Source organism: Triticum dicoccoides, chromosome 5B (genome assembly GCF_002162155.2).
Source record: "Triticum dicoccoides isolate Atlit2015 ecotype Zavitan chromosome 5B, WEW_v2.0, whole genome shotgun sequence".
Lineage (NCBI taxonomy): Eukaryota > Viridiplantae > Streptophyta > Magnoliopsida > Poales > Poaceae > Triticum > Triticum dicoccoides.
In genome coordinates, this window is record NC_041389.1 from 140,093,859 (window position 1) to 140,165,947 (window position 72,089).

Genomic DNA, 72,089 nt, shown 5'->3' on the forward strand with positions numbered 1-72,089 from the left:
CCATCAAGATAGCCAACAATCCAGTCCAGCACTCGAAGACAAAGCACATTGAAACTCGTCATCACTTTCTCAGAGATCATGCCATGAAGAAAGATATCGACATCATTCATGTCAACACTGAAGAGCAACTGGCAGATATCTTCACAAAGCCCTTGGATGAGAAAAGGTTTTGCAAGTTACGGTGTGAGCTAAATATCTTGGAATCCTCAAATGTACTGTGATCAGGCACACATCGTAACACTTATGCATGTTGATGACTTAGATGTGCAACACACTAAGTAAAGTATATCTTCAATCAATGAAGACTTACATTCTGAGTGTGAATACATTAACATGGAATTTGACTTTGGAGCGCCACGATAATTGTGCACCGTGTCTGGGTCTAATACTTCCTATACGGTGGGTAACGCCACCACCAAATTTCTCTGTTTGAAGTGTTTCACTCATGGTGTTATTTTTGCAATGACTTCGCATTTGGTTTGTCTTCAGTTTCAATTTATCTTCATGATTTTCTTCACTATGATGATTTGATTGCTTTCTGATATATATATATATATATATATATATATATATATATATATATATATATATATATACTAGTGTTATGTCCTCTACAACATTCACTTATAGCTATGTCTTCCCAGTTGAATCTTTTGAACTAAGTGAATGTGATCGGACCCTAACCTCTCTATGCTTTCTATCTCAAACTCTATCTGTCCAAATCATATGCATTCTATTGAAACTGTCGAATGTCTTCTCTGTGTCCTAGTCAGCAGAAGGCACAGAGACAAACATTAAGTCTGTTTTAAATGACTCATCTTTATTGTTGAAATCCGGAGAAGCCGGAACAACCATCCGACATGCCTGGCGGGCGTGGGAATGTGGGACAACTCTGAGTATGTTGCATGCTTGCCACGTGCCCCTCAGATGTGAACCGCCAGGGGCACCTGCGTAATTGCGCTGTGCCGCACTCTTCCTTATAAATACATGTCCCCTGCGGTAAAGAAAACCTTCTTCCACCTCTCCACCTCGTCAAAACCCTAGCGCCACTGCTAGCTCTCGACGATGCCGGCGACGAAGCGCTTAGCTGCCGCGACTTCTCCGACGCCGTCCTCACGCCAGCCACAGACATCGTCCTCTCCGCTGTCGCCGTAGGTGTCCTCCGTCGCCAAGTTAGGGCATGGTGGATTGAACTGCTCGGTCTCCTGTTCATCCCATCTAGCAGTTCTTCGTGTGGTAAATATAACTCTATTTTTACTGTCTTTTTGATTTTCAAGATTCATCCTATCTACCAAAAGTGGTTTATGCCTACACAATGTTAGATCTATTCTATCTGCATCTCATACTGCCTAGTCTATTCACTTAAACTTCATATCCAGTTTGATTCCTCACTTGTACTTATTCACGGATTCGTACAAATCTGGAACCAACTCTCAACATATAAGTGAGTGTCTTCGCATCATGAGGTCAATGTCTTCAAACTGATTTATCTTCAAAATCTTCTGAGAATGCATATGACCTCTTCCCCTTCCCTCGCATCTCTAATGTTGTCACAGGTACATGTCCGTGGGAGAATCCCTTGGTTCTCATAGTCTGCATTCGTTTGCAGAATACTTACAGCATCACATTAACTCTCCCGAAGCCAGTTCCTGTTTGACCAGCAAGCGTAAGTCTTTGAAGCCTTTGAACGTATTGAAGCCATTCAGTTTGAAGTTCATGGCTATAGAGAAATCAGTAAGGAAGGGTGGCAGACAGCGTCGTGGGGGAACATCAAAAGATCTGCCTGATGACCTAGCAGAGCTTTACAAGACAGATCCTGAAGAGAATTATCATCAGCGCAAGACACGAATCCAATGGATTCGACGCTATTGGGCTGAAGAATGGTTCAAGTACAAGTTCGTGACCCAGGAATATGCAGAGAAAAATTCTATCAAAAGTCCTTGGGGTGATATTCTCTGTCGAGGCTTTAAACCCAAGAACAGAGCTGAAGCTGTTGCACAGGGTTTCTATCCCTGTACGGTCCGTGGACCTCAGCCTGAGAATGTCGATCCATCATCATTGCTCTGGTGTCGTGACGATACTCTCTTCAAACGCAACTTCCAGCAAGCAAAGGCATCGGCCAAGGAAAACAAGAAGTCATTGGGATTAGACTTCAACCCTGGTCCCTCTGCTCCCCGTGCTGACGGCTCACGTGATGCTGAACCCAATGTCATCGGCCCCTTCTCCAACCTTGATGGCCTCATCACCTACATCTTGGTCCAAGGTGCCAAAGTAGATCATTCTGATAATGATGCCGACACTGATGAAGCCCCAGCTCCTCCTCCAAAGCCGCAGAAGCTAAAGAAGGCTAAGGCTTCAAGTTTAGCTGCTCCTCCAAAAGCTTCACATGCAAAGCCACTGGCCACTGCACCTCCTGAAGACAGTGTGCAGTCTGAAGATCTATCACGTATCTCCGAGAGGACGGAGAAGAAAAAGCAAATCGTCAATCATACTGATCAGACCTTGACTCCTGCTGCCATTCTGCGAGAAGAACCCATTGATCTATCCAGTGATGAAGATCTTGCAGATGATGCCCTTGAGCAACTGATCAAGAGCAAGGAAGAAGCAGAGATCTTCAATAACTTGCCTCTCTTCAATGTGGCAATCATCCATAACTTCATTGATGAGTGGTTTGACACCCCAAATCTCAGCTTTGAAGATCTGCAGCTTCCCATTGGCCTCAGCGTCTCCTTCAATGGCGCTATTGCTTCTAAGCTAGCTCTCGCTCAGCGCATCGTTGAGCTGAAGAACAAGATTGATTATGAGAAAGCTCAGTTCAAGAAGCATGTGGCAAAGCTCAGCGTGCAAGATGTCAGAAACTTCAAGGTCATGCTGCACGAGCTTAAAGAAGCCTTTCTCAAGAAGCGCGAAGAAGCTCAGGGCTCTCGTGAGCGTATGAAGAGCTTGGCTGACAAGTGTGTGCTGGCCTACAATGAGGCTGAGAAGCGCAAGTCTCTTGGCCGTCCTGGCATTGACCCCAGAATGGCTGCAAAGAAGAAGAAGCTATCAACCGCTCAATCTACACCTTCAGGGCAGGAAGCACCTCGCATAATCTTCCCAAGCAGCATGACTGGCTTGAAGCCAAAGGTCCTGTCAACCGCTTCAGAACAGAAGAAGACGAGGGCTGCCGAGGCTGAAGCCAGGAAAAGGAAAAATATTGAAGCCTCTGATGCTGCTCCCTCCAAGAAGAAGCGCAAAACCAAGAAGAATCGGGCTGCTCCCACAGAGCCCTTAGTTGTTGAACCTATCTCAGTGGTTCGCCCTGCATCTGGACACCAAGAACGACGGATGATGGTTCATGAGCCTGCTTCCACAGAGGCTCATGAAGCTGAAGACATTCCAGCAGCTAAACCTACCGCTGCTAAAGACATTGGTCACGATGACAATGTTGAAGATGATGAAGTTCTTCCTCAGATCGAACACAACCTGGTATCATCGCCTGTTCTCACGAACAGCAAACTCATCAGCATTGGTCATCCTCTGATGCCAATTGCTCAGGATGCATCGTGGGCTGATCACCCACAGCAACAAGACTGCCCAAGTACTCCCCAACAACAACCACAAGTCACACCACCTGTGCAAGAAGAAGAAGAAGACTTTGAGGCCTAGCCAACTCCATCTCCAAAGGCGTTGCCAGCATTACGCAGGCTTCGCAAAGGACAAAGGCCTCAAGTCCCTCTTTCGAGCATTCCAGAAGGAGAAGTGCATCACCAACCTGTTGCATGTCAAGTGTTTCCTGAAGCCACTCCAACTGTGAATGTCTCCGTGTCTGAAGCCCAAGTTGCTGAAGACAATCCGGCTGCAACAGTCGATGAAAGACAAGAAGACGTACGTGTCCCTACTCCCCCCGTTATTGAAGAAGTTGTTCCTGATGTGAACATGCCAGTGCCCGACCCTCCAGCTCATCAAGTGGAGGTTGAAAATCTTGAGGCTGCCACCACCAACACAAATGAAGCCAATGATGTAATCTTGGCTGAAGTCAATGTGGAGCCTGCACCTGCCAATGTGCCCGAAGCCAATGATGCACCTACTCCTCAAGTGTTCGTTGTGCAGCCTGAAGCCTCAGTTGTTGCCACTGCTCCTGTTCCGCCACCAAGTCCCTATACAATTGAGCAAGCATACAATCATGGTCATATAACCACTGTCCGATGGCCCGTTCTGGTTCCTCCGCCTACTGCCTCTGGTCCTCAGTTTGATTATCATGTTGAGCATAGGCCTCAGGTCCAGAAACCAAAGCCAAGACTGCCAAGGTTCCCAGGTACTACAAATTCTACAGGGTCCTTCAATGCAAATGGCTTCAAAAGCCACAACACTTTCTTTGACAGCGCAAAGAACCCCTACTCAAAGCCAAGAATATCATCTGATCGGTTTTGGAGCTATCAGCAGTGAAGCTATTACTCCTGTGTTCTGTATGATCAAGGGCGCATTTTCCCTCATATGCGCCTCGACAATGAAGCCATTGCTAGATTGTCATGCCTAGAAGAAGCTCTTGACTACTTTCGTGATGCAGGTCTGCTCAACTTTGTGACAGACAAAGAACATTGGAATGAGGAACTTTTGCCTCAATTCTATGCTACCCTCCACATTCGCGGCTACAACAGGGATATCAAGACATGGGTTCTCGAGTGGATGACCGGAAATGTTCATCATGAAGCCAAAGCTCTTGACGTCATTGAGCTTACAGGCCTACCCACTCCGGGAGAGCTGTATGAACCTGATTGTCAACTCCACCGCAATGCACTAGAGAGCATCTTCCATAAGCCAGAACCCAACATGAGCTAGATGTTGAGCATGATGAAGCCTTTGCCATCTGACGCTGAATACCCAATGGAGTTCTTTGTTGATGACCTTGAGTATCTGCCTCGCACAATATATCACATCATCAGGCAAACTCTATGGCCTATCAAAGGACATTCATCAGCTGCTAAACTTGAAGGAGCCATGAAGACATTGGTCTTTTACATCCTCAATGGCATCAGCTTCAATTCCCAAGAGTTCTTCATTAGGCAACTTACTGCGTCTGGATCTAACCTTTTTGGCCTGAAATTCTATGCTCCATGGGTCATGCGCCTCATCAAGCGACCCTCCTTTGTCAACTATCAGCCCTCTGCTCGCAATCATCTAATCTTTCTACCAAAGGTTGATATGTCAGTTGAAGCCATATACTCTGATCCTGCCAAGAAGCCTCTTTGTCTTCAAAATGTCGAGCACCAAAGCTTCACTCAACCCATAGAAGGCGTCCAAGCAGTAACACGTATCTATCCAATGGCTGGAAATACTCGTCTGCCTCATCGTGCGCAAACTCAAGCCACTGAAAGCACCATTGCCCAAAGGCCTAAGAAGCGCTCTCGTGTTCTAAATGACCGAGAACTTCTTGTGGCACGTCATCAAAAACAAGATAAGCATCACTATTGGCTCAAGAGACAGATGCAAAGCCTCTTGGTGGACGTCAATCGCATTCGAAATCTTGCCACCAAGAATGCATTTATCGCTCACGAGACTTGTCGGCGATCATGGAAGAGTTTGACGCTGCTTAGTGCTGAAGCAGATCTTCAAGACGATGGCTTCACTGAAAGATTCAAGTTTGACTCCACTCCTCCACGGACTGCTGTCCTACGTCGAACTCCATCCCTTGAAGACTCTGACTATTCTTCCTCCGCAGCAACGGTGAATGCCAGAGTGATCGATGATGAAGATGATGCCACTTCACCGCCCCCTACTTTTGTACGCATCAACACTGCACCAAGTACGTCTGCACCGCCAAACAACAACGACAACCCTGCTGCTTCACCTACTCATGAGGACGAGTAGATGCTCTATGTCTTCAAACCTTTTTGGTCCTTACTGACAAAAGGGGGAGAAGCATATGGGTTTGATAGTCTTCAAGCGGGTTCATATGGGCGGTTTCTTTATATTTTTGCCTCGTGTTTACAACTCTTGCTTTTGAAATATTTGGTTCTTTGAGTTGTAACACTTAAACTCGATGGTTGTCTGCTACTTATTTGCTTTACTATGATGCGATGATAAATTCCGCATGTGCGATGATAACTTCCGCACTTAGATCATTCTACAGACGTCCATTTTTCATTATGCATGTCATTCTATTTGCTATATCATTTCATGCATGATGAATTATCTTCATAAGTTGAAGAGGATCTCCACACGTACAACCTGCCATGTGCATTTGCATTCCAAAAGCAAATTACTCATATGCACATCTTCAGGGGGAGCCCTTGCTACTTATGAAGATAATACCCTATCCTTTACAATTTCACATAATTTATCCCCGTTGAAAACTTCAACCAATTTGTCATCAATCACCAAAAAGGGGGAGATTGTAAGTGCATCTAGTGCCACCCCTAGTTGGTTTTGGAGTATTGACGACAAAGTTGGTTGAGGGACTAATGCGTTTGTGAGAATTACAGGATAACGCAGGTAGTGTCCCTCACTGATTCGGTTTACCTACCGGAGATGACCCCTAAAAATGTATGAAGACATTGAAGACAATGGTGGTATGTGAAGATATTCATATTGAAGTCTATGACATGAGAAGACATTGAGTGAAGACTATGGAGCACGAAGACTGAGTTGTTTCGCTGTTTCCTTTTTCTTCTTTGTTGAGTCATAGGAACCACCGTACTGTTAAGTGGGGCCCAAGTGAACTAAGTCAGAATGACTGAAGTGATGCTCAACCCAAATCCTATGTCTTCGAGCGAAGACAATGAGAGCAAATCTTATCCAGAGCTGGATGAGTCAGCTTTGCTTGTAGCCCAAGTAAAGTTGTCGTGTGTGTTTGAAATCTGACCGTTGGAACACGTGTCAGTTCCTTAGTGACCCAGGGTCATTTCGGACATATCAGGTCGGGTTTCCTAGTGGCTATAAATAGCCCACCCCCTACACCATAAATTGGTGGCTGCTCAGAGTTAGTGCACGGCTTTTGTCGTTTGAGAGCAACCCACCTCGAAGCCTTTGAGAGAGAGAAATCCTTGCGAGGACCAAGCCCAAACACCCAGAGCCAAAGAGTGTTAGGCATCACTGAAGTCTTTCTGTCTGTGTGACCTGAAGACTTATTACACTTGAGGACTGTGAATCTTCCAGCCGGTTAGGCGTCGCGTTCTGAGCATCCAAGAGTCATTGTGGATCGCCGGTGAACGAAGTCTGTGAAGGTTCGGAAGTCTACCTTGAAGACTTACCAGAGTGATTGGGCGAGGACTGTCTGTCCTTAGCTCAAGGGGAATAAGGTGAAGACACGGTCTTCTGAGTTGAATCTCAGCCTCCCTAACAGATGTACAGTTGTCATAGCAACTGGAACTGGTCCAACAAATCCTGTGTCTTCAACAAGTGACTGGTTCTATCCTCTCCCTTCCTTTACATAGAGTTTGTCTTCATGAAGTCATTGCCTATCTGTCGTAGCTGTTCGAATTCATTGCTTGACTACTATCGTTGATTGGCTTCATACTATCTTCCATCCTGATCCTTACTACTTAGCTGCTATTTGTCCTGTACTTCCTCATCACTACATACTTGACTATGGTTTGCTTGTTGTAGTTTATCTTCCGCTGTGTATCAATTAGGTCATTTCTATTGTTGTCTTCGAAACTTCCATGTTTTGAAGACTTTCATAAAAATCGCCTATTCACCCCCCCCCCTCTAGTCGATAACTAGCACTTTCACAATACAAACCATAGATTCATCAAAATAAGCACACTACGCAAAGAAAATAGAATCTGTCAGAAACAGAACAGTCTGTAGCAATCTGAATACTTCGAATACTTATGTAACTCCAAAAATTCTCACAAATTAGGACAACGTGGGAAATTTGTATATAAATCTTGTATAAAAAGTTCAGAGGAAAATCACTTCTCTATGATTTATGAAAATTATTGTTCTGAGCGCAAAAGTTTCTGTTTTTCAACAAGATCAAATCAACTATCACCCAACATGATCCCAAAGGCTTTGCTTGGCACAAACACTAATTAAACTACAAAAAGCACAATCATAACAGTAGCATAATTGTGCAAACACTCAAGAACAGAAAGGAAAAGACAAAAATAAATTTTATTCATTGGTTTGCCTCCCAACAAGCACTATCGTTTTATGCCCCTAGCTAGGCATAATGCAAAGATCTAAGTATTGTCATCTTTGGTTTCCAACTCTTCAATCAAACACTTGGAATTCTTCAAATATTTAAAATACAAATTTTCAATAACAATACTTCTAGGAAAGAGATTAAAAAAATCATTCTTGCAAGTAGGATCTCTTATAACTTCAACAAAATCAGGGTGAATACTAATCATCTTACTTTGTTATTATTAGAAGTTGCGCCCTTGTTTTTAGTGAATTGAGTAATATTGCCTATTTTTATCGGAGTTTTTTCAATAGTTTTAGTGGAGGAAAAAGCCGTGCTTAGATTACTAAAATTTCCTCCAACTTATCAATTCTAGTGGGCCTCTATTCTTTCGTTGAATGCGGGTTCTTTTTCTTTTAGTACTTTAAGAGCATCTCCTGCTTTTGACCCGATTCTATTAGCAAGATTGTGCATCCTTTTATCTAAATTTTCAATATTTTTTCTGTGAACATTTTCTTTTCAGTGGCATCTAGCCTCTCCATAACATGTTCAAGAGTTAAAGCTGTTTCGTTTGCCAAAAGAGGTGGTGTTCCCACTAAATTCCCCATAGCATTAAAAGCATCAAGAGAAGGGAACATCAAGAAATTTCCACTAGTACTTGTGTCAAGGACGAATCTATACCAAGTGGTGGTACCCACATAAAAACAGCGAAGAAGAACAACAATGGATTGCTTACGAATAGATCTATTATGAGCATTGCAAATCCTATACCAAGCATCTTTTAAATTCTCCCCTCCCCCTGTTTAAAGTTAAGAACCTCGTTCTCGGGAGTGCACGCAATAGAGGAAGAACTATCCATAATGACAAAAAGTGACAAACAAAATTGCACACAGAAAACTGATCTGACAAGAAAACGGCGAACAAAAAAGAGGGCGAATAAAACGGCAAATTTTTGTGAAGTGGGGGAGAGGAAAACGAGAGGCAAATGGCAAATAATGTAAATTGCAAGGAGATGAGATTTGTGATTAGGAACCTGGTAGATGTTGATGATGCCTCCCCAGCAAAGGCGCCAGAAATTGGCATGTGGTTGGGAGACTATCTTGACTTGATCCTCCCCGGCAACAGCGCCAGAAATTCCTTTTGATGTTGTCTTGAACTACGTCGGTATTTCCACAAAGAGGAAGGGATGATGCAGCACAGCAATGGTAGGTATTTCCCTCAGTGATGAGACCAAGGTTATTGAACCAGTAGGAGAACCACACAGCATCACGTAAACAACTCCTGCACACAAAGAACAAATACTTGCAACCCGACGCAAAAGAGGGGTTGTCAATCCCTCATGGGTAAAAAGATAGGTAAAATCGTAGTAGATTGGATAAATAGATCTCGCGGGAACGCAAGATAAAATAAATAAATAAAAATTGCAGCAAGGTATTTTTGTGTTTTTGGATTAATAGATCTGAAAAGAAAAGCAAATAAAAATAGATCTCGAAGGCAAATATAATAAAGAAGAGACCCGGGGGCCGTAGATTTCACTAGTGGCTTCTCTCAAGAAAAATAGCATACAGTGGGTAAACAAATTACTGTTGGGCAATTGATAGAACTTCAACTAATTATGACGATATCCAGGCAATGGTCATTATATAGGCATCATGTCCAAGATTAGTAGACCGACTCCTGCCTGCATCTACTACTATTACTCCAACATCGACCGCTATCCAGCATGCATCTAGTGTATTAAGTTCATGGAAAAACGGAGTAATGCAATAAGAACGATGACATGATGTAGACAAGATCTATTTATGTAGAAATAGACCCCATCTTGTTATCCTTAATAGCAATGATACATATGTGTCGGTTCCCCTTCTATCACTGGATTCAAGCACCGTAAGATCGAACCCATCACAAAGCACCTCTTCCCATGGCAAGAAATTCGATCTAGTTGGCCTAACTAAACCAAAGATTCGAAGAAGAAATGCAAGGCTATAAGTAATCATGCATATAAGAGATCAAAAGACTCAAATAACTTTCATGGATAAAAACATAGATCTGATCATAAACTCCAAGTACAGCGGATCCTAACAAACACACTGCAAAAAGAGTTACATCAAATAGATCTCCAGGAGACCATTGTATTGAGAATCAAATGATAGAGAGGAAGCCATCTAGCTACTAAGTACGGACCCATAGGTCTATAATGAACTACTCATGCATCATCGGAGAGGCACCAATGAGGATGATGAACCCCTCCGTGATGGTGTCTAGATTGAATCTGTGGTTTTTGGAACTTGCGGCGGCTGGAATTGATTTTCATCGACTCCCCTAGGGTTTCTGAAATATTGGGGTATTTATAGAGCAAAGAGGTGGTGCGGGAGGCCACCGAGGTTGGCATAACCCACCAGGCGCGCCTGGGCCTCCAGACGCGCCCAGGTGGGTTGTGCCCCCCTCAGGGCACCCCTCTGGTGCTTCTTTGGCTCATCTGGTGTCTTCTGGTACAGAAAAAATCACCAAAAAGTTTCGCTATGTTTGGACTCCGCTTGGTATTGATTTCCTGTGAAGTAAAAAACAAGCAAAAAATAGCAACTCACCCTGGGCACTATGTCAATAGGTTAGTCCCAAAAATGATATAAAGTTGCTATAAAATGATTGTAAAACATCCAAGAATGATAATATAACAGCATGGAACAATAAAATAGTATAGGTATGTTGGAGATGTATCAAGGATGTCTCCTTATATATCCCTTGTGACCTCATCCATCACCAAGGCAAAAAGATAAGGGCTCAAAGCTGACCCCTGATACAGTCCTATCTTAATTGGGAATTCATCAGTGTTGACATCACTTGTTCGGACACTTACTAAATAAAAATAAAATTGTGCAACAAACTTGGTAAAATGAGTAAAGACCGGAAACTATGCATTATGGACATGAGTAAGTGCTAGATGGGTATGATATGAGGGATTTTGGCACTCTAATATACTCTACAAAGTATGCATGATATCCACTCATCAACTTCCCCAAACTTAAACATTGCTCGTCCTCGATGCGATGTGGCACGACAACTTGAACGTGCTGCCTCTGGATTCGGCAATAGCGGCCGCGGACTGCACCTGTTGCATGGGTGGTACATGGCTAGTGAGCGTGCTAGCTAGCATCGCCAGACCGCGCCTCGGGCATGCACCAGATGATAATGGCAACCACGAGCACGCCCTTGCCATCCGTGAACACATGAGCCCCCTCATCCTCCCTCAACTATTTGTACAAGCTCCGCGCATGATTCGCGAGCACAGGCGCGCTCTTGAACCGGTCACCGATCTCGCGGCCGATGGAGACATCGAGCGGATCAGTGCTGACCCAATAGTCGACCATCCTCTACCACACGTTGGTCGACGCCATCGACGGTGACGGTAGGTGGCGGCGGGTGGTTGGGGATTTGAGAGACGGAGAGAGATGGGTTAGGGTTTCTCACGAGAAGGGAGGCGACGAGACGCAGAGAGACGAGAGAGGAACGGTGGAGTAGGCACGGCTATTGAATAAGGTTGCGCTGATTTGACTACTCGGCGCGTGTGACTGACAAATGGGCCCGTGACGACGACCCTGGTGAGTGGTGCCAAAGGGGAGCACGGGTTGTTTTCGAAAAACATGAGGGAGTTATCCAGGGCGTTCTACAGCCGAGGGGATCGTAGAGTGTTATGTATTTGCGTGTATATAGGAGTTGTATTGTAGTGTTTCTCGAATTGTGGGACCTAATTGTAGTGCGTTAGAGCAACTCTAGCAGACCTCGCATCCCGCTCCGACCCGTAAAATAACCGCCAAAATGCGGGTCGGGCGGAAAAATCAGCCCGATCAGACCCCGCATCCCGGCCCGGCCCGCAAAAAAATTTAGGGGACGCGGCAAAATCCCGACCCCAACCCGGGAAAACGCGGGTTTCCTCCTCACGGTTGCGGTGCCCTGCATATTAGCGGAAGCGGTTGGTGGTGGGACATTTCATCCCGCGCTTTCTCCCACCAACCACCTCTCCTCTCTCCCTCGCGTCGCCGCTGGCCGCGGCCCAAGATTCCGACGGAAGCAGCCGGCAGGAGCACGCCAGAAGGCCGCCACACGCACGAGGCCCCCCTCCCTCCCCCCTGCGTCGGCGGGCCGCCGGATTTGCAGATTTGTGGCACTTCATTGCGGGGCCGCCAGATTTGGCTTTTTCCGGCCGCCGGTTGCTGCCCTAGGCGATGGGTGGTTGGGGAGCCTCTCCCGCAGCCCAAGCAAGGGTGCATCGCCGCATGCAGGGACGGGTTCGCCCTCCCGGCGCCACCGACGATTTGTGGCCATGGATTCGCCCGGCCGTCCATCGGGCTCAGCGCTCGCGCGTCGGCTGTGTGGCTCGCCGTTTCCACTCATACAGTGCGACGACTGCACACAGACAGTGCTGCGGCTTACTTCGGCCACGCCGAAGCACCCCGGATGGGTGTTCTTCAAATGCGAAAACGACGGGGTACATACACTTGCGGTAGCTCATTTTGATAGCTCATTCTTTGGTTCAATTGCGGATCCTCATTCCAAACATGGTCATTCTTTTGTGTAGGAAGATGGATGCTCATTTTGGTTTTGAGAAGGCCAATACATTGATTTATTGATGGAAAGAAAGTTAATAGATGTTGATGCACTCCTTAGTAGAATAGAAAACAATGACGCGGCTGCATGTGCAACTAGAGTGGAAGCAACGTCTACTTCTACCGAACCAAAGATGAAGAATGAAGAATGCAAGATCAACAATCCGCAGGTCAACAATGAGTGCATGGAGAAGATTTTGCTTCAACTAGTGGGAGCAGTTATGTAACTTGGAAATCTTTTAAAATGCATACTTGTGGTTCTTGTTTTCTTTGATCTTGCTATTCTAGCAAAGATTTGGTGATGTTTTATGTATCCAGTGTTATTGAAAAAGCAAAGAAATGCATTATGTTGGATCAAATCAAAGTGCAAATTTAGATTTTTCGGGCCGGGAGAAGCTGCGCCAGATCAGACCCCGCAAAGCCGACTCGTAAAAAAGCATTACGTGTCGGCTTTGCGGGGTCTGCATCCGCGGTCGTGCGCGCCGGCCTGCAAAGGCGTTTTTCAGCAAACTGCAAACACGTTTTGCAGGCCAGACAGATGCGGGGTCTGTTAGAGTTGCTCTTAGAGAGTTCAGTAATTTCTCCACGGTAGCCATCATGGCCCCCTCCATGGATTAACTGTTAGCGATCCTCCCTCGAATTGTTTTCGCTTGCGCAATCCTCCTTGTTGCCAGCTCAAAAAAAGAAGGGTCCGAATAACTGCCACACGTGTGGCATGGACGGGAACCCGCCCGCACGACCACGTCCGCGCGCAAAAAAGCACGGCCCGCACGTACGGTGTGTGGCAACCCCGCCCACACTGCCTCGTCCGGGCCAGACGACCAGCTGCCCGCACGACCCAGCCGTTCCCGGCCTCCGATCCATCCCCTCTCTCGTCTGCCGCCATTGTCCCCCACCTCTCGAACCCCGACCTCTGTCATCGGCCTTCTCTGGTTGCCATGGCAACCAGAGCAGATCCGTAGGGCACTCCCACCGCAAACCACACCCCAACTCTCCCCACCCCCAGCCCCACACTCCAACCCAGCCCTCCAGAGACGATCATCTAAAACCAGGTGAAATCTCCCGATCTCATCCTTCTCATCCTTAAGGCTGAAAATCTCCCGATCTTCTACTGGGTCCATGCTATAGGGGTAGAACACTGCATGGTTCAGTGTATATTCGCAATTGCCAGGCAGAATACACCAGATCTGCCATGTGCTACGTTTGTGATTAACTTAAGTTCCTAGTTTAATTGACGCAAGTAGTTGGGTATGAAAATGGATGAGTAGGAATCCCTAAAAAGGACAGGAAGGATAATTTTTGGAATGAAGGGGGTGGGACAAATTAATTGCCACTTGTGTATAACGACAGTTGCCACCTTTCGTTGTCAGTAGCTGCCACCTATTTTGACCTGTTGCTTGCCATCCCTATCATCTATGTGCAAGCAGCAGAAGAATACAATTCTTGTGGATTGTTGATGCCTTCTTGTTCATGCAGTGATTGAGAACACAACGGAAAGAAGCGAGACACGGAAAGAATGAATCACGAAGATGGCGCTGATGCTTGGGGTTCTCAAAGGCCAGAAACGCCCCCTTGGGATGCATCAGAGTACAGTCAACTCATCTCTGCAGGGCCGTTGCTGCCACTACTAGAACAGTATGCAGGCGTAGGTATGATGCGTGATAACAAAAGAAGAGAACAGTTGCCATCTTCGCAACGATGAAGATGATATTCTACTTATGTCGTACACTGTCATTTTTTTCGCAGGTTCTTACGACCAAAACACTCTTAGGGGGCCCCCGTGGCAAGTTCAGTCACAAGGCGCTAACACTGACAAATGTACGGGCAGCCAACTTCAACTAGCTAGTATGGCTAATCAAGGTAATGCAAAACGAAAAAAGAGCACATACTGCTGTGGACATGAAAAATGAACATGCAAAAAAACTGGCAAAAGGACTCACGAGTTATCAGGGTGAAAATGCAGAGCCTTCATGCAGCACATGGCATCAGGCAGCACCCATGTACCTGCCATCGACGTCATACACAGGTGAGTCCATAAAAAAAGTGAAGTTGTGGATGCTCAATTAGCAGAAGGAGCATAGTTGACAACTAAAAATTGCCATGACTGGACATCTACAATTGCCATGAATTAAAAACTACACTTGTCATCCCTGGACAACTGTTGTTGCCATCCCTGGACACCTGCAGTTGCCATGGAGGAACAACTGCAGTTGCCATGCCAGTGCAACTACATTTTCCATGCCATGGCATCTGCAGTTGCCATGAAGGAACAACTGCGGTTGCCATACCGATGCAACTACAGTTGCCATGCCAGTAAAACTGCAGTTGCCACATTAGGGGCAACTGCAGTTGCCGTGCTAGCAGAAACTGCATTTGCCATGAATTGACCAACCACTACTATGTTTACAAGTTATTACGCTGGTGGTAACCCGGCAAACATCTCGTGGCAAGCTTCACAAATTGCAGGTCGAGCACGTCATTTTGGTGTCACAGACCACACAAGATGGTCAAATGCAGCACAATAAGGTAAGAAAAAAAACTAAACCACAAAAACAGCACTACATTTGTTATTTGTAGTTATTTGTAGGCAAAACAATAGTTGCCATGTTTATTGAACAGTAGCTGCCATGACTGGACAGCTACAGCTGCCATACATGTCCACGCGCAGACTCACGGCTTGCTGTTTGAAATGATGTAATGCCAAATCACTCGAAGATGGTGTGATCCGTTGCGATACACATGTTATTCAAACAAAAATCTTACTCTCGTACCTGTTTTTTCTATTACAGGGCCTACAACTAAAGTGAACAGTGGCACGGGGACATCTACTGCAGGGAGCTCTGAGCACACGGAAGACGCGATCCACCAGCCAGCAGACAATCATGCCGCAAACAATTTCGAGTCAGAGTCGGGAATGGCAATCATTCCAGCAATACCGACAAGCACCCCTTTGAACACAATCACTGCCAACACTCAAGTAGATGGAACTGCCGCCGATACTGAAGTGAATGATGCAACTGATGACGACGCACAAGGGGATGAAGATGGTGGGCAATCAGAGATCGTGGTACCTCAGCCACCGTACATTGGGCAGAGATTTGAATCGTTCGAAGAAGCAAAGGAATACTACCAGACATATGCAAAGTTCCATGGATTTGCGGTCAACACCGAGTACCATAGGAAAATTAAGAAAACTAACGAGTACAGCAGAGGTGAGATGAGGTGCCACAAGGCACGGAGGAACAAGAAGGGGAAAGGTGTTGCGCCTGTCGTTCCGGAACGAAAGAGAGGTATCATTCTCAAGACTGAGTGCCCTGTCCAGTGTAAGCTAAACATAGATGGAGGACAGTGGGTGGTCAATGAGTATTTTGTCGAGCACAACCACCAACTCATAAAGAAGTTCGACCTGGTAAAATTTCTGACCGCCCACAGAGGGTTCACCCCCGTCGAAAGGCAATTCGTAAAGCTGCTACATGATTGTAACATCGGTCCATCAAGAATGGTCCAGATACTATCACTCATCCACAGCAAAAAGGGGAAACTGAGTAGCATGCCGTACATACCAGCTGACGTCACAAACCTATAGGCCAAGTATCGTAGAGAGAGCAAGCTGGCTGACATAGAGGCCACAATGGCCTACTTCGATGAGAAAGCGAAGGAAGATCCAGATTTCTTCTATAGGATAAGGTTAAACGATGAGGACCGTGTCAGGAACATGTATTGGGTGGATGGTGCTGCAAGGAGAGCCTACAAACATTTCCGAGATTGCATTTCATTCGACGCGACGTACCTCACCAATATGTACAAGATGCCATGCGCTCCATTCATAGGAATAAATAACCACAATCAGTCGTTGCAGTTCGGCTGCGGGCTCGTCCGGAACGAAGACACGGATGGGTACGTTTGGCTGTTCAAGACCTTCTTGGAGTGCATGGATGGACTTGCTCCGATGAACATAATAACAGACCAGGATTTTAGCATACGTGCAGGCATAGAGGAGGTCTTTCCGTTGGCAGTGCACAGGCACTGCAGGTGGCACATTATAAAGAAGGCTGAAGAGACGCTAGGACCGTTCTTTGCTGACCGTCCAGAGCTTCACAAGGCGTTCGAGCTGTGCGTGGACCACAGCTTGACGGTGGAGGAGTTTGAAAGGAGCTGGATGGCCATGATTGAAACATATCAAGTCCAAGACAACGAGACGCTTGCTAACTTGTGGGAGAAGCGAATGTATTGGGTGCCGGCCTACTTCATGCAGTGCTTCTTCCCCTTTCTACAGACTACGCAGCGCAGCGAGGGGTTCAATGCTGTTTTGAAGTGGTACGTGAGCCCTGGCAACTCATTGCTACAGTTTGCCAAGCAGTACACAGCTTTGCAACAAAAAATTCTGGGATCTGAGCTACAGCAAGAAGCTACCACCGCGCTAAAGCAGCCGAAATTGCTAACGTATTTACCGATGGAGAGGCAAATGAGCAAGATATACACAAACAAGATCTTTAACAAGTAAGTCAGTTGTGTTACAGTCTTATTTGTAGAAAAAGCACCAAGGCAGTAGGTGCCTTATAGAGTGCAATGCAGTTGCCATGATATGCAGTTGCCATGTTTAATGAAATACTGTTTGCCATGCTTACTCAGCTGCAGTTGCCATGTTCAGTGCAAATTCTATTTTGCCATGCTTGCTTGGGTGCATTTTCCTTGTTGAATGAAGTGCAGTTGCCATGTTTAATGCACTGTGCTTCCATTGGGGCATGTTGGCATGCAAATGCCAATGTCAATTGGAAAAAATGTTATATTGGCGACACATATGCTGAAATGCAGTTGCCATGTTTAATAAGATGCATCTGCCATGTTTGTTGAAATGCAATTGCCATGTTTACTCAACTGTAGATGCCATGTTTAAATAAAAGGGGCGGTTGCCATGTTTTATGCAATGTGCTTCCATTGGGAATGTTGGTGTGGAAAATGACGATGTCCAATTGAAAATGTACTACAATTGCCATGTCTAGTGTACTCCAGTTGCCCTGTCTAGTGTACTGCATTTGCCATGTCTACTGTACTGCATTTGCCATGTTCAATGAACTATATTTTCCATGTTCAATGAACTATGTTTGCCATGTTCAAACAAAATGTATTTCTATTTCCATGACAACATAAGGTGGTACAATAAAAGAGCGCACGATAGTTTAACAGAAAACACACAAAACTTGCAGATTCCAGGAAGAAATAAAGCGTGCCAGCATGTTCACGACTTTCCAGGTGGACGAACATACGTTCAAGGTGTGTTCTATTTTGGGTATGTCAGATTCAGAACCTGAAGACCCGGACAAAGGAAGGAACTACTTCGTTAAAGCCTCGATAGGCGAAGGCGAGTACTACTGCCAATGCTGCAAGTTCGAACAGGACGACATTGTGTGCTGTCACATACTAAAAGTAATGGACATGAACGCTGTGACACGGATGCCCCGCCATTTCATAAGGCGGCGATGGACTTGGGACGCTGATGACGCGTTGGCGCCGCAGACAACACACACAGTTCTGGCTGTGCATGACGAGAGACCTGAGTCAACCATGGAAGCCGTGAGGCACGTTGTGCTGACAAAGAACTATGCTGAGCTAATTGATGAAGCGTGCAAGAGTGATGAGATAGGGAGAGTCGCAGAAAAACACAGGAAGGCACTGAAAAGAGAGCTTGATGAGATCAAGAAGAGGAAAGCTGAGGAAGCCTTACACCGGTTCCCCCGCACATCAAGTGTGCCTTCATCCACGGGGCCATCATCTGAAAACTCGGAGATAGGATCTAGAACAGCAGGCACGCAGACCCAGGTCAGGAACCCACCCCGTTCCATCACAAAGGGTCGTCCAAGAGAGATAAGGTACAAGTCGGGATTGGAGATTCAAGCAAAACACAAGAAAACGAAGAAAGGGGCGGGCAATCCATGAGCAAAAATTGGGGCGATGTGACACGGTCCTTGTGGACATTTTGTTTTGTACCCTAGATGATGAGAATTTTTTTTTAGATTGGGAGAATGACTCTTGAGGGGCATCAGAAGTGGAAGGAAAATTCATTGAGTGGATAAATGCAGTTGCCATGTTATGGGTACTTAATCTGCCATGTTATGTATAGTTAATCTGCCATGTTATGTGTAGTTAGTCTGCCATGCTATTTTATACTAAATATGCCATGCTATTTTATACTAAATATGCCATGCTAGTTGTACTGGATTTGCCATTTTAGTTGTACTGGATCTGCCATGTTAATTATGCTGGATCTGCCATGTTGTTTGTACTGTATCTGCCATGTTAGCTGTACTGAAAATATGCCATGGTATTTGTAATGACTCTGCATGGCATATATTTCCATGACAATACGATGTGGTTTAGAGACACATAGTGTGTTGTGTGCAATGTATGGGAAACAAGTTGGAAAAAGCGTAACGTGCATAAACCGCAACAAAGGTTGTGGCTACATGATCAACCTACAATGCTAGCCGGTGAAGTTAGTGATGAAATAGAAGAAGCAAAACGTCCAAATGAACAACGACGATGACTTTCGCTAACCATGTCTGTTGAACTACATTTGCCATGTTTTAAAACATCGCGACGCATTCGAAACAGCAAACGGGTGATACAAACAATGAAACCATAGTAATAATGATAAACATAAAAAACATATCTGTTGTCACGCCTAAGTAGGTTCACATCCACACATATATTACAAAAACTATTCAAATGTCTCTCACACACCACCACTACATAGTAGCCTATGCGGGGTTGCAGTCATAACATAGCACACAAACATAGTTTTTGACGAGAACAAAAGAGATAGTACCTTACATTCCTCGGCAACAGAATGTAAGGTATGTGTCCTGTGTGTATCGCCACGTGATCACTTGTACCTCTTGATGACTTTCTTGACAGCTTCCTCCAGAAACTCGCGTGCTCCGGACCGCTTGTTGAAATCTTCATTCGTCAACCAGTTCCATGTGTGGATTTTCCGGAGCTCAACGACCGTTGCAGCTATGATAGCGGGGACAATTCTGTCTTCCCACTTTGCAAAGTATTCCAGCGCATGAAAGCCACAGTCCGTCCTGCACGAGAAAAAGAGTCAGGTGAACACGCAAAAAGGATAGACATAGCAAAGATAGACTTCAATTCAGATGTGACAACAAAAGAGGGGTTGGATTGATGTAAATGGCACATGAAGGAGGGGGTTAAGAAATTACGTGTTCCCTTGCTTCGCAGTCGCCACATACTCAGTCGGGAAATGCCTGATCTGGACCTTTGAATGTTCGTAGTGACGGTTCCATGTCTCTTTGAGGTTGTTGATGAAGAATTCGGCATGCGTAGTAAGGTCTGCATCAGCTTCCGAATGGATTGAATCAAGCACCTCAAAACGTTGGTTCTTCATGTCAAGACAGATCGCATAGTGGTGATCACACTTGTCGTGTGTGTCATGTGGTGCAAGCTCCTGGAACATGGGGAACATGACCTGCATTTAAAAGTGAAGAAATGAGAAGCAGAGTTCACATAAAGAACAGCAGAGGGACAAATAAATTAGAATCACGTAGAATGTTTGGTTATGGGTGGGGGTAGTTGAAAGAAAGTTGCCGTCCATGTATGAACAAAATGTGCCGTGTATTTTACTATCAACTTGCCACATAGTTTGCACGGGATGCAAAAATCAAGATGTCAGTGTGCACGGCAGCTGTTGCCACATGAAAACATCTGCCACATAAACACAAGTGCAGATGATGGCAAAAAACCACACCATGTGAAAAAACAGTGCAGACAGGGAAGGAGTACTCACATATTTCTTCAGTGTGAGCTTGAATTCACCGTGTTGAGCAAAATTCTTCCTCGGGATTTTGTGGTGGAAGTCACCATCCCATATTTTGCAGGTCACACTGTAATGCATGATTATCTTGTCGGCACACACATCGGTGTGATTGTTGATGTAGTCGACCCTGCATGCAACTACATTCGTCGACATTTTACCATTTGGCCTCACGGACTCGGCAAGATCACCCAGGTCGACGTACGTCGCTCCGCATTGAATGACTTTGGTTCTGTCCAAACATGAGCTGTATGAAAACGATATAACATGGAAGAATCATGCCTACTAAGTAAAAAATATATGAAAGAACTAAAACGTAAGCGGATCGTGTATAGAAAGTACAAAGAAGATGAATGGTAAAAAAGGAGCAAAGCAAAATGAGAGATTATGGGATGTGGTCATTTACGCTTTCAGCTCCTTCATGTGCTTGCTGCTGGCCCTCGCATTTCCAAACCGCTTGACGATATCGTACAGCTGGGTCTGTTCCTTAGTGGCCCTGAATTCGGGCTCGTAGTCTTCCGCGGGAGGTGGGTGAACTATCCTCTGCTGCCTCACAGAACCAGGAGTGGCACTCCTAATGGTATCCTCAGATACCGTATCTGCAGGCACGTTGGAACTTGATTGCCCTTGCCCTTGTGAGGACCTCCTATGCAATGCTGCCTCCTCGATCATGCGGTAAGCTTCGTCAAGTGACGGTGAAATCTCCTTAGGGGTGGCTGCAATGATAAAAAAATAAAAAGTGTGTTAGGATACCTAGAAAATCAAAAACAGATGGATTGTGAGGAGATAGGGTGCATGATGTGAGATGTGGGTAGAAAAAGTGGGGCAGTTGCCATGTGTGGTTCAACTACAGTGGCCATGTCATAGCAACTACAGTTGCCATGTAGTTGCACTGTAGTTACCATCTAGTTGGACTGTAGTTGCCATGTCACAGCAACTACAGTTGCCATGTTGTGTCAACTGCACTTGCCATGTGATTGCCGTATGAAAAATGCAGCATGGAAACAAAAAATGCAGGTGACATGGTGTGGCAAATCCAGTTGCCATGTATAATGCACTGTATTTGCCATGTGACAGCAACTACAGTTGCCATGTTGAATCAACTTCAGTTGCCACGTGGTTGCCCAAATGTTAAATGCAGCATGGCAGCAAAAAAATGTAGGTGACATGGTGCATCAAATCCAGTTGGCATGTCATCACATGTCAGTTGCCATCACAAGTGAGAACCCCCAAAAAATATGATTGGGACAAAAGTCAAACTACAAAGATGTATACAAGAAAATCATAAGGACATGACAAGTGTACCTTGCACAATCGGCTCTGCGAACTTGACAGCCTTCCTGCCCTCGACCATTGGCTGCGCCATCATTGCGGGCATGCCTCCTGGGAAAGCAAAGGCACTGGCATAGGATCTTGCGCCACCGGTTGATCTTGACTGATGCCAAGGCTGAAGCTCGATGGGGTAAAGGCCATTGGGTGCCTCTCATTTCTACTGGCCGGACCACGAACAACTTGCGGGGCAGAATCCAAGGGTGAAAGATCGACAAACATATCTGAATCGGCCGCTATAGAATGATCGGGCTTATTTGCAGGGCGGGGCGTGTTATCAGCGGTATCAGCCGCAGCTTTTTTGACAATCTTCTTGTTTGGGCTGTAGGGGACACTAACATTGACTGGGAGCCTGGAAGTGCACAGATTTATGCTGGGGATTTCCACTGCGGGTAAAGGCGCAGTCTGCTCTGGGCGTTCACCTGCGTCACTCGTGCCCGGCTTGACACCTGCATCAGTTGTGCTCCGATCTTGCATTTCTCCATCACATTGCTTTTGGCAGGTGGCGGAACAGTGTGGACGCAGGAACATAACAGACTCGTCTCTCCTGCTCCTAGCTATAGCCGGTGTGTTGGGTATGTCTGTTGGTTGCTTGCGGGGGCTACGACGCCTAGGTGGAAGACCAGCATGCGAAACAGTCGCCTTAGCAGTATCTGCACCGACAGGAGCTGGAGCTGTTGTGCCAGGACTCTCACCTGTAGATGGCATATCCTTGTGAACTGCCGCCTCAGCCGCTTCTGTCGTGGACACAGGAGTGCCCCTACGCACGCACTTGGAATCAGTGTCAGATGAGCGGGAATCTTCCTTGTTTAGGTTCGTCTCGGGAGCGTCCACTTCAACGCTTGCTGATGGGGTGGCATGGCTCACAGCAGCATCCTTCATCGCCAGAAGAGTTGGCAATATTTCAGCTGTCCTGGCAGATACCGACTCGTCACTCCCCGATGTATGGATGCCTGTTGTTCTAGCCTGCACATCTGCAGCCGGCGGAGATGGTCGGCCACTTGCATCAGAGTTGGTGGGAGCGGTCAACAGTGCAGCAGCAGTATTGTCGCCTGGTGCCTCATGTACATCTGAGTTGCCCCCTGTTGACAACTTTGAATGCAGGCGTTCGAGCGGGTCCTTACTGATATGCTTGGCCCCGCGCATAGTAGTCTTCTTCACCCTGCAAAAAAATAAAGCACATGAAAAAGGTATTAAAAAATGAACAAAAATATATTTGCCATGGTAGAAATCTTAAAAAGATGAAAAACAAGTGGAAAAGCTGGTAGTTGCCATGTAAGGGGAACGTGAGTTGCCATGTGTCATAATTAGCAGTTGCCATCCAGCAGCAGTTGCCATGTTAGCCAACTTGAAGAATGATAAAAATGTCTGATCTGCCATGAATGCAATTTCAAACCTAGGTGTGGGATGAGCTGACAAGCCAACGGTAAAGATGGCAGTTGCCATTAGGTACAATAAGAGTTGCCATTTGTCCTAGATGCCAGTTGCCATGTAAAAACCAATAGGAGTTGCCATACACTTAAAAATGAAGGAAGAAACCATTTGGAAAAAACAGCAGTTGCCGCGTGGGGGACGATGACAGAAGACCATGTGACAAGCTGAACAGTTGCATTAGAAAATCAAGATAGCACTATGTCAATGAAAGCACATGGAGAAACCTACTTCTTGACTGGCTTCCTCAGGTCTGGCAACACGACAGGATCCCCGGTGTTGGTCATCGTCGTACGAGGAGAAGACCTGGTGGAAGGGGTGTCACCGGCAATGGGGGCACCTTTGTTCAAGCGAGCAGAAACATGGGTTGGCGTTGGCGCCTGTTTCTTCGTAATTGCTCGTCCACCAGCGGTCGGCTCGCTGCACATATGAGATTGAGGGAAAGAAAGGTGGCAATTGTCAGACAACAAACTCATTGCCGCGCTTGACAAAAAACAAGTGCAAGAAATGGATGAGACTGTTCCAAGAAAATAGACACAGCAAAAAACTAAAATTAAAGTCGAACCTCCTCCTGGCAGCTACAGGATCGGTCCTGGACCTCTTGCCAAGAGAACCCTGCCCAACATCCTCTAGAGCCCTCCACCTCCTTGATGGCAACACCCCCTCGCCTCTCGCAGCCGTATGTTCTTTGACTTTCTCCGGTGGGGGGACATCTGTTGCATCCTTTCCCTTGTTACCACCTGCGCGAACTTTAGCATGTTCATCATCATCGGTGTCCTGTTGCACATTCTCCATGTCATCGTCGTCATCCTTCCTGAGGCCAGCGTCTCCATCTAGATCATCTTGTGTGTCACCGGGCTCTTGGGAACTGTTGTAGTCATACCGGCCACGGCAACCGGTTGGCCGATGTGTACGTTCTGGGACAAATGAAGTGAACTGCCTCGCAACCGCGTCGCTATCAGAGCCACTGAGGGACATCCAACCCTCAACCAACTTCCCGAGCAAGCCGGTCATTCCGGATGCAAACTGCCCAATTAGATGCTTAACAGGTGCCCTCGCCTGTGCACGAAACAAGAAGCATCAACAACCACCCATATTGCAGTCACTTGCGCGACATCAACAAATAATCCACAGCAAAGCATAGATGTAGATATTTTGATTACCTCAGTAGGGCAAGACGGAGCTGAGTGCACGTCCATCCACTTTCCAAAGTTTTGAGGCCCCCCAAACACGCTGTAGTCTATAGCATGCTTGGCCATCAGCTAGAAAAAACAAAAAAAATAGCGAGGATGTAAGATATAGAAGGTAAGTTTCCGCACGAATGAAAGAGTTCCCATGTGGAGTGAAACATGGATACAATACGCAGACAACCATGAATAACAAAAGGTAGTCATCCCTTATGAACCACGGACGGTTGCCTCATGTCAAATTTGTAAGCATGCCATGTGGAGAGAGAAACCAAAACTAACCTGCAGTTTTCCATATTTGGTATCAGTTACCCTGTCTGCGGCAAGCACAGCCTTGACAGCGTTGATAGTCCATGCAGAAACAGCAAACTTGTGCGTAGGCGGCGGGCCTCCTACCCCAGTGAAATCCACGGTGGACAGATCAAGACAGTCGACATACATGAGCTGATTTAAAACAATTTTACAAAGAAAGAAATATCAGTTGCCATCATGGGTACTTTGTAGTTAAAAAAACAGGATAATCTATGTTCCCATGATAATCAAGTTGATGTGCATGAAAATAATGGAATAAAAAGAAGAAGTTGCCTTCTGTATGTGCTAGTTGCCATCATAGTGTGATGGCAATTGTCATATTGCTAAGATGGCAGTTGCCATTATAGTGTGATAACAGTTGCCATACTAATATGATGGCAGTTGCCATATTGTCATTATGACAGTTGCCATATTGTCATTATGGCAGTTGCCATCTTGTTATGATCAGGTTGCCATGCATGAATAAAAGTGTGTTATAAAACAGAGTTCACAGAAAGAACTGGTAAAAAAATACCATTAAATGCAGTCGACAACCCTTTTGGTACATCTTGCTTGCGAATGCATTGTGGAGGAAGTCGGCAATAAACTTACACCAATTCATGTTCTTCACATTTTTCAGATCCGCCTGCACCACACAAAATTTCAGGGCAAAAAGGTTGCCGCATCAGAAATCAAATGGAGAAAAACATCAAAAACACTAGCTGTCACTAACTTTACACATGACATCGGAGCCAAAAGATTGAAGGAAAATAAAATAGTAAAGATGGATCATTCACCAGGATGGGGAAGCATTTGTTGCTTGGGAGAAGAGAGGTGGTCGGCGCGAAAACAGCTGAGATGAGGTACATGAGTAGCTTCATCTTGAAAACATCTCCATGCATCGTCATGACCTGCAGCGAATCTGCCACTGCAGACGTGTTCGGCATGGATTCCGACCCAGGAAACAAACGGGGGAACAGCGCTTCCTCGACCTCATTGTTCTCGTACGGGACTTTGATATGTCCACGAGGCACACCCAAAGTGCAGAACACGGATTCCTCGTTCAACGGAAGTCTTCCACGTCCCGGAATCACGAATTCCCTGGAGGCGGGCTCGTAGATCTCACCAAGCCAGTCGCATACAGGGTTGACAAGGTTCATGCACCGGACAACCATCATAGACTGCATACCCATCTCAGCAGCAGCCCCCTTCTGATCGTCGGTGAATTTGTCAGTCAACACAGTCAGACGTTCTTGGGAGACTCTGTTGCGAATATGTTTCTTCTTCTGCAAAAAACAGACAAGAAGTGATCAGTTGTTGCCATGTTTTGCAATGTCATGAAATTTTAGTTCATGACAGACGACTGCAAGCTCGAGGTGCCAACCAGTAACATAAAGCATGAGGAGGGGGTGTGAACATTTACCTCATCACCCTCTTGTCTCCGTCTAGTTGCCCGATTACGCTGTGGTGGATCCATGAAATCATCATCATCATTTTGATGATCGCCACGAGCTGTTCTGTTGAGATAGGAACAGACCAAATTGTCATGGTGGAAATGAAAAATGCAAGAGGTAAGCAGTTGCCACCTAACAGAAAATGTCAACTAGTGAATGCAGAAAAAATAACATGAACACACACGCACCCCTCCTATGATTGTCGAAAACATAAACGTGGCAAGTAAGCACGTTGGTTGCATTATCAGGTAAAAAAAGTGTACATATGGTAAATGCACTTGAAAACAAAAAATGTTGAAGTTGCCATGTTAGCCCAAGATAGTATGATAGAAAGTCACAGAATCTTCCACATCACAAAAACTAAGATGTGGCAGCTCACACACTGTCCTAAAAGTACACCAATCAAATGCCACTTGTTCAGCGGCAGAAATGTGCTAGGGTGAAAATGTCGTGCTGAAATGCAACACATACTACAACAAATCGATGAAACCACATCTAATCAAGAACCTAAAAATTGCCACAGTGTGATCAGATATCACAAAGTCGTTGTATATGCAAACTTGGTTTCCACATGCAAAGCATATGTATGACATCTGACACAATTGATATGCAAACTTGGTTGCCACATTATGCAGCCAATTTGCCACACTGTCTTATCTGCAGAATGGCAACAAATAGTGTGCTCACATTCTATTTGCCACATGAATATACTATCCAAGTGGCAAGAGGCACACTTGAAGTGCACATTAGTTGCCGTCCAGTGCAGTTGGGTGCTGAAACTGCATTGACTACCGATTATGGCAACTATCACAGTGTGGTAACTATCACAAATCATTCAGAAAAATTAGATGCCACAATGAAAAAGCACGTTCATGGCTACTATCACAGTAATTCAGCAAATTTAGTTGCCACATGGAAGAGCGTGTGTGTGGCAACTATCATAGTCATTCAATAAAAATAGTTGCCCCATGCGAAAGCTTATATGTTGCAACTATCACAGTCATTTCAGTAATTTGTTGCCGCAAAGGGAAAACACGTTTGTGGCAACTATCACATTTGTTCAGGGAGTTAGTTGCCACACAATCATGATAGTTAATCAAACTACCAAGTTCGCCTCATACTACAGTTTCAAAACCCAACTAACTAGATCTAGGGTTCAATGGCAACTACCGCGACTTCAAATTCACCCTCAAAATTCTCCCACGAACTGACTGCAAACACAAATTCAAACCAATGCACATCAAACAAACCGGGAGACACCTGCCAATCCATATGCAAGACTAGTGCGTGCCTCCGAACAGGCATAACCACACCGACGATGCCGTCGTCGCGGCGCCGACGAAACTGCCCAGTGCCGCCAAAAACGGCTAGCAGACGACTTCTGCGCCGGCGGGAACGCCGAGCATCGCCGAATCGCCTGAATCTCTACGAATCTCGATCGAGAAATCGAACTGGGAGGAAAGGGGGGAAATGTAGGAAGGGATTGCGAGAGTTGTAGCGAGCATTACCTTCAACCCGCAGGCGCTCCGGCGAAGCCGCTCCGTTCCGGCGAGCACCACCGACGGCCGCGAACACCGTCGATTCTTCCGCCTCCGCCGTCGCCTTCTCCCCTCGCCTTCTCCTCCAGTGGTTTGAAATGCGAGAGGGTTATGCCAGTAACTGCGGTGCGGGTGAGTAAATGGAACCGTGAGGGAGAGGGGGCAGAGGTGTGCGACGTGTTTGACGACAACCGCGGTCGGAAGGTGGCGTGCGGGCGCATAGCAGTTCCACCGCACGCCTCCGAGTGGCAACCGCCGACCGCGGGATGGCAACCAACGTGCGGGCGAACTGACTCGCACACCGCACACGCGCCTCGTCCTACGTGGCACAGAAAACCGGCCGGTTTGTTTCAAGATTCGTGCACAAAGTTGCCAACGAAGATGCTTGCGTGTGGTCGGGATGATGAACGCCCACACGTGTGGGCGTTAACGTTTCCGAAAAAGAAAAATCCTCCTGGTTCTCATCGCGGTCTCCGCTCTCCTCTCTTTCTCCCCGTTCTCCAAAGAATCCGAGACGGCGACGCCCGCATCAAATACGCCGCCGCCTCTGCTTCCTCTCCCTTATTCCGATTCTATAACACGTGCGTGCCTCGGCCGCCACTTTCCCAACTCTCCTCGACCACTTCCGCCGGCGTGTGCCTTCCTCTCCGCCGGCGCCTGCACAGCAAGTCCAAGAGAGGTGCGTTTCCTGCAATTCGATCATGGTGATTTCCCTTGCTTCTGTCGGGGTTAGGTACGTCTGTATTTTACTTAGATATAAAATCGCGATGGTTGGCGGGTGATGTCGACTGTCGATGATCCGAGAAAAAAAAATCTCTCCTTTTCCCTGCCAAAAGAGAAACCCCTACCCCCTACTCACATGATTTGTCCTGTTGCTCCACCATGGTTTCACATGTTCTGTTGCTTTCTACTAGCACCCAGATAAATAACACCTTTTTTTGTGAGGCTGTGCATATGACAACTTGTTCAAAAATACAAGGAGCAAAAACTTTCAGCTGCTTACTTTGTCCCCTCCCCTGTAGTGAAGGGGGATTCTTGCCTTTTCCTATTCTACAGTTGAGTTGCTGTTGGAAAATCTGTGAACGCCCGATTTACAATCTGTTATCATCATCTGTTACTGATGGCAAGATAGGACCTGTCTCACAGGCAAAGAAACCATGGCTCTAGCATCGCCGGTGGACTATGCTGGCATAATCACTTCAAGTCAGAGGCAACTCAGTTCTGTGATGCCCCGGTGCAATGGCTTGCAATGTACTATTGGATATGGAAATAAATCAAGAGCTACAGGTCACTTGGTCGTCAGAGCCATGTCCATGGATCGCCCGAAACTGGACTTTTCGAATCCGAATTGGAAGAATCAATTCCAAGAGGATTTTGATAGGCGGTTCAGTTTGCCGCATTTGACAGACATAATTGATGTGGAGTCGAGGCCAACAACATTTTCTCTCAAGAGCAGGTGACAAATTTTGCCTTGCATTTCTGTCTAATGCATTTGTCTTGATCTATGCTGTTGGTGATCAAACTAGATCTCTTTAGGATTTTTCTGATGTTTGCTTTGTCCACAACAGGACCCCTCTGGAGAATGTTGATGGTTCTTTGGAAGAGTCATGGAACGGCTATGTTAATGACGACGACAGAGCACTTTTGAAGGTATGCTTCATCATTGAGTGATCAAAATACTAGACATAGATCAAACTCCCCATCAATTACTTGAATAGTTTCTTTGGCTGTCTGAATATAGTTTCAACTTTTAACATAAATGTAGCATGCTGCCTTTTTTTTGCACTTTGGCTATTAGTAAATGTGTATGATAGACCTCAATTGTAATGTCCATGTGTGCAGCATCAAGGTAAATGCAATAATATCTCTCATTACAAAGTTCTTGATTCTTCAGGTTATCAAGTTTGCCTCGCCAACGTCTGCTGGAGCTGAATGCATTGATCCTGATTGCAGCTGGGTTGAACAATGGTGACAAACACTCTGCAAATTTCTAGTGTTTACTTGTGCCAAATTATTTTCCGAGCTCACACAAACTCATGTCTTTTCCAGGGTGCACCGGGCAGGCCCACGTAAACAAATATATTTTGAGCCTCAGTGCGTAAAGGCTGGAATTGTAACTTGTGGCGGACTTTGCCCTGGTCTCAACGATGTCATCCGGCAGGTAGACTAGAACTTGATGAGTTGATCTCTGACTGTCTGCACCGATAAATAAAAGATTAATAGTACCTTATTATTATATCTTCTGAAAAATCTCTTGAAGAAAACACAATTCCCAATTTTGAACGGTGCCGTGCTTTCACTCTTGAGTCTTGTAGATTGTGCTTACGCTTGAAAAATACGGAGTGAAAAACATTGTTGGGATACAGCATGGTTTCCGCGGATTTTTTGAAGACCATTTAGCGGAAGTGCCGGTAAGAATTCTTTGTACATTATAAAGTAATCTGGAAACACTGATAACCATCCTGATGTAAGTTTGTGGCTCTTTTACTTCACCCAGCTTAATAGACATGTCGTCCAAAATATCAATCTTGCTGGTGGCAGCTTCTTAGGAGTGTCTCGTGGCGGGGCAAGTATTTCAGACATTGTCGACAGCATCCAGGCATGTACATGCAATTCCGGTATGCTGCAAAAATATGTTTACTACAAGGTGGTACGTTAAAGACATACTGACTTGATTTCTGCAATCCACATTCAGGCCAGGAGGCTTGACATGCTCTTTGTACTAGGTGGAAATGGAACTCATGCTGGAGCTGATGCTATACATGGCGAGGTATGTTGATTTATATCTTCCTTGCGTCAGAGCAAGACATGTCTTTCCTTCAGCTCCTAGACTAGATTGTACCAGAAACATTTTTTGGTCTCGCTCAACTACGACATAGTAGCATGGATTGTGGAATTAGGGATCAGTATGTATGGGTGGAAGGTTGCGTACTTATGTCTGACTGTTTCTTTTGGTGAAAATTAGTGCCGGAAGAGAAAACTAAAAGTGTCGATTATTGGTGTCCCAAAAACAATTGACAATGACATACTACTGATGGACAAGACATTTGGATTTGATACTGCAGTGGAGGCAGCACAAAGAGCTATCAACTCCGCATATATTGAGGTGATTCATTTTAGCAACCTCTCAGACTCTCATCTCATGCGTACATATCTGCAAGCGGACAATAGAATGTATTGTCGTATTGGTTGCCCCTCAAATTAAAACTATATTTGTGGTTCACGCTCTATGGTTAGGCACATTCCGCATTTCATGGCATCGGATTGGTGAAGCTGATGGGAAGAAGCAGCGGATTTATCACAATGCATGCTTCCCTGTCAAGCGGGCAAGTCGACATTTGCCTGATACCTGAGGTATCAAACTCTTTAACTTGTGCTGTGTATGCCCTTCCAACTCACTATATCCCTCTCCTCTGATTGATTTAACACGTGGAAATCCAAATGAAGGTACCATTCACCCTTGATGGACCGAACGGAGTTCTTCGGCACCTTGAGCACTTGATAGAGACCAAGGGGTTTGCTCTCATGTGTGTCGCCGAAGGTGCTGGGCAGGTAAGATTACCTTAACATTATAACATACAAGATCAATTTCTTGGGAAGCTTAACTGCCAGCATGAGGAGTGATTTACCAAGGATCTCTTGACTTAGGGATGGGCCCGTGTGTGCATCAATTGAGACATACAATATTCTGTTCTGTTACAAGAATTATTATGTGAGAGATAGTACGATGTGTTTCCAGGAATATTTGCAGAAGTCGAACGCAACTGATGCTTCAGGGAACATGGTTCTCAGTGATATCGGTGTGCACCTTCAACAGAAGGTTGGTCCATATCATTAGGTGTTCTTCACCATGATGTAGGTGCTGTGAATGACACAACATTTAACTTAACCAATGCCATGCCACAGATCAAGTCTCATTTCAGAGAGATAAACGTCCACTCTGATGTGAAGTACATCGACCCTACGTACATGCTCCGCGCCGTGCGTGCCAATGCGTCTGATGCCATCCTGTGCACGGTGCTCGGTCAGAATGCTGTAAGACGCCGTTTCTCTCGATCTGCCTGTGTCACGCAACAAGTTTTTGTGTTTTCTGTTCTCTGAGATGAGCATTGGTCCCTGATTGAACCTTGCAGGTTCATGGCGCCTTTGCAGGGTTTAGCGGCATCACAACCGGAATATGCAACACGCATAACGTTTACCTGCCAATACCTGAAGTTATCAAGACGCCAAGGCTTGTCGATCCAAACAGCAGGATGTGGCACAGGTGCTTGACATCCACAGGTCAACCTGACTTTTGTTGATCAGTTCTCGACAGCCAAGTTTGTAAACTCTAGTGCTAGAAGTACCGGTGGTGTACAGGATTGTGAATGTCATTCTTTTTGTCTTCCATCAGAAAGACATGGTATGGCCTGTAATTTCTGGCTGATCCCGAGCTCAACTGCTACCGGATAAACAGTAAATTAAAAAAACAACATATGCTACCGTTGTAATCATGGCTGCATGTAACGCAAACTCTATTCTCCTTAATTAATGGATGTGCATGTCTTTTGCCTCTGTCTCAAGAAAACAAATCTCGCATTGCAGTTCTGTTATCTGCAAAAGGGCATGGAGGTTTTCCTCTCTTTTTTTTTCATGTATTGTGCCAGAACGTGTGTTCAGACGTACATAAAACTGGAATAATGGCAAAAATGATCAAAGATGTCTTACCATTTGACTACAGCCAGACTTACATTGCCTCTAATTTCTTCTGATCCAAATATCATGCACAAAAGCTCAAAGAAAAAGGGCACTGGCAAAATAGAATCAAAGATGCCAGCAGACAGGTGCACTTTAACTAGCACATTCACATGGCAGCAAATTCAACTTAAGCATTTGCGATTTTGTACTGGATCGTTACATTACTCAGTCAGGACACGATTCATTGAAGAAATGCGTCATGGTTTAAGACACTAGTGGGAACCTGAATGGGTTGTAAGTTAGTGAGTCACCGACTCAAAATGGTAGAGAAGGTGAGACGATGCTATGGAGAGTTACGGATATAGGCTCGTACTAAAGCATAGTCTGCAACTGTAAGCAAAGGAACTCTACATGCGTTCTGGCACCATCCTTCTATACCCTTTGTAAAATGGAGCCGTGGACCTGTTTGTGATGTGGGCCCCCCCTACTGGTTTCGCCTTAGCTATCTATCTACTTGTGTGGCGCAGGTGAACTTGATCAATCTGCAGTTTCGGTGATGAGCTCCTTGAGTACGTGTTTTAGGCCATTCATCTTCTTCCGGGCTCTCTGCGAAACATTTTCATGGAAAAGGTTAGCATTTGATCAATACGGCACCCCTGGGGTTTAGGAATGATGTTTGCCTTACCATCTGAACCTCCGAGATTTTGATTTCAGCGTCGTTGAGCTGAGAACCAACTGTTCTCTCAGCATGTTGGAGGAGCTTCCTGTGTGATGCTTCTGTTGATGCAATCATAAAAGAACACCATGGTAATTCAGGTGGCAAACAGTTAGGAAAGTAGAGCATTTAAACAGATTAATTCAAGTGGCTGTATGATGATTCATTCCATTCGCCTCTTAACAATGATCACAGTGAGCTAAAACTATAATTACTTCACTGGTGACTTTCTTCTAATCGTGTGCCAATTAGGCAATCATTTCTTTTCAATTAAAAAAAATTGATTTAACCACATTATTCACCAACAAACTTCAAACCTTACAATATTGTAATCTTATGTTCCTGGATCAGTTATATGACATAAAGTTCGCAATCTGTAATCAAGTGCTCCAACAATGGTGATACTTCATAAGGCTCCGCTTTGACAAAGGTTAACATGTTCCACATTTTTGGGAGTTCGTGCAGTATCAGTTTGTAATAAATAGTCCAGCAAGTACATATTTCATTTGCATTTCGCAAGTGCAAGGTTTGAAGTTAAACTTACTTTGCTTGTCAGCTACTCCCTTCAGCTCTGCATGATAGGCTTCAAATTCCTCAAGAGAGTTCTTGCAACCGAGCAACTGCTGATTAACCTCCTCCTTAAACTTCTCATGAAGAACCCTTAACTGTTCTTGTTGCTCTGCAACCAGAAGACATAGGACCAGGTTATATCATTTGAGTAACTAACGTTTATCCAAGAGAAACAACAGAAGACATGCAAGAAAACAAGGTAAAGTACAAGGATTCACAAAGGAATCTTGCCCGGGCAAGAGGGAAGGGATTTCCTTCTTAATTCTTGCTTGATTAGATTGATACATCTCCTCTCTTTATATAGAGAGGTTTACTTGACTCCCAAGCAAGGCTTACTTGACCCCTAAGCAAGCGACCCTTATCTCTAATTAACCCTAAGACTAATGGGCCCATTAGGCCCATTACGTACTCTAACAGCCTTACTAACCAAACAGGCGACTAAATTGGTCAAACCTACCTAACTTGTGGTGTGGCATGGTTAGCACACCAACCAAATACTCCCTCCATCCATAATACTCCCTCCGTTTCTTTTTACTCCGCATATAAGATTTGGTCAAAGTCAAACTACACAAAGTTTGACCAAATTTACATAAAAAATTATGAACATCTACAATACTAAAACTATATAGTATGAAAATATGTTTCATGGTGCATCTGAATATATTGATTTCATATTGTGAATGTATATATTTTTTAATATAAAGTTAGTCAAACTCTATAATGCTTGACTTTGACCAAACCTTATATGCGGACTAAAAAGAAACGGAGGGAGTATAAGAACGTTTCTCAAGCTGTTTTAGCTTGAAAAACGTTCTTATATTATGGGACGGAGGGGGTAGGTTCTAAGCCTACATATATGCATACACAGTAAAAAGTCCAAAGAGTAGACGATACAGTAGTAAATACTCCCTCCGTCCGAAAAAGCCTGTCCTCAAATAGATGTATCTAGCACCAAGTTAGTGCTAGATACATCCATTTGAGGGACAAGCTTGGGACAAATTTTTTCGGACGGAGGGAGTAGGAAATAACCAAGCCATATTGGATAGCTGCAGACAGATTCAAAGAATTGGTACATTAAATGTTCTCAAAATACAGTATTCAGACAATGAAAGTGATTCAAGAGTTCTAAAAAGTTTTAGGATATGGCAGACCTACAAAACATTCAGGAATCGGATCATGAGCAACTTTACATGTTTCTACTACTTATTTAAGTATAAGATTATGAGAAATCTACTACTTATTTAAGTATAAGATTATGCAAATTGCTTGAGCTGAATAATCCAAATAGGTTAAGTATGAGTGGCACAATGGATCAAAACACCAGAACATCATATCTTTATAGATACAGCTTTCTGAATGGATTCTGACTAATGGGTCTAATTGTCATAAAACTCATGTTTCACAATAACAGACCACAAAATTAATTTCTGCAGTAACATAATATAGGTTGTACCTTCAAATGTTGATTCTAGTCGCTTTCTTTTAGATTTTCCTGCATTGACCAGCTTAACCCTGAAAATACAGTTGAATGCGTCAAAATAGTTACACCTCTAATATATGCGTCAAAATACAATTAGGTGTGTATATGCAGATAAGATGTAGTTTCTTGGTAGCACCGGCAAAGATCTTACACATCATCCTGCATCTGCACCTCAACTCCCTCGAGGTGCTGGCGTATTATCTCTCCAGTACCTGCCAGTATCTCAGAACTTTTGTTTCTTGTTTCAGACTTGATCTTGGTTTGAAACCTTCCCAGCACCACCAGTAACTGATCAAAAGCCCTGGTTACAATGAAGAAATGAAATTGGACCGACCAACAATATCGAATATGTATTTCTTTATACAACCTATAAAACGGACCTGGTTAGGTAGTCATCTGGGCATTGCACTGGTTCTTTGTCTGCCATTATAGTTTCTTGTGTTCCTGAATGAACTAGTAATGATGGCATATTAAATATGAACTGCAACCATTACTTGAACGCAAGAAGGTAATCAACTTTACCAGAAGTGGCAAAAGGAATTGGCGAAGGCAAGCGCCGTTTGCCTCTTCTACCATCTTTTAGATGTGATTTCCTATCCAGATTTTCTGGAGGAGATATATCAGGGCTGTCTACATCTGAAAGCCATTTGCGAGATTTATATCCTGCGCATGAAGGACCAATTATTTAGTAACACATCGCAGGTAAACAATTTTTGGATATACTATATAACAGTGTAATTTATACATCTCCAACATAATTTATACATCTCCAACAGCATGTGGGAAAAGCTTGGCTCACGTTATTAATTTTCCGGAACTTAAGTGGTCAGAATACTATACTTAAAGCAACAACAACAAAGGCTTTTAGTGCCAAACAAGGCTAACTTCCACGCGCCTCTGTCCATGGCTAGTTCATTTGGTGATATTCCAGTCCTTCGGATCTCTCTCAACGGACTCCACCCATGTCAAGTTTGGTCTACCCCAACATCTCTTGACATTATCAACACGCTTTAACCGTCCACGATGCACTGGCGCTTCTGGAGCCCTACGTTGTATATGCCCAAACCATCTCAGGCGATGTTGGACAAGCCTCACGTATATCCTCATTCTGGACCCGATCCTTGTGTGGCCACATATCCATCTCAACATGTGCATCTCTGCTACACCTAACTGTTGGACATGTCACCTTTTAGTTGGCCAACATTCAGCGGCATACAACCGTCCTATAGGACCTGCCTTTTATCTTTTGTGGCACTCTCTTGTCACAGAGGACGCCAGAAGCTTGGTGCCACTTCATCCATCCATCTTTGATTTGATGGCTCAGATCTTCATCAATATCACCATCCTTCTGCAGCATTGATCCCAAATGTCAAAAGGTGTCCTTCTGAGGTACCACCTGCCCATCAAGGCTAACCTCCTCCCCGTGCATAGTAGTACTGAAATTGCACCTCATGTACTCGGTTCTAGTTCTAGTAAGCCTAAAACCTTTCGATCCAAAGTCTGTCTCTACAGCTCTAACTTTCTATCAACCCTCATCTGACTATCGTCGACTAGCACCACATCATCCGCAAAGAGCATACACCAAGGGATATCTCCTTGTGTATCCATTGTGACCTCATCCATCGCCAAAGCAAAAAAGTTAAGGGCTCAAAGCTGACCCTTTTGGTGCAGTCCTAGTTTAATCGAGAAGTCATCAGTGCCGCCATCACTTTGTTCGCACACTTGTCACAACATTATCTTACATGTCCATGCTGAGGGCAATGTACTTTGTTGGGATTTTGTTTTTCTCCAAGGACCACTGATGGTGTCCTGGACTAGGGGGTACTCACCACGTCGTCTCTCGACCAGGTGGGTCGGGCCGAGGACCCCCATGGCGGTTCACTCATGGGCCACTTCGGGCCGCCCATGCCGTATACAAGGAGGTTTCCACAAGACTTGGCGCACAAGACAAGGACTCTCCTAAACCCTAGGCCTCCGATGTATTATATAAACCAAGGCCAGGCTAGTCAATATATAATCTAATATTCATTAGAACAATCTTGTGGTAGACACATGTACTCTGTAAGATCCCCCATATGAATACAATCAAAAGCAGGACGTAGGGTATTATCTCTTCGAGAGAGCCCAAACCTGAGTAAAATCATGTGTCCATGTTACCATCGCTCCAAGACGCCTAGCTTAGGACCCCTACTACGAGATATGCCGGATATAGAACCGACATTGGTGCTTTCATTGAGAGCCTGCAAGGTGATCGCCACGGTTCGATGGGAATCTAGATCAAACGATCAGGTGATGTTTTTCCAATTAGATCTATCCCTGGTAAATCAATTTTTTTATTAGATTATTGTTGCCGCTCGTTATATTTGATCTGCATATACGTATAAGATCGGAATAAGCAGATGATTTAACGGCGATGACCGAATTGGGGTTTCCTTCTCGATCTACATGACGAACACGGCGAGGACAGGAGTTTTGGGCGGATCGATAGCCGTCGCCCTCGCGTACGTACATGGCGCCCCGCGCATGCCTGATCTGTTGCTGCCACTCCCCTCGCCCATCAGGCCGTGGATGTGCAGATCGAGTCCCAATTTTGGGAGTCACACCAAAAGCCCCTTCATCCCCACGTGAAGACCCAGCCACTTTATCTATATGAGTAGTAATACTAGTCCACGTGGAAGCAAGCCATACTGCACACCTCCCAAGCTATGGTCAATTTAAGTCCGGTCTGACTTGATGTGTGCTCACATGACGGTGCCAGCTCCAAATGGGCTATACCTGTTAGCAGATAAATCATCAGATTACTGCGGCCGACATCTCTCGACGAACCGATATGCTGTCATTAACAGCGGGTCGCGCCATGCCGCTGCCTCCGCAAGCTGACATCATCGTCCCAGCCGAAGGGTTCCAGATGGAGCTAGCAGCGCACATGCAGGCATCAAACTAAATTTGTTGTATGTTGGTCAACTCAAGGAAAAAGAAAATGCAGTCCAACCGGCGGTCCTCTACCCAAGGACACCATGGAGCTAGCTGTGATTGATGCTTGGCAGCGCACGCGGGCAAATTCCAATCGCTCGGCGGGATACAAGGAGACCCAATCCTTCTCTCTTTTCTTTGTTATTTAATTAAGGCAGTCTTTGCTTTTTGCTAATCATATGTCTTTCTTGCACTTCCCACGTGCTAGCGCTGGTACTAGTGCTATTACTAGATGCAAATCCATGAACACCCACATGTGTCTCTTCGGATTGCTACAACAAATAAACCAGGTCTGTCAAATGGTGGCCGCATTAACGATGGTTGCGTGATGGTTCGGTCAGTTTCCCGTCCGCAGTTCGGCGAATGCCGCATCGGGAAATCGGAACGCCCTGCGAATTCAGGCTTTGTCACGCCTTCACCACATCATGCCGACGCCCTGCATCGACATTGACTTCGACGCCGGACCACATCTCTTTAAATAAATTATTATTTTTTGTAAATTAATTCCGCGAGAATTTTTTTATATATTTCTATTATTATTTTTGGACTGCATTATTTTACGTGTGTAGGTAATCGACTTCGACTGCGTCACGCGGTCACCTCGACATGCCGACATCGTCGTCCTGCCTCCGCCGATCTAATTTTGTTGTCGCCTTGGCGCGCTGCCCAGCGTCGGCATCCCCGCGGCGTCACGTCTTCAAGCCGCCGTCCAATAAGTCGACCTGCCCATCTCCTCAGCTGGGCTGGGGGCTTCGCCTCGACACTTTGGCACGGTTGTCAAGTCACTTCATCGAGCCGAGCTCTTCACTTGGCCATCTCGGGACCGGCTTGGGGGCTGGGACCTCGTCCCGCCGCAAGCTCGGACCGCGTCATCAACACCGAGCACATTAACCAGCTAAGTCGCTTTCATGCTCAATTTTTTTAATGTTTAATTCTTGTTCGGTTCGACCAAACATTATATTTGTGTTAAACAAAAAAAAAGTTGTTTATTAAAACCTAGTTTGTTAAAACTGTTGTTTATTAAAAAACACTTATTTTTCTACCGCTCCTTTCTCGGTTCTCGACTCGAGTGTGTGGTCAATAGCTGGATAGCCTGGTTTCTCTCTAAAACCGCTCGAGTTTAGTTCGCTAAACTGGCCTGAGAAGCACTCCACCTTCGGGATAGGAGGTTGAAGCTGAAGGCTGACCCGCTTCAAGTCTAGAGATCGGATGTGTCATGCACGACTGAAGCAAAGTTTATTTTAAGACCAATTTTCAGATTGGCACCAAAAAACTTGATTTAGTTCGGACGTCCAGTTTTTGCATAAGTTTTTTTATTTTGGCTTTTCAAGCTTATGGCACTTTCAAGTTATTTGTGTGTTTTTCTTTTAGGAGGCGTGACATCCTCATGACCGAGGTGCCCGGCATAATAATTCAGCTCGGGGAATCCTTTCCGACCCGCAGCTCAGCATCTTTCCTGCCGACCTCCACCTCGGCGTTGTCAAAACACACACCATATCTGGACTAGTTCCCGAGCAGTGCAATGTTGGACGCCTTTAAAGCATCGACAATATTATCAGGGGGCTGCGAGTAAAGCCAAACCCATCAAAAGTCGAGGTACTCCATGGAGTCCTCGGCAAAAAGTTCTCGGATATTGCTTTATATGCATCGGTTTCGAGTTGTGTCTTTGGTCAATAGTTGGGTTGTTCGGCTCCCATGCTTACCCTTACGTTCCCGATTGTTCGGCTAAAGGTAAAGGGAGAACCACTGCGATTGTGCTTCCGGTTCAACTGGTCAAGTGCCTCAGTGGAGAAAGCCGAAAACTGACTGTCAGTCTGTCACAATAAGCGTAAACTGGTCAGCGATTTGATGACTGTGTTAAACTATAGATCGATGGAGGTCACCCCGTGTTAAACGACGGGCCTTTCATAACATTGGCCGAAGTGTTAACGGCTTGACCTCGACTGACGCAGAACACTAACCGGGGGCTAGTAACTGGCCTCCCAACTTTAAGCTCCTATGACTAAGTGAAAGTTATAAAGCCCGCATAGCTGATTGCCTCATTTCCGCTAACACAACCGCCTCTAGGCACCAAGACGTGGCTAAGGGTTGTTTTGTTATTGCGGAAACACCCTGCATAGCATCTACTAAGGGATGGAAGCCGACGATGGGCCACTTTCAAATGATAAACAGTCGCAACGGAGTCAAAATAAACATATCATCAACGTTTGTATTCAATATACGAGTGCTGCCTTCCGTAATCATCGTTATAAAGCCACAAATATGCATCAATTTGACTTAAGATTTTGGCCAAGTTGGGTTGCCTGGCTCCTGTGCTTACCCCCTACGTTCCCGATAGTTCGGCTAGGGGGTAAAGGGAGCACCTCTGTGATTGTTACTTCCGGGTCATCCGGGTTAGTACCTCAGGCTGGGTAAAGCCGAAAGCTAGCCATCTTTAAGAATATGATTGGCCGGCAACGACGGAAGTGAAATTTTAGGTTCACTAAAAACCACAGAGTTCAGGAACTTTTCCCAAACTAAATCCTCCCACATTGATCGGAGGTGAGGTTTCATGATCATGATCATCATGACAACCCAAAGAAAGGAACTGATAGCGGTACTATTTTCTTTGGAAGATGTTTCTTACGTTAAATAGTAATATAACATATCTCTCTGCGTACCTTTGTTTATAAAACCGTATGGCCGGATTGCCTCGTTTTCCATAAATCTTTGCCCTTATAACGGCTTTATAAAGTAGGAAAACACTCCTCAGCTACTGGCCGAGGAGGTTGAAGCCGATGGTCGGTCAAGAAAGTTTGTACAATGCGGATCGAGCATTAATGATGTAAAGTACTTTGGTACATAGAATCATTACACATACTAGACAAAGTTCATTTACTTCAAGTCGCCTATTAAAAAGTCGAGGGCGCGGTCTTGTTGAGACAGCCGAGCAGCCGGAATTTAATTTTCTGTCAAACGGATATCGATCTTTAATTCGGCCACTCGTGCCCACATTAAGGCTCGGGGGCTACTGGGCTTCGCGCTTATCATTTACAAATATTAAAGGGGCACATCAATCCCCTGATGTGGTGTTGCCACCCGACCATCACTATCTCCTCTAATATATTTGTTATGGCACTGCTAGAAGGAGGGCGCGAGAGAGCCGGCCGGGGGCCTTTTTGCCCACGGCCGGGCAAGAGGGAAGGGATTTCCTTCTTAATTCTTGCTTGATTAGATTGATACATCTCCTCTCTTTATATAGAGAGGTTTACTTGACTCCCAAGCAAGACTTACTTGACCCCTAAGCAAGCGACCCTTATCTCTAATTAACCCTAAGACTAATGGGCCCATTAGGCCCATTACGTACTCTAACACTACACCCCACCTGGACATGCAGCTTGTCCTCGAGCTGCAGCCTAACCAACTTATAACCATGACTCAACGCAACACAAACCTAACACCTAAAAACAAGCCTTTTACATCTCGGCTTGTTTTATTATTCTCAACCTGGAATGGACTGGGACGCTTTATTTTGGACCCCTTAACAAAAAGTGGACATCATCCGCACGTCGGACGTGCACGTGTACAGCCACCTGGATCCCATGGACACCACCTGGACAAAAGGAGTGCATGAGTATGACCACCTGGAAGTGGTCGCAAGAGTGACCAGCAGAGGCGCCCTCAGGGCGGCCAGTGGCGGAATGCAGTGGTGCTACGCGGTGCGCTGCTGTCGGTGACACCATGCCTTCTCCCTGCTGGACGGCTGTTGGTTTGCACCGCACAGGGAAGAGTGGAGGGCTTGCGATGGAGAATGACAAGGAGGGGTGCGCCCCCCCCCCCAACCACCGATGTCGCAGACTTTGAGGTCGCTGCCCGCGGGGAAAACAACATGCCCGCCGCCCGTGGGGGAAATCGCATGCCCAAGATCCCCGACGCAGCGGATGAGATCGAGGTCCTTTGCGCAGCGAAGGACAATTTGGAGGAGCGGCAACTGCAGACCACGCATCTCCCGCACACGCCGACGCGCTAGGAGGCCGCGCGCAGCAACCCGCAGCCTCACCGCTGCCGACACGTGGCGGGTAGTGATCCAAGACGGAAATAGTGACTGGACTTGGTGAAGTGGGACTCCCGCCGGTGCGGTCGATGCAGGACCGGAGCTGACCGGCGGTGGCTGCTGCAACTGCAGCGGCTGCTGCGGCATAGCGCCGGGCGCGGCGGAGGCCGCTAGGAGCGGCGGCTGCCACTGCAGCCAGGGCTGGGCGGTGGTGGCGATGAATGGCAACTGCAGCGGCTGCTGCAGTGGCCTGGCGAGCGCGGCAAAGGCCGCCTGGTGCGGCGGCTGCCATGGCAGCCACAGCGGCGCAGGGGCGGCGATGGGCGCTCGAGGCGCGGCGGGAGCCGGCACCGGCCACTGCGGCCACTGTGGGGCGGCGGCGGGCAGCGGCGGCAGCTGCAGCTGGGGCTGCAGCGTCCCAGCGAACGCCGCGGAGGCCCCTGGATGCGGCGAGTACCACGGCAGGGCCGGTGGCCCGGTGGCGGCGGTCGGCGGCAGGGGCAGCGGCGGCCTGTAGGGGCTGGCCAGGTACAGCCGAATCCCCTGGACGGCTGTGACGAGGTCGTTGAGGACCCCGATGCTCTCCTCCGGGGTGTAGGCGGCGGCCGGTGGTGCGATGGAGGGCGCCAGCATCTGGGCGGTGGCGTCGCCGGAGGATGCGACCAGCGGCGCGGACGGGGAGGGCAGCGGCGCGGTGGTGACGGTCGGCAGCGGAAGCGACGGGGTGGGCGGCGGCGAAGACATGATCGGAACTGAGCTACCTGATACCAAATTGTTATGGCGCTGCTAGAAGGAGGGCGCGAGAGCCGGCCGGGGGCCTTTTTGCCCACGGCCGGGCAAGAGGGAAGGGATTTCCTTCTTAATTCTTGCTTGATTAGATTGATACATCTCCTCTCTTTATATAGAGAGGTTTACTTGACTCCCAAGCAAGGCTTACTTGACCCCTAAGCAAGCGACCCTTATCTCTAATTAACCCTAAGATTAATGGGCCCATTAGGCCCATTACGTACTCTAACAATATTACACTGTGTTTCTGTTCCTACGTATGTTGTCGAGCAAGGAGTTGATCCTCGGGCCAATTTCGCGAATCGATCTAAGTCTTAGGGGCTAGGATCAGCGGTTTCATGTTTTCCTTTACGTGCATCTCGGATTTTAGGCCGACACACACCTTGAGGGCTACTGGCTATACATCTCGCCAGCAAATAAATTGCACCAATCGAAAATATATCTGCAAAAAATCAGCCCAAGACCGAGGTGGTACACCACCTCGGATACAGTCCGGCGTTGGACCTCGGATACAGTCCGGTGTTGGAGCGTGGATACAGTCCAGCGTTGGAGCTCGGCTGCAAAAAGACACCTCGGATGCAGTCCGGCGTTGGAGCTTGGATACAGTCCAGCGTTGGAGCTCGGACGAGAGAGGACACCGCCACACGGGAAACACTTCAAACCCGAGGTGTGGCGTAAAAATAACAAGGCATTAATAAAGGCCGAGAACTTAAAGAGGCTCCTCGGATACCCGACGTGTAAACTCTTCGGATTCACTTCGGCGATCCTCAAGATCAAAGATGAGAAGATTTGTTGAACCAGTTTTCAAGACCGACGACCGAAGGCGTAGAACAGTTCGAAAGGACCAAGGAGCGTCCCCAACTTGAAGACCGGTTCAAGGGGGCTACTGATGGTGTCTTGGACTAGGGGGTACTCACCACGTCGTCTCCCGACCAGGTGGGTCGGGCCGAGGACCCCCATGGCGGTTCACTCATGGGCCACTTCGGGCAGCCCATGCCGTATACAAGGAGGTTTCCACAAGACTTGGCGCACAAGACAAGGACTCTCCTAAACCCTAGGCCTCTGATGTATTATATAAACCAAGGCCAGGCTAGTCAATAGATAATCTAATATTCATCAGAACAATCTCGTGGTAGACACATGTACTCTATATTATCCCCCATATGAGTACAATCAAAAGCAGGACGTAGGGTATTATCTCTTTAAGAGAGCCCGAACCTGGGTAAAATCCTGTGTCCATGTTACCATCGCTCCAAGACGCCTAGCTTAGGACCCCTACTACGAGATATGCCGGATATAGAACCGACACCCACCACATAACATTCAGCGGTATCTTATCATAGGCCTTCTCAAGCCAATGAACACCATATGCAGGTCCTCCTTTTGCTCCTTGTATCTCTGCATAAGTTATCGTACCAAGAAAATGGCTTCCATGGTCGACCTCTCAGGCACGAAACCAAACTGATTTTTGGACGCGCTTGTCATTCTTGTTAAGCGGTGCTCAATGACTCTCTCCCTTAGCTTATTGTATGGCTCATCGACTTAATTTCACGGTAACTAGTACAACTTTGAAAATCCCCAATGTTCTTGAAGAGCGGTACTAATACACTCCACCTCCGTTCTTCGGACATCTTGTTTGCTTGAAAATGAGGTCGAAAAGTTTAGCTAGCCATACTATCGATATGTCTCTGAGGCCTCTCTACACCTCAATGAGTATACCTAACCTCAGACTCCTGGATTCGTCGCACAAAACGCATGTTGGTATCATCAAAGGAGTCGTCCAGCTCTATGGTAGAGCTCTCATTCTCTCAATTGAATAGCTTGTCGAAGTACTCTCGTCATCTATGCTTGATCTCCTGGTCCTTCACCAGAAGTCAATCTGCTCCGTCCTTATGCATTTGACTTGATTGACATCCTTGGTCTTCCTCTCTAGGATCTTGGCCATCTTATAGATGTCCCTTTCGCCTTCCTTCGTGTTTAAACGCTGGTAGAGGTCCTCATACGCCTGATCCTTGCTTCACTCACAGCTTGCTTTGCGGTATTCTTGCCACCTTGTACTTCTCTATGTTGTTTGCACTCCAATCCAGGTGTAGGCGTCTGAAACAGTCTTCCTTCTCATTAATAGCCTTCTGGACATATTGTGCATCACCTCCTTCCTGCCAAGGGCCCTCCTTAATAACCCTCTCCTTGAAAGCCCAACCTGCCTCTCCCTTGAGCTTCCAACACTTCGTTCTAGCGACTTTAGCGCGCTTACCCCGCTGGACACGAATTCGAAAGCAAAAGTCAGCCACTACAAGCTTATGTGGAGGGACAACACTCGCTCTAGGTATCACCTTGCAACCAAGGCAAGCACGCATGTCTTCTCTTCTCGAGAGGGCAAAATCAATCTAGCTGAAGTGTTGAGCACTACTAAAAGTCACTAGATTGGATTCTCTCTTTTTAAAGATGTTGTTAGCTAAGATCATGTTGTAGGATAGAGCAAAGCTTAGGAAATCATGCCCTTATTGATTCCAACTGCCATAGCCAAAGCCCCCATGATATGACAAAGTGAATAATTGGCACTAATAATCCAGTAATTGTTCAAGTTGTTAGCGATGTTTCAGTTATATCAACACAGACTGATGATGCATATGTGCCAAAGTATGTTGGCGTTGATAAGAAATACGATGAGAAGATTGCAAATTTAGCTGTACATGCATGCATACTATGGCATTGACAGAGATGCACTTGCATAAGAAAGAGGAAAATAAGATACTGAAATATCATATGGTCAGCTGGCCTGACATTTGCAAGCCCCGGGAGCAAGGTGGCCTTGGTATCATGTGTTCTCAACGGATGAATATCGCCCTCCTCTCCCGCTGGCTTTGGCGAATCTCACAAGGGCACGATGGACTTTGGCTTGACATCATCCAGAACAAATACTTGCGCGGACAGCCCCTCGCCTTTTGCCAAAAGTCTGGAGGCTCTCAGTTCTGGCAGTCGATTGTCCAGCTTCTTCCGGTTCTCCGTATCGGGACCTCCATCTCCGTGGGCTCGGGAGCAGCGACGCTGTTCTGGTTTGATCGTTGGGCCGGGGACACTCCCTTCGCGGCTCGCTTTCCTGACCTCTTCTCCATCGCCGTCGACCCCGTGATTTCTGTTGATAGGGCCCTTCTTGACTTAGGGCGCCTTGCTTTCCGGCGGGCATTTGGCCCCATGGAATCCGCCGCCTGGCGTGAGTTGCTTGACTGTGTTGCTCTCCACGAACCGTTGGTGGATGGTGGCCCTGACCTGGTGCGATGGCGCCTTGAGCCTTCAGGCCAATTCTCCACCAAGTCGCTGTACATGGCCATCGCTCCATCCTCCGCCCCCCCTCCCCCTATCGACGGTTTGGTCCATCCGCCTGCCCCTGAAGATCCGTATCTTCATGTGGCAATGGATTCGCGGTCGGAACCCGTCCGGGGTGGAGGTGCGAAAGCGAAATGGCCCGGGTACTGGCATCTGCCTGCTCTGTGGGGTTCCCGAAGACTCGAACCACATTTTCTTCTCCTGCGTCTCCGCCCAGTTCCTCTGGAGCTGTTTTCGCGAAGCGGTCGGTGGAGATTGGTGTCACACCAACTTCCGGGACTTATTTGCCGAACTCCAGATGTCCCCCGCGACTTCTCGCCACATTAGGTGGCTTGAGATTGGGGTCCTTGCCTGGACCCTCTGGACCGTCCGCAATAAGCTAGTGATTCAGCACACTCCTCTTCGTCGGGCTGCTGACGCTCTTTTCAAACTCTCGGGTTTCTTGCAGCTTTGGCGGCCGCTTAACCGCCCCCTGGACCGCGTCGCCATCTCCGCCTTCATCGCAGGCCTCCGATCGATGGCCGTCCGCCTGTCGCCGCCGCCTCCGCCAGAGCCAGACTAGGCGATTTCTTCGTCCGGCGTGCTCTGTCCTTTTTTCTTTTTTGGGCTTGTTGAGTTGTACCCTCAGCAGAACCTATGTACTTTATTGTGAGACTTGGGTGTGTGCGTGTGTGTGGACTTGATTCTGTATGTTTGCTCTCTAGCGGTTTGCTTTATTTATAAAGCGGGGCGAAAGCCTTTTTCAGTAATAAGATACTGAACGTGCATGCATTACGTGGGAAGAGGTACATGTGTGTGCATGGAAGGAAGGGTTCATACACTAGCACGTTGGTTCAAGGTGTGCATCAATCTGGTTGTTTGTTTTGGTTGCCACTTCCAGAACAAGTCCAGGTTGTACACGTACAGGAGATTTGTCTCTTTGAGATTGATCACAAAATCCTAGTCTGCTACTTCTTCTCAAGTTAATAACCCCATGCACCCCTTCAAAACTTGTGTTAGATGTGCCCACATGGCCATTGAGGTGTCCTCCTATGAAGAGCTTCTCGCCAATAGGTACACAACTGGCCATGTCCTCCAGGCCTTCCCAGAACTCCCTCTTGGTGCTCTCATTGTGGCCTACTTGCGGGGCATATGCGCTGATAACATTAAGAACCAAGTCCCCAACGACCAGCTTAGACCAGGATAATCCCGTCCCCATGCCTCTTGATGTCTACCACTCCATACTTGAGACTCTTGGCAAAAAACACTTAGCAAAAAACACTAATGAAACGCATTTAAAATAGCATGAATGCACATGACAGAATATACCACATGTTGCTTCTATTCCATCTGAATGGCTTCTCATGAGCAAGCACTTCATACAATAGTTAAGAGTGAGTGTGTCATGCTTTGGAGAGCCTTAACCTTAAAGACACAGTAGGACTGTTGGATGCTCAGGTGCTGATAGTGATTGATCAATGATTGCTATGAAAAAATGGTGGAAATAAAGCTGATGCAATAAGTAGGACTACCGGTCATAGCTAAAAAAAACATGCCTAAGCTCTAAGTGATAGCAAAACACACCTAGCGTTTAATGTGCACATATTTGCGCTTAAGCATGTGCTTTGGTTAGAAAAGTGCATGGCAGTGGGAAAATGCAAATTAACACCTTGCGTTTCAAAAAAAAAACTTTGCTATTGGATGCTCTGACTCCCAATGTTTAACTTTTTTTTCAGGAAAAAGGACAGGAGCTCTGTCAATAGTATTTAACCGGTAATAGATACACAGAGAAACAGTCAATTTATATATGTAAATACATAAAGGAAAATGTGCCCCAGAAGAGTATTGTCCTCATGCAGAACAGAAGGGATAATATGATAGCATTAATCTTGACATGCATAGGTTAGTTAGTGGCATAGCCGGCCGCGTCGTGGAGTCAGTACGTGGTTAGTTGGTGTGTAGCCAAGTCAAGTGCATGCGCTTAGTGGTTGTTAGCTAGCGTGGTGCGTCAGTGTATGCATGTTGGCCTAGTCTTGTGCGTGAGTGGCATAGGAGCCGGGCAGGCTGTTGCCCTGGTAGCGTGTGTGCGCGTGTGCTACTTAAACAGATGTAGGTGGTAGAGCAAGAGTAGCCAGAGAGAGATGTAGCCTCTCGGAGTGTATGTGTACTCGCCGTGGGGTGGTGTGTGTGTGGCAGAGTTCGAGCTCGCCGGAAATACAAGGGGCTGTTTGTGCGGCCGGAGGCGTTTGTGCGCCGGGAAACCTCGTGTCCTCTCTCTCTCTTGTTTCTTCCTTGTCTCCGGTGATCGCCGTGGTTCAGTGAGTAGGCTAGACACCAACAATTGGTATCATGAGCTGGTTCATCTTGGGCGTCGTTCTCCTTGCCGGAGGCGTGCCGGCGGTGGCGGAGTTCGCCGGCGGCTGCACGATGCTCCGGGCCGTGTGTCGGTCTATGGAGGTGCGCGGTGCGGCGACGAGGCCGCGGTGCCTGCGGCGGCACAGTGAGGAGGCCGCGGAGGACCTTCGTGGTGGCGACTTCAACGACACACAGCGGCATGGCGGCATGGAGGTGTTGCGCTGCGGTTGAGGCTGCAGCGGTGCAAGGCAATAAGCCGTGGCGGCGAGCCAGGCGCGACCGGTGCGTGTTATGGGTGCGCACTGGACGCGTCGGGCGCGTCGGGACCACGGGCGCGCGTACGAGCGTGCAGTTGACGTTGGGAGGAGGCGTATGTCGCCGTTGTGCTCGAGTCCGTGCTCGAGTTCGGCTACATCCTTCCGGCGTTTGTCGCTGGCGGCTGCCATGGCGGACGTGGAGGCGGCGAGCCGTGAGCGTCTGGTGCGGTCGGGCTCGGCGGGCGCGTCGGGTGCGTGCGGAATGTGCGGGACGCACTGGTGCGGTCGGGCTCGTTGGGCGCGTCGGGTGCGTGCGGAACGTGCAGGGTGCAAAGGGACGCCAGGCGTGTGTCGCCGGCGGAGAAGGAGCTCGGCGTGTGTCGCCGGAGTCGTGACGGAGCATCGTGCGACAGGCGTCGGTGCGCCAGGTCGGGTCCACGGGCTGGCTCACGGCTGTGACGACGACAACGACGCAAGCTGCATCAACTCCGGCGACGACAGGCACACGGCACGTCGCAGCGGGCGCGGAGGCGCGTGATGATGTCAAGCGAAGGCGTTCAAGACGACGGTCGACGGCAAGGCATATCAAGATTAGGAAGGAAATTGATAGCATTAATCTTGACATGCATAGGTTAGTTAGTGGCATAGCCGGCCGCGTCGTGGAGTCAGTACGTGGTTAGTTGGTGTGTAGCCGAGTCAAGTGCATGCGCTTAGTGGTTGTTAGCTAGCGTGGTGCGTCAGTGTATGCATGTTGGCCTAGTCTTGTGCGTGAGTGGCATAGGAGCCGGGCAGGCTGTTGCCCTGGTAGCGTGCGTGCGCGTGTGCTACTTAAACAGATGTAGGTGGTAGAGCAAGAGTAGCCAGAGAGAGATGTAGCCTCTCGGAGTGTATGTGTACTCGCCGTGGGGTGGTGTGTGTGTGGCAGAGTTCGAGCTCGCCGGAAATACAAGGGGCTGTTCGTGCGGCCGGAGGCGTTTGTGCGCCGGGAAACCTCGTGTCCTCTCTCTCTTGCTTCTTCCTTGTCTCCGGTGATCGCCGTGGTTCAGTGAGTAGGCTAGACACCAACATAATAGTACTCTGTAAACTAACACCGTCACCTTCGGTTTTATAAATGTAGCACTAAATCTGAAAGGAACAAAACATACTCTAGAGAACTATTGATTTGCATGTAAATAGTATTAATGTGTATTGAAAGTTGCAAAGTCAGTATTCTGACCTTTCCCAAAGCTTGGAATAGAAATTTGAGCCATTTCATCTTCAGTTGGCGGAATGGGTGAAAGAATTGGTTGTTTTTTGTCCTCGCTTTCTTCTGGAGAATTAGGACATCCACTGTTACGTAACTCATCGGTTTTATCCATCCCGTCCTGGATATCAGCAGTACATGAATGAGTGACAAACAGATAGAGTTACTCTGTGACATGAGTATAGAGAAAACAAATTTACAATGGCTGGGAAAAGATTTATAGAGTTGGAAAGCCTACCAATGGCTCAGACCCTGGATCAGAAGTATAGGAGCTTGATCTTGACCTGTTCACACTTTTTGGATACTTGGGGCTGTATGTGTCATCATGTAGCATTTCACTTCTATCGCGGTAGCCATTTACATTAGTTGCAAAAGTAGGACTCACAAAGTCATCTCGCATGTCTCTGAATCTGTCTGCCAATGGACTGGCAAACTTCTCTCCAAGTTTACCATTTACCTGGGGATTTGCCTCATTGTCCCATGGGTACATTTTCGGTTCAGGTGATGCACTAGCAGCACCAGATGGTGGCGAGTTAAAATTATTTCCCGGTGCTTTATGTGCCTGGGGGCTTCTGTCTGAAGCTTTGCTCAAATTAGCATTCCCCTTGCGGTGCAGCAATGAAGAATAATTTTCCTTGCTCTTTGATGAAATATTCTGAGAAGAGAGCTTATCTTCACCCGCATTCAGTGTCGTGGGCAGCAACTTTTCTGAAAACTGCATCTTCTGAGGCCCAACTTTAGCCATTCCATTCAGCAGTTTCTCCCTTGTAGGGCTTCCAGAACAGCTCTCAGCAGTTTTCCCAGTTCGTGACAAAGAAGAAAAGGAGGTGGTTTTCTCTCCTTTATTCTCTGATGGTGCATTTCTAGAAGATAGCTGTCCTCCCCAATCATCCGGTGTGATCTTTTCAGAGATCATGTCAGAACAATGGACCTTCTTAAGCTCTACTTTAGCCTTCCTATTTGAGCTTCTAAGATTTCTCAGGCAGCCAGGGTTACCAATTGCAGATTTCCCCGCAGTTTTGGGTGTGCATTTCTCATCAAAAATAAATACATTGTCCAGTGTTTTCTTTTTGGGTGCAGAACATGAAGTAGACAATGGTTTCTTTGCACTCTGGCTCTTATCCTGCTTCTTGGAGACTGTTGGTGCTTTCTTGCGACCCAAGGTGCGAGTAACAGGCCTTATTTCAACTACTTGTGGAGTATAAGAATCTGACTCAATTGGATCAGTGGATGGTTTACTCTTTGCATAGGTAGCTGTTTGACAGCTCAGCAGATCAGGTGTCTTGATATTATCAGGAAAAGGTGATGTGTAGACCTTCTTGTTCCCTGAAGATGGTCCATTGGCAGTTAAACTTTTAGGTTGGTTAGGTGTCTCATTGTCTTCAGGGTTTGGTGAAGCAACAGTATGCTTGGTTTGTGATGTACCAAGGATCTCCCACAGCTTCATCCTGAGAACTTCGCTGTTGGGTTTGGTTTTATCTGCAGATTCCACTTGGCGCTTTCCTTGTGAATTCACAAAGGGCGTCTCTTGCAGTTGGTCGAGCTGGCTGTCTCGTTCTTTTCTTGTTCCAAAGGAAAAGGTTCCGGTTTGCTCACGTGCATGGTCATCAGGTTGTGATAGAGAAGCCTTAACAGGGGCGGCTTCGGGTGCCTCTGTAGCAGATCCGCCATGGTTTGCAGCTTCTTGTGAGACCCAGAATGATGCACTATAACCTTTCAGGGGTCTAGATCTTCCATCGGTTCCCTGAGACAGGTTCCTCTCGAATGGACAGTAGCAGCATCTCTGCTTCTTGATACAGAACCTGGCCTTGGAATTGGGATGCCAATTGATACCTTAGGAAATTTACCAGATGGATACAGGTTGCTGGCCAAACTCCAGTAATCACTTGATGTAGCCTAGACACATCATAATGCATGAGTTGTTAAATACTCCTCTGCTCTTATATTTCTTTACAGAGGGAGTACTACTGTGAAAGAAAAGCTAAAGCTGAAACAGGTGGCACATCCTACAATTTAGCAGAGGAAGTTGTTACTCACCTTCTGGATATTCGGCTTTTCAATTTCCGCCATTGCAGCTTCTGGGATAATAACAGACCAAATTAACTAAAGTTGAATCTGATAAAAGGAGAACAAGAGAATTAGGTAAGGTTCCACCAATGTTAGAGCATCTTTTAGGATCAAATTGAGCTCCACAGATGTATAAATAGTTATACAATATGAGACTATAAGTCATGCCTGAGACCAAATTTGGAAATGCACAGAAGACATAACTGTGCAAAATATTCTCGTCAAGTGCAACTTATGCCAGGTCTGAATTGCTATGCAGTACTATAATGAGTCAAATTGAATATGCTGCTGAGAGTAAGAGCATACCAACCAGATCGACTTAGCTTACTAGGAGAAATACTAGGACCAGCCCCTTCTAAGCATATTGAATTAATATAAAAGACTAAATAACAGGTGCAACTGTGTCATAGAGCACCGGACTAAACGTGGTCTCAGCATTCAGAGATCGTCTTCCACAAGCATTACAGCTTAGGTCGAGTAACTTAACTCGGGAAAGCAATACTGACACATTTTAAGACTTGCGGCAGCGAACCGCGTGTAAAAAAACATTCCAACAATAAGATCCATGGAGGATCAGGTGTTCCATAGCAACCAATCGGAACCGAGCGGACCACAGCGAAATCAGACGACGTGAGCGGGAAAAAAAATGCAATAACAAGCGTGCAACCGAGGCGAAATTAGAACGTATAGATTAGGAAATCCACAGATGGGCACCTAATTCCAACCAATAAACCCTAAAAGTTCGCGTGCGGCGGCGAGGTACACCGGGGTAGCAGGCCGGCGGCGAGGTAGACCAGGGGCGCGGCCGGCGGCAGGGAAGACCTAGGCTTCGGTCGCCATGGTCGCCAGAGAGAGAGAGAGAGGTGAGGGGTGGCGGGAGGGGGGGATATTTCGGGAGGGGTGGCGGGGTGTTCGGGAGGAGGGGTGGCGATTTCCGGAGGAAAAAGTTCATTTTAAACCTTAAACTTGCAGCCAAGGAGTCGTTTCGGCAGAGGTGAGCTGAATCAAAATCCAATTTCAATGGTTGGCACTCTGAACTTATTAATCCTGGTTTAAATCAAACCCTGAAACTGTTTGAACATCAGGAAAGAGATGATCCTGAGATTACATCTCTCAGGTCGCTCCTTTGATGGGCCGGCCAACCTGCAAAATAGTAACAATTTTTATTTTTTACAAATAGGTGCATGATATTGAAAAATGTTCGCAAATCAGAAAAAATGTGTAAAAATATTCTTAAATACAAAAAAATCAGGAGTTTGGAAAACTGTTCGTGAACTAAAAAATGTTCGCAAATCTGGAAAGAAATTGGGAAATAGAAAATATTCTCAATTTGAAACATCTTCAGGAGTTTGGAAAAATGTTCGCAAATATGAAAAGGGTTCCTGCATTCGAAAAATTTCCATGAACTCCAAAATGTTTTGAATATTTAAAAACTGTTCATGAATTTGAAAAAATATCATGAACTAAAAAATGGAAAAAAAACACGAACTCAAAAATGGAAAAAAAATCACGAACTCGAAAATGTTTGCAAAATTATAAAGTGTTCATGAATTTGAAAAAATGTTCATGAGTTTGAAAATCTTTCGTGAAGTTGAACCAATGTCCACAAACTCGAAACATGTTCGCGAAGTCAAAATATATTTGTGAATTTGAATTAGTTTTCATGATTTTATTTTTAAAACATTCACAAGTTTGAAAGATGTTCAAGAATTTTATTCAAAAATATACATCAAAGTAGATGCATAATGTTCAAAAAAAGAAATCAGGTAATAAAATAGAAAAAAAGAAAGAAAAAAGTAAATAAAAAATGTCTAAGGAAATTGTAAATTAAAAAGAAACAAAAAGGGATATAAAATGATAATAGAAATTACGGAAACAGAAAATCAAAAGAGAGAAAAAAGAGTTATTCGCCACGAGTATGGAAAAAAAGAAATTACGAAAACCAGCTTAAATTCGCTACGCAAGGGGGCACAAATACAAAAAGAAATCGGTTACTGGACGACCCGCATGAAACTAGAGGTGGAAAATAAATATGACAGGTGGGTCAAATCAGACAGCCAAAGTAGCAAATTATCCCATTTTGGGATATGTTGGGGATATAACCCCACGGTGAGACTCGCCCTAGCAGGGTCGAGTTAGGTTGTTGGCGACTCAATAAGAAAGCCTTAGACAGGCCCAAGAAACCAAGACACAGAGCCAGGAGGCGGCTTACTAGGTGGACCGATTGAAGGCCCAAGACCAGAAGACGGTGCGTGACCCGGAAGTGTAAGCCGCCCCATGACGACTTGCCAAAGAAGGCAAAGGGATTTAGAGCCGGGGTCGGTTATGAAGTATAAGCCTGAAAGTGCGTTATATCAACTAGAGAGGGGGTGAATAGGCGATTTTTATGAATTCTTCACTGAGGAATTTGCCGGTGAGGAAATTCCTTAGCGAAGAACTACAAGCAGCGGAATAAGTACTCAGAAGTAAGCATAACAGAATACAAGCATGGTCATCATGATGAAATGAAGACTAGCACAGAGTACAAAAAGCGTAATCACAGGATAACACAAGATGAAGACAAACAGACTGAAGAAATTGAACTGAGGAAATAGAGAAAGTCTTCAGTCAAAGTCTTCAAACACAGATATGAACAAACATTCAACACAGTAATGAGGAAATGAAAGAGTTGAGGAAATAGAACCAGTTAGGTTGGTGAAGACAATGATTTGGTAAACCAGTTCCAATTGTTGTCTCAGTTGTACGTCTGGTTGGAGCGGCTGAGTATTTAAACTCGAGGACACGCAGTCCCGGACACCCAGTCACTGAGCACGCAGCTCAGGACACCTAGTCCTCACTGTATTCTCCTTGAACTAAGGCCACGCGGCCTCGTCCAATCACTCGTGGTAAGTCTTCAGGTGACTTCCAAACCTTCACAGACTTGGTCACTCGGCGATCCACAATTCCTCTTGGATGCTCTAGACCTTGACGCCTAACCGTCTGGAAGAAGCACAGTCTTCAAAGGTAACAAGCGTCGGATCCATGCAGGATCAATTTCTTCAGTGATGCTCAATCACTTTGGGTTTGTGGGGGTTTGGTTTTGGGTTTTCCTCACTTGATGATTTTCGCTCAAAGTCCTCGGAGGATGGGTTGCTCTCAAATGGCAAGTGTCAAGTTCTCTTGGAGCAGCCAACCAGCTAGTGGTTGTAGGGGCGGCTATTTATAGCCTAGGGAGCAGCCCGACATGTAAGACATAAATGCCCTTCAATGATATGACCATTAGGTGGATAGGATATTTTGGGACAGCTGGCGCGCAGCACAGCAACGGTCGGAAATTTGACTCTCAAATTCCTCAGGGCTATCATGTTCCTCACTGTGTAGGCAATTCGCACTGACGAATTGCTAACTCCTCAGTCAGAACAAATTCATCAGCGACCAGAAGATCTTCGTCTCTGTTACTGAAGAAAATGACTGAGCTGTATGAGATTTCCAAAGGCTTCACCCGAAGGGATTGGTAGGTGTAGGATTTTGAGTTGAGCATCACATGGAAATTTTTCCTTAGTATTTCCTCGACCCCCTTTAATAGTACGGTGTTTCCTATGACTCAAGAAAGAGAAAATGAAACTACGAAAACAAAAGTCTTCACGCTTCATGTTCCTCAAATGAATACCAAGTCTTCAAGGTCACACCAATTTCTTCACTTTCAAAGTCTTCAGAATATCAAAGTCTTCAGTTGAAGAACTTCATTTTTAGGGGTCGACTTTCTCTGTAAATATCAAACTCCTCATAGACTTATAGACCTGTGTACACTCACAAACGCATTAGTCTCTTAACCTATAAGTCTTCAATACACCAAAATCACTAAGGGGCACTAGATGCACTTACAATCTCCCCCTTTTTGGTGATTGATGACAATATAGGTTAAGTTTTCAACGGGGATAAATATATGAAGTGTAAATACTGATATTGAGGAATTTGATTGCAAGATATAGAAGAACTCCCCCTGAAGGTGTGCATAGTGAGGAATTTGCTTTTGAGGCAATGCACATTTGAAGAGTTGAATCATGGAGATCTCCCCCTATATCTTGTAATTCATACACGCATTTGATATATAATATGAAGAATTTGAAATGCATGATGAAATATGGTGCCTGATGAAATTCAGCATGCGTGCAATAATATTAACGAGGAATAAGCATGCAGAATAGCACATCAAAAGTATTAGATCATAGTGCATCAAAAATCAGAGCACCATTCAAAAGTATCAGAGCACCATCGGGTTTAAGATTACAACTCGATCCAATAAAAGTTTCGGAAGAACGAGAGTTGTAACTTAAAAAAACGCCCTTTGTATAGACCCGCTTGAAGACTAACTCAGATTTCTCCCCCTTTGTCATCAAATGACCAAAAGGATCGAAACTGAGGACTAACGCCCCTGAAGAATTTCAAGTTGATGGAGGAGCGCCAGCGTTGTCGGGGTTGTTTGTTGTAGCAGGGCCTGCCGCAGTGTCGTCCAAATCTTCATACTCATCAGTGTCACGCGATGAAGAATAAGAGCTGGCCACCGGTGGAGGAACTTTGACCCTCTTGAATTTCTTCGGAGGAGGTGCAGACCAGTCAAATTCTTCCTTAAGACCCATGGTCTTCAGTTCTTCAGCGCTATAAACATGAGTGAGGACAGCCCAGGTGCGGTTGAGGGTTTCATGAAGGTAGTAGTGGTTCTTCTTCACTGCATTGTGTGTTGAGGTCATATTGTGAAGAATTGCACCAAACTGACGCTTTACCCATTTGTGATTGCGATCAACCTTCTGATGAAGACTGAGGAGTAACTCACGGTCAGTCATCACCCTGGGTGCTGTGGCTTGAGGATTTTGCTTGGCTGAGGTATCTGCGGCAGAGTCATGTCTGGCAGAGTCGTCATTGGTAGAGTAAGATGTAGCCAGGCGAAATTGACCATCCAATGGACGAATGCCTTCATCGATCACAGCAGCTGCCTTGCCTTTATCATCCGATGATGAAACTGTCCGTTTGAGGACTTCAATGGGAGGCAAGTAGCTACCCGTGGTTCAGAGTGTCAGCTTTGTAATTCAGTGAAGATCTTGCCCTTATGAATCTCATAATCCAAGGCGCATAGGGCTTCAGATCGAATGGTGACATAGCAACATTGGCCAGAGTCCTCATGAAGAAATCATGGAAGTTGACGGGAACGCCATGAATGATGTTGAAAAGCATATTCTTCATGATGCCAACGACTTCTTCATCATTTGAGTCGTGGCCTTTGATAGGACTCATTGTCTTTGTCAGAATGCGATAGACAGTCCGAGGCACATAGAGTAACTCCTTGACGAGGAATTTGGTTCGTGGGGCCTGCCCTGGCTTCAGAGGCTTCAAGAGCACTTGCATATAGTGATTTGTCAGTTCAGGGTCATTGTAGATGCAACGTGCACTGTCATGGGGAGGATCAAGAGGAATGACACGAAGCAATTCAGTTGCCGGTGCCTTATAATGAGTGTTTTCAGTCATCCAATCCAGCACCCATGAATTGACATCTTCAGCGTCTCCAGTGATATGCAGTGTGGCGTAGAACTGAAGAATGAGTTCTTCATTCCAATCACAGATGTCAGTGCTGAAATTGAGTAATCCTGCGTCGTGAATAACACTGAGGACTGGCTCGAAGCATGGCAGAGATTCCATGTCCACGTGAGGAATATGTTCATGATCGAAGATTCTGTCCTTGTCAAACAGCACTGAGGAATAGAAGTTGGCTTGACTAGCAGTCCAGAAACGCCTCTTCCTTATGCGAGCAGAGTCATAGGGGTTGTAGTCAGTGAAGAATACATGCTCGGAAAAGAAGTCTTCAGCCTTGAACTTCCGTTTGCTTGAGAACGGATTCTTCGGCTTTGGCAGAGGGGTGTCAGTGAGTTGCAGTACCACCTCAGGAATCGCGAGCTCAGGTTCTTCAGGCTGAGGAATTTCTAGTTCCTCTTCTTGTGCAACTTGAGGATCAGCAGCAGCAGGTTCTTCAGCACTAGCGGCTGGAATATCTTCATGAACAGAGGGAGTGGGATGAGTTTCTTCAGAGCCCATCTGAACTATTGTTGCCGGGGACTGAGGAATCTATTGGATAGGTGTGAATGGAGGAGTATTGGGATGCTGACTTTCCCAAAAGTCATCATTCATCACAGGTGTGGTGCATCCAATATCCACATCTTCATCTTCATTTTCTATTTCCTCAACACCAGCCTCTTCAGCTGTGAACTGAGGCATAGGTGAGGAAATGACTGGCGTTGAAGGGATTGCGTCCACTTCAATTTCTTCATCAAGCTGCTCTGACGTAGCAGCAGAATGATTTTCTTCATCAGATCCACTTGGGATCTTATAGTCTTCTCCATAAGGAACAATTTCCTTTGATGACATGGAGGAAATTGGAACAACATCAATAGGATTTTCAAAAGAGCTGGTCATTGGCTTCATTTTCTTTGCAGCCGAAGAATTTGACGCAGCTGATGCCTTCCTTTTCTTCACTGCAGCTCGCTCTGCAGCCTTGGTCTTCTTCACTTCATAGGCAGATGGAAGAATTGGAGTTGGTGTAGGCGCGGGAGGAGCTGAGGAATCTGGTTCATTTTCTTCAGGCGCAACTGATGCAGTTGCCCTGATCTCTTCAGTTTCTTCAGGCGCACCACTAGTGGATGCCCTGGCAATTTCTTCAGCGGCTGGAATGGAGTCATCAGCCCTGGAACTAGCATTTTCATCAGCAGGCTGAAAGTCATCAGCGGTGTTGGCATGTTCTTCAGCAGGCTGAGCAGAGTCTGCAGCCTGAAGATTTTTGAGGGAGTCCTGGACTAGGGGGTGTCCGGACAGCGGACTGTTATCGTCAGCCGGACTCCAAGACTATGAAGATACAAGATTGAAGACTTCGTCCCGTGTCCGGATGGGACTTTCCTTGGCGTGGAAGGCAAGCTTGGCGATACGGATATGTAGATCTCCTACCATTGTAACCAACTCTGTGTAACCCTAGCCCTCTCCGGTGTCCATATAAACCGGAGGGTTTTAGTCCGTAGGACACAACAACCATTACAACAATCATACCATAGGCTAGCTTCTAGGGTTTAGCCTCCTTGATCTCGTGGTAGATCCACTCTTGTACTACCCATATCATCAATATTAATCAAGCAGGACGTAGGGTTTTACCTCCATCAAGAGGGCCTGAACCTGGGTAAAACATCGTGTCCCTCGTCTCCTGTTACCATCCGCCTAGACGCACAGTTCGGGACCCCCTACCCGAGATCCGCCGGTTTTGACACCGACATTGGTGCTTTCGTTGAGAGTTCCTCTGTGCCGTCACCGATAGGAAGGATGCCTCCTCCCGTCTTCAAGGACGGTATTTTCACCAAAGGAGCCTTGGCCGCCGGCCAAACTATCCGGCTAGGTGGTTTTCTTATGACCGCCTGTCCGGCCACCGCTTTGACAATGACCTCTCAAGTCGTCAAAAGCAATCTTCACGTCAGCTCGGAATTCGCCGAGCGGCTGGATCCAATAGAGCTCTTGTCTGTAAACGAGCTCTTGGATCGCATCGCCGCCCTGGGAGTCGCTACAGACTACAATCAGATTGGGCTTAAAACCGATCTGAGAGAGATTAACTCTCCCCAGGTCACCCACCATGTTGCAGTGGTAGAGGAACAATGCGGCGACTCTTCTCCTGTATTGAAAACTAGTCATGTCCGGGCTCCCGAACCCCCCATGCCGGATTCCCGCGGAGGGACGGACTTCGATCAAGCACTGAACTTAAAGTCAGGCATCGAACCAGACTCGTTGGACAACGTCCAGCAATCCAAGCTTCCAAATTTGGAAACTTCTTGGCCTTCGAGCCTTGAGATGGGTAGGGTTCCGGACTTAATTCCACCCACCCGCCCGGACATATGCGATCTATCTCTAATCCGGCAAGAGCCCGCTGAGACAGTACATCACTACTGGGCCAGATTCCTCCTGGTTATGGACAGGATAAAGGACTGCCGAGAGGAAAATGCAATCTCAATTTTTTGCAATAATTGCACGGACGAGGGAATCTTGAACGCCGTCAGCCATCGTGAAATTACACGCTTCGCCGACCTGGCGTCCATAGTACAAAAGTACTGTGCGATGGAGAGTTTCCGGACAACCGAAAATAAGTTTTGGGACAATCCGGCCCCGAATACAACCCTAGTCCGCAACAAAAGGGTGCATTACACTCAGGCACCAGATACAAAAACCAAAAAGCAAAAACCCCATAAAGGGCACGGAACCGTACTGGAGGGATGGCTTAGCGGACCCTGTAAAATTCACAGTACAGAGGGCGTCATCCCAACACATAGCCTTCGAGCATGTTGGATATTACGGCAGGTGGCCAAAAGTGGCGAGGAGCTTCTAGCCCCGGAAAACCACTCCAACAATACCGGTACGATATCAACAGTCTTCGAGACTTTCGCATCAAATAATATGCGGAAACGAACAATCCGCAGCCTCGCCGAAGTCTACCAAGTAGCAACAACAAATCCATGGAGCGACACAGCCATCACCTTCAACGCCAGCGACGAACCTAAATTCCGAACAGCCCGAGCACCAGCCGCACTGGTACTTAGTCCAATAGTGGACGGCTTTCGACTTACAAAGGTCCTCATGGATGGCGGCAGCGGATTAAACCTCATCTATGAGGAAACTCTTCAAAAAATGGAAATGGACTGGAGCCGCGTTGAGCGAAGCAGCGCAACCTTCAGAGGAATAATCCCTAGCCGGGAAGCGCGCTGCACCGGAAAAATCACACTCGATGTGGTGTTCGGCTCACCGGACAATTACAGATCCAAAGAAGTCACGTTCTAAGTGGCCCCGTTCAACAGCGGATATCACGCTATATTAGGACGAGAGGCATTCACAATTTTTCAAGCAGTACCCCATTACGGGTACATGAAGCTCAAAATGCCTGGGCCCGGCGGAATAATCACTCTCGTTAGTGATCCGAACATAGCACTCCGCGCCGAAAACAAGACAGCCGCGTTAGCCCTGGAGGCACTATCCGAAGCCCTAGCGGCAAAAGAACTCACCGCGCTGCGCTCTACTGTGAATAGGGACGATGTGATACTCGATAAGAGATCCAAGTCCACCTCCTTTAAACCAGCGGACGAAATAGTAAAATTCCAGGTCCATCCAATGGACCCCACAAAGACGGCTTCCATCGGGGCACAGTTGAACCCTGATGTAAACGCCGCACTGCGAGAATTCCTTCGGGAAAATTGGGACATTTTCGCCTGGCACCCTTCGGATATGCCCGGAATCCCACGCAGATTGGCAGAATACAGCCTAAACATCCTAAAAGGATTCAAGCCAGTCAAACAAGCTCTTCGACGATTTTCCAAACCCAAAAGACAGGCAATGGGAGAAGAGCTAGCCAAACTATTGGAAGCCGGATTCATCAGAGATATCAAACATCCGGATTGGCTAGCGAACCTGGTAATGGTACCAAAGAAGGACAAATCCTGGCGCCTATGTGTCGATTTTAAAGACCTCGACAAGGCATGCCCAAAGGATCCCTTCCCCCTCCCCCGCATCGACCAGATAATTGACGCTACCGCAGGACACGATTCATTGTGCTTCCTTGACGCATACTCTGGCTACCATCAAATCAAGATGGCGGAAGCAGACCAAGCCGCAACGGCATTCATCACTCCATATGGACCATTCTGCTACAACACGATGCCCTTCGGACTTAAAAACGCCGGCGCAACATATCAGCGCATGATTCAAACATGTCTGGCCACCCAGATCGGCAAAACAGTAGAGGCATACGTAGACGACGTAGTCGTCAAAACCAAACACGTCGAAACTCTAGTAGACGACTTGAGGCTCACATTCAACAACCTCAGAGCATATGACATCAAGCTGAATCCGGAAAAATGCGTTTTCGGCGTACCAGCCGGAAAGCTCCTGGGCTTCATTGTATACGATAGAGGAATTGAAGCAAACCCAGCCAAAATTCGAGCCCTGTCACAGCTAGATATTCCAAAAGACCTCAAACAAATACAAAAATTGACTGGATGCATGGCGGCTCTAAGCCGCTTTATCTCCCGTCTAGGAGAAAAGGCATTGCCCCTCTATCGCCTCCTTAGGCGCACCGAACACTTTGAGTGGACGGATGCTGCCACTGCCGGACTCGAAGAAATAAAAGCCATATTGGCAACAAATCCGGTCCTGGCTGCGCCCAATCTGGGCGAACCAATGTTGTTATATATCGCGGCAACACATCAAGTTGTAAGCGCGGTACTCGTCGTCGAACGAGAGACAGAAGGGCATAAATTCCCTCTTCAAAAACCAGTGTACTACGTATCCACTGTGTTAACCCCCTGCAAGTCCCGCTACCCGCACTATCAAAAGATAGCGTATGCGGTGTTCATGGCATCCCGGAAGCTCCGACACTACTTTCAAGAGTGTTCGATAACAGTGGCCTCCGAAGTACCCCTCAACGACATTATAAACAACCGCGACGCGACGGGCAGGATTGCAAAATGGGCCATTGAGCTCTTACCATTCGATATAACTTACAAACCTCGGCGAGCTATAAAGTCACAAGTTTTGGCTGACTCGCTGAATGGACCGAAGCCGAACTCCCTAAAGAGTACGGCGCATACTCCAATTGGATTATGCACTTCGACGGCTCTAAAATGTTGGCCGGATTGGGGGATGGCGTCGTATTGACGTCCCCAACCGGGGACATAGTCCAATACGTACTTCAGATAATGTACACGGACTCCAACAACGCAGCCGAATACGAGGCCCTTTTACATGGCCTCCGGATGGCAATCTCCATGGGCATTCAACGCCTAGAGGTGCGCGGGGATTCAAACCTTGCAATATCCCAAATAAATGGAGACTTTGATGCCAAGGATCCGAAAATGGCAGCATATCGCAACGCTGTCCTAAAAATGTCAGCTCGGTTTGAAGGACTTGAATTCCATCACGTAGCCCGGGATAATAACCAAGCAGCCGAAGTACTAGCACGCATCGGCGCAAAACGTGATGCTATCCCTCCAAACATCTTCCTGGAACGGCTCTTTAAGCCATTCGTACTATGGGAAGAGGAGTCCGGAAATAACAAACCGGAAACAGCCGCACCAACCGACGCAGAGCAATCTGACATAACCGGCGATTCAGCCGATGAAATAACACCTTCAGCCCACGACATAATGGCAGTAATCGCCCTGTGGACAGAACCATTCCTAGCCTACTTGCGATCTAAAGCCTACAAGGTCCATGAGGGAGAACTTTATAAGAAAAGCACAACCAGAGTCCTTCAAAGGTGTATCTCCGAAGAGGAAGGGCGAAACCTTCTGGCTGAAATTCATGCCGGACTAGGCGGACACCACGCCGCAGCTCGGGCCCTTGTAGGAAAGGCATTCCGTACAGGATTTTATTGGCCGACGGCCCGGGCAGATGCTCAGGACTTAGTCCAAAGATGCGTCAGTTGTCAGCTCTTTGCTAATTAGGGCCATATGCCACCCACCGCCCTCAAAACTATACCCATTACCTGGCCGTTCGCGGTCTGGGGGCTTGACATGGTTGGACCCCTTAAAGGAGGAACCCACAAGCAAAGGTACCTATTGGTCATGGTGGACAAATTCACCAAATGGATAGAGGCTAAGCCAGTCAAAACGGCAGAGTCCGGACCAGTGATAGACTTTATCTCCGGGGTAGTACACCGTTATGGTGTCCCCCACAGCATCATCACCGATAACGGCACGAACTTCATGGCCGATGAGGTTAAATCATGGTGCAAAAATATGGGCATTAAGCTCGATTACGCTTCAGTCTATCATCCTCAAACCAACGGTCAAGTGGAACGAGCAAATGGTCTAATAATGAGCGGCATCAAACCCAGACTAGTGCGATCACTTACAAAATCTGACACGCATTGGGTAGAGGGGCTAGACTCCGTACTCTGGGGGCTGCGGACAACGCCCAACCGTACCACCGGATTCACACCATTTTTTATGGTATACGGCGCAGAGGCAGTTCTGCCCTGCGACATCATTCATGACTCACCTCGAGTGCGCATGTACGAAGAAAGAGAAGCCGAGCTAGATCGGCAGGACAACTTGGACGCATTGGAGGAAGAACGCGACATCGCCAAGGCTCGTTCTGCATTCTATCAGCAGCAGGCTCGAAGATATCAAAGCAGAGAAGTACGGGCCAAGACTTACAACGTTGGCGAACTAGTTCTACGCCTGCCGGACAAGAAAAAGGACAAGCTCAAGCCCAAATGGGAGGGCCCCTTCATTATCGATCAAGTCCTGACCGGCGGAGCATACCGTCTGCGAAATGCGTCGGACAACCGACTCGAGCCGAACCCATGGAACGCAGCCCGCCTCCGAAGATTCTATGCCTAGCGCTGGACTAAGAGTTCGTCCCCTTCCCCCGTCCAAACTTTTACACTTCAGCTGTCTTTTGTTTCTCTTTCTTCTCTCAACCCTTTTCCTAAAAAGCCCTTAAGGGCCTACTTGCGCATTGTTCGCACACACTTGATGTGCCATCTGCACTCATTATACCTGGGGGCTTCTTTACTAGAAGCTTAATTATAAGGGCTTCATGCCCAGCACATGTGTCAAGCTTCCACATGTACCTTTTATTCACCATTATATGCATCGATATGACTTAAGTTTTGGCCAAGCTGGGTTGCCTAGCTCTTGTGCTTACCCCTACGTTCCCGATTGTTTGGCTAGGAGGTAAAGGGAGCACCTCTGTGATTGTTACTGCCGGGTCAGCCAGATGTGTACCTCAGACTGGGTGAAGCCGAAAGCTAGTGTTCTTATGGGAATATTCGGTCGGTGACTTGAAAGATGATTTTTTACCTACTTATTTATCTGCCCCCAGATGTTTTTCTGCTCTTTTCGCAGACCGGACATGCACTTTAGGGCATGCCTCCCAGGGAAAGGAACCCTTAACGAAACTACTCTCCCTGGAAGATGTTTCTTACTAACCATGTAATATAACATAACTAGTTGGGCACTTGTCTGATAAAGCACTAATGACCCCTACGCCTGGTCTCCATGCATGCCCCGGTTGTTTCTTAACCGAGAAGGTATTCGGACACACTCCGGACTCTTGGGTCCCGAGGTTGAAGCAAAAAGGTCGGCAAAGACAAACGATCTACAATCCGGCTAGAAGGCATTTTACATGTCATTTTAAAATACATTGTCAAATCGACTGACTGTATTCCTCCTCAATCCTGTCTAACAGGCTGTCTAATTTACAGTCCCGTTGGGAAAATTTAGCGGCCAATTCTACTTGGCCGTATACTAAACTCACAGGGATCTCCTTCCCATCGGGCCCCACAGGTCCGACCTCGGCCATATGATTGGGATCCGCCTTCTTGTACCGCGTCTTCACCATGGCCCAGGCCTCCCTGGCACCTTGGCGGCAGGCCGAAATCTTCCATAAACGGAAGCGCTGCCGCATTCCCTAAAGCTTCTCCGCAAGCTCCCCAAGGCCCTCGGGCAGGGAAAGGGCCGGCCATAAAGCCTGGACGACGCCGCCCATTGCCTGCCGAACTCGTTCGAGCAGCTGCAACAGTTCGGGAAGTTGATCACCCGTCGATACGGGCATCTCCTCCGCAGGGCGACCTGTGAGTGTACCTATAGACATATTTTGTCAATTGACTTCCTCGCCGAACTCTTCTTTTCAAAGGAGTTCGCTCAAGCACTTACTATAGATGTCGCGACGAAGCCGCTGATTCTCCTTAACGGAGCCAGACAGCTCGGCCCGAACACCTTTCATCTCTTCTCCGAGCTGGGCGTGGGCATCCTGGAGCTTGTTCCTTTCCTGCTGCACTTTATTCAGCACCCTCTCGCCGGCCTTCAGCTGGCGCAGTAGTTCTTGCCTATCCGGATCTTGTCCGGCAGCACCTGCAATGTCATTATTAGACTTGCGCGCACGCTGCACACCGCTTATATTTTTAAAATAATGTGTTACCAGGAGGGGTCTCTGTGTTTCCTCCTGCGGCAGCAAGTGCGGCCTCGAGTTGGGCCTTGCACTCTTGCAGCTCCTGAGACAGTTGGGTATTCTTCTTCGTAAGATCCTGCGTTTCAAATGATCCTTAAATCAGTTAATATAACTACTTTAAGTCTCGGGGGCTACTGGCATATACAACTATCAAGTTCTCTTACCCGTATGTCTTTTACATATTGCTCCGTGGCTCTAGTAAAACCATCTTGAGCAGCACGGAGGTGCGCGTCCCCCGTGTTAAAGGCATTCAACGCCTCAGGGGAGAAGCACGCGTCACGAAATACTGTCCGGCGGCGCCTGTGGTTCATGGCGCTCTCCACCTCAGACTTGGTGGCGGACAGTCTGTCGGCATCCTCCGTTGGAGGAGTGTCCGGCTCGCGCCTTGCGCTTGCCTCCCCCTCTAGACCAGGTGCTGGAGCCTGGCTGGTAGAGGTTGGATTGGCAACCTCTACGCCCGCAGTCCGGTGGGTGCTTTTTCTCCTACAAAAGTCATGAGCACTCAAACGCTTCCTAGGAACGTTGCTCCAAATAATGAACTGTGAGCTATACCTTTGCGGCGACGTTTCAATCCGCGCCGCGCTCCTCTTCCGTCTACTGGTCCGGACTGGCCTTTGTTGGTCAGCCGCCGCGGGCTCGGCTCCCCGCCTTGAAGGCGCTTCCTATAAAACACCATCGTATGCGAAGGTTAGAAATGAGCAAGGAAGAAATAATGGTGTCGGGACTTCGGTCACAATCACCTGGGAAGCCGGATATAGTCCGGGGTAGTCAGCCGTAATGGCAACTAAAGCATTATCCATGCTGAGCTGGTGGAACATCCCGTCGATTAGCTCCACCTTTATGTCTGGATCCTCTTCGGAGGCCGGATCCTGGGATCTCTCTGGATCCTCGGGTTGCGGAGCTGGACTTAGCATGTCCTCCACAACCCGACGCAGCTCCTGCGTCGAAAAACATAATATAAGAAACTTAAACTTTGAAACCATGGGTCGGGCATGTAAAGTGTTCGCTTACCCAGCGCCGAGGGTTATTCATGGAGAACCCATTCAACGGGTTCATCTGGAGGAAGTCCTCCTTCTCCCCCTTGTACAGGCCGGACATGATCTTCGCCAGGTCCTCGGCCGAACCCGGCCCTTTGCGGCCATGACGGGTGGCATCGTCCTCCCCGTTGAAATCCCACATGGGGTGGCCCCTGTATTGTAGTGGCTGCACCTCCCGCATAATGCATGTTGCCATGACTCCGATCATGGTCAACCCGGAATGTGCCAGTAACCTTATCCGGCCCATCAAATAATGGACGCTCTTGTCTTCCTCCAGTTGGGGACTCCGCAGACGCCAACTGAGGCGTTTCTTTAGAGGAGTAGTACTGAACTCCGGGAGGCCGATCCGAACAGGGTCCGGCAGCGAAGCGTCTTCTATGTAAAACCATTCCGAAGGCCAGTCTTTGGACGCCTTCTTAGGGGTTCCGGATGGATATCCGGTCCCGGCGACGCGCCATATTTCAGCACCGCCCACTTGATATATGGACCCCTCGTGGGAGCGGGGTACAAGGCAGAACAACCTCTTCCACAGCGTGAAATGGGGCTCGACGCCCAGAAACAGCTCACAAAGAGCTATGTAACCCGCGATATGCAGGATAGAGGCGGGCGTGAGGTGATGGAGCTGGAGTCCGTAGAACTCTAGGAGCCCGTGGAGGAACGGATGTATGGGAAATCCGAGCCCCCTTATCAGATAGGGGACGAAACATACCCGCTCCCCTTTGTTGGGATTTGGGGTAGCCTCCGCTTGCTTCCCACCTTTGTAGGTGGCCAGCCCGGCTCGGACCGGAACCATGAAGGCCGGAGGGAGATATCCCTCCGCTTGAAGCGTCACCAGCTCGTTGTGCGGGACAGAACATCTCCTCCAATCTCCTGGCAGAGGGCTGGGAGCGCGAGAAGAGGAGCCGCATCGACGGTCCATGATGGAATGGATTTTTGAGTCAGAAGTGCTCCGATGAGTACTCGAGGAAGGAAGATGGTGTGATTTAGATCTGGATTCTTGCCTCTCTTATAGGCAGATTATTTGCACAGCTAGGGGGTAAAACATAAAAGATACCCTGGCTTTTCGCATTCGTGCGACGCGTGGAAGAAGGCCATTATTGGGCGTGGAAGCCAAGAAGCGCGACTTTGATAGGGAAGCCGGACACTGTTCGGCAGGTACATGGAACTTAAAGGAGAACCCGCCTTGCAACGCCGAAGACTACATACGTGCTGGACTTATCGTCATTGAAGCCTGGTTCGGGGGCTACTGAGGGAGTCTTGGACTAGGGGGTGTCCGGACAGCCGGACTGTTATCGTCAGCCGAACTCCAAGACTATGAAGATACAAGATTGAAGACTTCGTCCCGTGTCCGGATGGGACTTTCCTTGGCGTGGAAGGCAAGCTTGCGATACGGATATGTAGATCTCCTACCATTGTAACCGACTCTGTGTAACCCTAGCCCTCTCCGTTGTCTATATAAACCGGAGGGTTTTAGTCCGTAGGACACAACAACCATTACAACAATCATACCATAGGCTAGCTTCTAGGGTTTAGCCTCCTTGATCTCGTGGTAGATCCACTCTTGTACTACCCATATCATCAGTATTAATCAAGCAGGACGTAGGGTTTTACCTCCATCAAGAGGGCCCGAACCTGGGTAAAACATCGTGTCCCTCGTCTCCTGTTACCATCCGCCTAGACGCACAGTTTGGGACCCCCTACCCGAGATCCGCCGGTTTTGACACCGACAATTTTCTTGTTGCGATGGGGCTGCAACATTCGTGAATTTCTTCGTCAGATCGACGGATCTCACTTTGGCTCCTTGCCAATCAGCATAGTAAGCATCAAAGTCTTTGCTGAGGGCTTGAATTTCAGACTGAGCCTTGAGAAGTTCCTCAGGTGTCATTCTGACAACATTTTTCTTCAGGAGCTTCTCCTTTCTGTATTGAGCTTTCTTTATCTCTCTTGCCTTTTCAAACTTCCATTTCTCTTGAGTGATGAAATGGGTCATCATGTCATCATGTGACTTTGACCAGGAGTCAGAGGAAGATTAGGCATTGGGGTGTTTGGATCCTTGTGCCAGAGATCAATGTAGTCGAGGATTTTCCTCGGATCCAAAAGCAGTGGCACAGATGTGCCTTTGGCTCTAGCGGCCTTCACTTGTCTATCTCTGATGATCTCTGCAAGTTCATCATCAGAAGCTTCATCATCAGAGGGCACATGGAATGCGACCTGTTTCTTCTTTGGACTTGGCCGAGGACCGCGTCCTGCTGTTGCTTTAGTCTTCAGCAGTTTGGGGCCTGATGAGGAAATAGGTGCAGCTGAGGAACTTGCTGAGACTCCAGAGGCAATCGAGAAACCCGTAGTCCTTTGACATGTAGCCAAATGCATAGGAGCTGAGGACTTTGAGGGAGCTGCTGAGGACTTTGGTGGAGCAGTAGTAGTGTGAGGAATTTGCCGTGAGGGCATCGCTGAGGAACTTGGCCGTGAGGGCGCTGCTGGTGAAGCACTTGGCTTATGAGCAAGCTTCTTTGGCATTGATTTCCTCGGTCTGACCGAGGCCTCAGTAGCAGCAGCAGTGGTAGAATCCTCATTGAATTTCCTCACTGCCTCCTTGGCTTGCCTTGCCAATTTTGCTTGGTGCTTAGCCCATTCATCAGGAAAGTCCTCACCACGCTTGATGCTGGTGGAATCAGCTACTTGGCCAGGTGCCAATGGAGCTCTTGGGCATGGAGGATTTAAAGCGAATTTCTTCATATACTTTGGAGTAACATATTTGTACTCCCTCCACTCTCTTACCCATCTCTGTTCAATCTTCTGTATGCGCACCTTGCACTGATTTTTGGTTTCTTTGCCAAATTTTGCTTCATTAGGTGTGCAATAGCTAGCATAGATTTCATCAGGGATTTCAAAAGCAGTCATGACCTCAGGCTTCTTTCCTCCTTTCTGCGGTCTCTTACCGTCTGCCATATTCTTCAGATGAGGAATTTGAACAATTGAACACTCTGAAGAAGTATGCAGTTTTTCTTCGAGGAACGCTGCAAATGAGTTAAGTTGATGAGAACCTAGTCATTAAGTAGCGGACATGAGTACCTGTGAACAGAGTGTAGGTGTGAGGAATTTGAAGAGGTCATATGCGTTCTCAGAAGGTTTTTCGAAAAGAACAAGTTTTGAGGAATTTGACCAGATGAACCTTGAGGAATTTCACCAAGCATTTTGTCTTAGGTTCCAGAGTTGTATAGATCGAAGATCCACACAATTAGGGAATCTTGAAGAAATTGATTGCTTAGAGAAATAGTTCAAGATCATATGATCCGTGAGGTGTTCATATGTGTGAAGATTTGAAGAATAAACACCTTTGAAGATTTTCGGGAAAGTTTGAGAATCAAAGTGAGTAATAAAAGTAACTTTTAATTACGAACACGACGAACTGAGAAGAACGGATGCGAAGTTCGTCAGGTTAGATCTCCCACGCCCTAACTTGGCAGAGGAAGACAACTACGGCGGCGGCGGAGTGAAGATTTCCGCAACCGGCGCAAGTACGACGGCGACGAGGTCGAGGCAGCGAAGCTCTTCCTCACCGGCGACGATGGAGTAGCGGCGGCGCTAGGGTTTGAGGAGCTCGAGCGAGAGACAGCAGTCGAGCAGAGTAAATGAAGTGAGGAAGGGGAGAGGGGTATTTATAGTCACAGTGAAAAACTGTTCGCCCGAAGATTTAGGACGAACATGCCCCTGCCCTTTCTCCTTCACGCGACATGTGTCACCCACGTACAGTGTAGTTGAGATCGTGTAAGATCGTGGGTGAATAGAATAATGCATCGTGGGATGCGGAATGGTTTGAGCGGTAAAACCGAAAATTTGGATAAGATTTGTTTTAAAGTTCCGTTCGCTATTTCTTCAGCTGACAAGGACACAGTGAAGATTTTGAACGAGTTTCAAATAGAACGCACATGAAGTATTTGTGAATAGATTGGATTGAGTATAGCATAGAGGGGGAAGGGTCCGATCACATTCACTTAGCAGAAAAAGCAACATAAAGAAATAGCCATAAGTGAATATTGTAGAGGACATAAACTCATATATATATATAGCCAATGAAGAAAAACGACGGAAACAGTGAAGATTTTGCAAAGTTGAAGAATTGGAAAAACTGAAGAATTTCAAATCTGAGGAAAAACTCAAATTGAAGATTTTCAACTTTTTGTGGTGGCGTGACCCACCGTATAAGAATGATGATTTCAGACACCGCGTACAATTGTCCTAGGGTTCTGAGAATCAAATTCTTTATTAATTTCTTCACACTTAGAGTGTTATTCTTCATTGATTGAAGAAAAAATGTTTCTTCATGTGTTGCACATCTAAGTCATCAATTTTGCATAAGTGTTAGGATGTGTGTCCTTTTCAAAGAACATTCGAAGACTAAGATATTTAGCTCACACCGCAACTTGCTAAATCTCTTCTCATCCAAGGGCTTAGTGAAGATATCAGCTAGCTGTTCTTCAGTCTTCACGTGCTCGATGGAGATGTCGCCCTTCAACACATGATCACGAAGAAAATGATGACGAATCTGGATGTGCTTTGTCTTCGAGTGCTGAACTGGGTTGTGAGCAATCTTGATGGCACTCTCATTGTCACAGAGGAGAGGCACATTCTTCATGTTGACTCCATAGTCCTTGAGGGTTTGCTTCATCCAAAGCAGTTGAGCACAGCAAGAGCCAGCAACAATGTATTCAGCTTTAGCAGTAGACAGTGATACGCAGTTCTGTTTCTTCGAGGACCAACAGACCAAAGATCGTCCGAGGAAATGACAAGTGCCAAATGTTGACTTGCGGTCC

At 46.9% G+C, this 72,089-nt stretch overlaps 1 protein-coding gene and 1 pseudogene across 2 annotated transcripts; one reads left to right on the forward strand and one right to left on the reverse strand.

Moving 5' to 3' along the window:
* Positions 1–28,247: 28,247 nt before the first annotated feature.
* Positions 28,248–32,326, forward strand: LOC119307858 (ATP-dependent 6-phosphofructokinase 5, chloroplastic-like). 2 transcript variants are annotated; one of them, XM_037583945.1, is made up of 14 exons: positions 28,248–28,451; positions 28,919–29,228; positions 29,341–29,422; positions 29,667–29,740; positions 29,822–29,933; positions 30,088–30,183; positions 30,270–30,371; positions 30,468–30,542; positions 30,738–30,878; positions 31,010–31,126; positions 31,220–31,324; positions 31,512–31,592; positions 31,679–31,807; positions 31,906–32,326. In XM_037583945.1, exons 2-14 carry the CDS (start codon positions 28,930–28,932, stop codon positions 32,071–32,073), a joined length of 1,581 nt encoding a protein of 526 aa, XP_037439842.1. In that variant the 5' UTR covers positions 28,248–28,451; positions 28,919–28,929; the 3' UTR covers positions 32,074–32,326. The 2 variants fall into 2 exon arrangements, with proteins under 2 accessions (XP_037439842.1, XP_037439843.1); XM_037583946.1 differs by lacking the exon at positions 28,248–28,451 and adding an exon at positions 28,488–28,505.
* Positions 32,327–32,607: 281 nt separating this feature from the next.
* On the reverse strand, positions 32,608–53,123 carry LOC119307859 (annotated as a pseudogene).
* Between the last annotated feature and the right edge of the window lie 18,966 nt (positions 53,124–72,089).

Bases quoted from the DNA above. Each gene is read 5' to 3' on its own strand.
- LOC119307858 (XM_037583945.1), top strand. From the start codon at position 28,930: ATGGCTCTAGCATCGCCGGTGGACTATGCTGGCATAATCACTTCAAGT. The intron at 29,229-29,340 runs GTGACAAATTTT...TGTCCACAACAG, and splicing joins ACATTTTCTCTCAAGAGCAG to GACCCCTCTGGAGAATGTTG. The intron at 31,325-31,511 runs GTAAGATTACCT...ATGTGTTTCCAG, and splicing joins TCGCCGAAGGTGCTGGGCAG to GAATATTTGCAGAAGTCGAA.